Below are 71034 nucleotides of genomic sequence, written 5' to 3' on the forward strand. Positions count from 1 at the left end.
ATTTATGAATGGAACAGTGCACTAGCACCTGCAGACCTCTATCATTTCCATATTGGCTGAAGCTTATAAGGACAAAACCACAGATTCCAGAAACTTCAAGCCCTTGATGATAGTCATCAAGTGCAAAAAAAAAAAGAAAAATAAACTTGTAACAGTCCAGTTGCGAAATAAATAATATATATACATATAACCTACATGCTAGTATCATCACAAATTTGCAAATTGATAAAATATTGCACGCGGTGCCCGTGTTGCGTTCCTTTTCATGCAACCGTGTATGTATACATATATACCTAAAAACAAACATTTGCATATACATTCATGTAATAGGGTAAGAGCACTTATTTTCGAACAGCTTGATATGACCGTGCATTTGGTCAATCAGTTTCATTGTGGAGAGGGTGCACCTGCATTCTTCTCACCATGCCTGACAGTAAATTGGATTTCACTCACATTATGTCACACATTAATGTGATGAACAAAGATGAACTGTGTTGGCGACATGACTACCGAGAGCTTGATACTATAATCTAAAAGACACCGCCTTCACAAGACTTTTACAACTCTTGTAATAAAACTGATATGGCACAGGATTAACCACTCTGTCTGACAGCACAGAGGACATGCTGACGTTCACTCACTCATTTCCTACGCCCGAATTCCATTTCTGTAATGTTTTTTTAATGATATACAGGCAATTTATTGCATATTTGTAGACAGGTTTTGATCATACTTGGAAAGTTTTAACTGGGATTTAACACTTTTGTTAATTTTAGACTGCGTTTGTTTTTTACACATGTTTGTAACTTGCTTGCTTAAAGTGGTTCGCATTTGACTTTACTTATATATATAGAACATATATACATACAGAATTATCACAATAAATATTTTTCACCAATGTTTTCCTGACTTGTAAAAGTAACTCACTTGTAAAAGAACTGCAATATGGATCATTGTGATATTAAATACTTCATAAAGTGTTATCGTATCTAACTATTAGAATATTAGACAGTAGATATGAGTTTTCTCACACTAATATATTACAAATAAAAATACAGCAGATGCCATGCGGTAGCCTAGAACCTAAACTAAAAAAATGTTGAACCAATGTGAAGAACTACATTAATTACAAGTGAAAATATTCAATACAATGTAAAAAAAAAATGCCTAAGAAGTGATGCAAAATATTGCAAGGATTTTTCTAAATATTTTTAACTAGAACTACATTTTTTTAGAATACCTCAATCTTAGCAAGACGTCACCTGAAAGTCTGCCCAAATGGAAACAGAGAGAAATGTGAAGATTTCAGTCATCTGAAGATTAAAAAAAACTTAATATATTATGCTTGAAAAAGTAGCAACGGAACCATCAAAAATTCCATATATATGTTTATATTGATGAGAGTATTGGAGAGAGGGAGATTTACTATGAAAACAATATACATATAAAAATACCAGATTATTCAAATAAAATCTACAAACATTTCATGACATATGCCAGACAGAGGTCAAAGCTTAAAGGTGGGACAACTCATTTATAAGTTGTCTGAAGATACAAACGCTTCTGCTGGGGATTCAAAAGTGGCCTAAGTCATGACCAAAACCGCAAGTGGACAAATAAGCCTCCACTGTTGCACTGCTAGGGCTCTGAAGCAAACAATAATAGCTTTATTTTCTGTATTTGTTTCCACAAAGGGCCGGCGGGGGGATTTAATCACAACATCATTAATATACTTTCATATCAACCCCCAGCATCGTATCAACCTTCACACGTTTTTATAAACAGGAAGCAGCAGACCAAGAGAAATACCTCTCAGGCGACCCTACCAGATGCATTATTGAGTTAAAAGGATAGATGTACAGAAATATCCAATAGTGAGCAGCTATCAGGGAGAGAGATCAGCCAGGCGGGCTATCTGACGCCCCATCTCTGGAAAAGAGAAGTGAAAAGCCAGGGGGGAGAGAGAGAGAAAAAGAGGGAGAAAGAGGGAGAATGCAAACGGAGGCCTGGGAGCAGCATCAGACAGCAAAACAAATAAAGAAGAAGAAGAAGAAAAAAAAAAGATCCAATTCTAATCTCTATCGGTGCTCACATCAGACAATCTCAGCCGGGGATCTGCCTTTTTTCCACAGAAAACACTAACGTTTCCACAAACAGGAAGCTACATTTCTTTTCTTTAGCTTTTAGCACGTGGATTCTTTTCCGGGGAACTCAATTAGAGCGAGAAAAAGAAAACACCGGCGCGGTTAAAACAAAAGTTGGCAGGCAGGTTTTCGATGAGGTCGGCGGTATTTTGAATTTAATGACTTGAAGCTGCTCGTTTTTAACGCGACATAAAATGTTGTCGTAAAGCTCCAGTCGGAAGGACACCTGGTGCTCGCTGGGACTCATTAACCCGGGATGTTAATGAGCCACACGCAGACGCGCGCATGCGCAGTAGAGGGGAGGGAGAGCGAGAGCATAACAAGCTAACTTACGCTTTATCTGCCGCGGTTTGCTCTGCTTTCTCCGGGACATGGCGAGTCCTCCCGGGCGACGACTCCACTCGCGGGGCCGAAGACGGTTCGGGACCGCTGCTGCCGCTTCTCCTCCTTCTGTCGCCTTCAATTCCAGCAGTCTCCTTCGCTTCCTTCTTCTACAGCTGCGACTCGCCGCTCCGTCCGGACACCGGAGAAATCCACATGGCCCGTTCGGACTTCGATATCTTCTCCTCCTCCCCCTTCCTCCCTACTCCCTACCTGTAGCTCGGCTTGTCCTTTCTCCCCCTCCTCCTCCTCCTCCTCCGCCCGCCGCCCTCCCTCCCGAAAAAAAAAAGAAAACACCCCCCGAACCTCCACCTCACCTTTCCCTCTCTCCCCCTCCCCGGTTCTCCCTTTGCTAACGATATTCCTCCGCCGTCTCCGCGGGCTTCGCCAAGAGCCTGTGTGTTTTTAAGAGGATAACACCGGCCGTTAAGCGTCCGGAGTCACACCGGCGACTGTTTCCAGTCAAGTTCAAGCCTCGCCGGTCCGCCCCTAGTCCGCCCGCACCGTATCTCAACCGGGGAGCCACTACCGCTGGAGAGGCAGCGCTACAGTCAACTCCGCTACTACTGAGGAACCGACGCGCCTCGGACACGCCCCTTGCGTCTGACGTAGGGTGTCGCACTCGCTTCTTATTGGCTAACGCTCTCGGCGTGTACAAGAGACACGCACGTTCATTTCTTACCATTATTGTTATTATTATTATAGTTATTATTGTTATACTTTGAAAAAGCGCTCTCACGCCCCCGCGTTTATCTCTTATTTAATTTCCAATCACTGCTCCCCATGCTCACATAATAAAAGTCGGAGGCAATTTAAATATAACTGTTTTATTGTCTCACACCGCAAGAAAGCAATCATTCCAATTTCTTTTCACCACCTGATTTAATTTTAATTCTATCTCTTTATTCAATTTCTTGCCATTTGTATGGTAATTCTGTTGTGGTTTTGCGGAATAGTATCATGCTGTGTTTTTTTTCCTTAATTTCATTTCCTTTCCTGTTCATTTCTGCAAATTGTAATTCGTTTTCTTGATATTGATAGCTTCGGTAATTTCTCACTATTAATTCTGTTAAGCCTCGCTGATATTAGTCAATTAAGTAGAAAAGGTGAAAAGTTTCCAACTGTTTGACTTTTACCACTGTTTCACATTTTACTTTTGTGTGAATAAACACTGGCAATAAGATTATTTACTGATCCTGGATCGATTTTTCCCCAAGTGTGCATGACATCTAGCAATTTTACTGTAAAAAATAATTGATTTTAACAACTGGCAGCTTGAAATGAGAATCATACACTATCCCCAGGATTTTACCTGCTGAGGTAGAAGAAAAAAAACCTTTACATTAATCATACAGAACATTTTGCTGAGTGGCAACTATGACACTGTTGTTATTTTTTTTTATATGTATTTCCTAGACACAGTTATCCAGGAAGGTACGTTTGTCATTTTCACTCTCTTCAACTTTCGACTCTAAATCAGTGTGCAAGGAAGTCTAAAATTATCCACCTCCAATCAAACTCATCTCAGATTCATCTACATCACGCTTCGATTTTAGAATGGAGCCGGTGACTTTCCCCCTTGGAACGTGTCTTCGAGTTACTGCTGCCATCTAGTGGCCGAATAATTAAACAGTTTGTCAGGTGCTTTGGGTCTGGTGATGGTTATAAAAAAGGAAAGATTATTGTAATATCTAAACATCGTTATTGGACATTGAGAAATTAGTTGCTAAATGATAACAGTTTTTGATCAATTATTACATTTTTCTAGTCAAATGGAAATACTTTTTTTAAGTATCAAAACGATTTATATAACCTGTCAAATAAGTCAATTGGGTTCAAATGTTTTATATTTGAAAGTTCGTCAAAGACTTCTGAGCGCAGCATTATGTTCAGTATGTACCATTAGTTTAATTATTTATTCTCTTTCCTGTAGGGTTCAGTTATGAAGGAAATGTGTTAATACTACAGGTTTGCATACCATTTTGTGTTAAGGTATCACAAAGCGCGATATAGAGCAGCACACTATTGTAATTCGTATGCTTCAGTTTTTCAAAATGATGAAAGGAATGGCATGGTAAAGTATACTATAGTCTAATAAGGTACTTTTGTATCGTGTTTTTGTAGTATGAGATAATAATAATTTACTGATCCCCATTAGGGATTTTTTTTTTTTTGTCACAGCAGCGCAACAATTACAATAAATATGAATATAAATATAAATAAAAGAGACAATTGAAAGGACGAAGACAACAACATGGATAAAAATAGATAAAATTATTATAACAACAAGGGTAGACAGGTTGAGAATGGAATGACAACAAGGATAAAAATAGATAACAGAATGTGGACATGACACCTGTGGATGAGTGAGGTAGTGGTAACACAGATGCACCTGCGGCCGGTCAGAGTTGTATGCTGTCCAGGCTGCTGTTATACAGCCTGATGGCCGTGGGCACAAAGGAGCGTCTGAAGCATTCGGTTCTGCATCGGGGTGGGATGAGCCAATGGGTGAATGAGCTGTCTATCAGCCACAGCTTGTCATGCGGGGTTTAGAAGGATTGTATTATGGTTATATATATGTTATATTATTGTATTTAAGTACTGTAGTATCGGGAACTTGACTGTGCCTGGCAGTACAGATTAGTGATGTACAGCATACTGCTCTAGTGTATTTTGCATTATATTTGGAAATGCACAGGACAATACAGAATATGATCATCTCACACAGGAGGCCAAGGTCACTGTGCCTCAACTTGAACACCTGTATGCAGGAATGAGGTGTGACAGAACGGAGCTGAGGATAACCAGGATTCATGATGAAGATACTTCCAAAATACCATGAGAAGGAAGACATCACTGCTATATAGAGGTTCTGTGTTGCTGTTGTGCACACACTACCTGTTACATTTTACTGCATTTATCCTTTCAATCTATGTGCTTAATGTAATTGCACAAGGGAACCAATGACATTTATATGTGGTTGTAATTATAGAGCCAAAGACATACTTGATTTGATTTTATTGTTCTTTTTGCAAATTTTAGAGAACAAAATCCCCCAAAACACTTGCATTTGACAATGTGGCTGGTTTCAATTTAGATAATCAGACAGCAGGTGAATGGGCCAAGGCAAGCACGGTGAAAACACACTGCCGTGCAGAGCACTTTTCAAGAAAATATTTTTATCACTGGCCAACCCAACCTTCATCACCAGCTGACTTTCCCGGATGCCCTTCAAGGATCTTAAACCTGAGAATGGCAGTGATAGCCATGAGAAATGGCTTGTCAATCTGTGTCATTATCTGGTAAAATGTCATCTTGCACAGCGAATAATAAAGTTTGGGGGTTCCATCTATTATTAATGGTGTTTTTTTACAACGTACTTTCTTGCATTCTGTGGAGGAATTCTTTTTTTTTTACAGAGTCATCATCCTTATCATCCACCTGTCTATTAGTTCTCTTTTCTTGCTGCAATGCCATTATGACATTCAAGCAGAGACGTACACAGGAGGCTCCCATCATGCGCAGACACTTGCCCTGTTGCATTGCAGAGGAGTCTGTCAGCCAAAGGACAGAGGCTCCAGTAATTCTCAGAGCTTGAGCTGCATTATTTTTCCACAGTGTATATTAGGTTTTGAGTTAGTCTCTCTAGACAAAGTCTTTGTAGCTTATTTATACGCTTTCTGATTTTTGCTGTGTCATGTTTTGCCCCTTTCTGCAGTACTAAAGAAGTTCATTGCAGTAGTTTTGGTCCACTGTGCTGTTTGAACAACTCTTAAAATTATTATGACTTATTGTTTTAGCAGCAACGAGGCAAGTGCCAGTACTGATATGCCAGTATGTGGTTCTAACTGGTACAGGCCATGCTGCACAAACTTCAATATGACTACACATAATATTAAGAACATCTTAGTGCCTGCTATGCGCAAGTGGCTGGGGCAATAATATAAAATTAGATAAAATGAAGGAAATGCAGCAGATCCCATCATCAAAGACACAATCAAATGATTATTTTTTTTTATGACAATTAATGTTTACGCTTTCAAAATTCAGATTTAAATAGGCAAATGAAAAGCGCTACTCCACTCTTCCGCAACGTCCTTTCCTCCAATCATGTGAATTAATCTCTTATCTTCTCCATAAACGACTTTAACTGCTGTCTAGATATGGGCATTTTTAAGTTAAGGGTAAAAGTGTAATGCTAGTGGGTTTGAATAAGTTATGGATATCTATTTCTCATTTGACAAAGTTTTTTGCTGGTTGAAATCATAGCTGTATTACTTTTATTTTCCAGTTACACCTTTCTTTTCACCGCCTTTCTTGCCAAGATGAGTTTGAATTTTCACCCTGAAGATGGCCTGCTGATAATTACCAACCATATATTTGGAAGTCCCATCCAAATCCACTGTCACTTAAAATGACACGTCATGTCATGTGACTGATAAGCCTCCCGAGCAGCATGTCAGTGGAGAGAATCTGCTGGTTGTCAGGATAAGGTTGATTTTTTTTTTCTTTTCTTTTCTTTTTTTTTACAACACATCCTGCAGCTTCCAGCTCACAACGCTTGCCATGTTTGCTCAGCCTGATAGGACAACTGGTTTCTGTACTGATCATAGAAAAGTAAATAGTATTGCCAAACCTGACCCATAGGAGGGGTGGGTGGTTTTGGGGGGCTGGAATCCATTGGACATCATTTACCAATTGAAGCTCTTATTGAAATATAGGATATAGTTGACTTTGCCTGGTCGTAAAACAAACATCTACACCTCGGATAGGTGGCCCATGGTTAGCATTGCATCTTCATACAAACCACATTTACACTATATTATTTAAATGCCTGCTTAGATCTAATTTTAAAACACACCTACAATTGATGTCTGTGTTTACACTTCCTTTACACCTGATGCAGGAAACAAAAAGAAACACAAAGATTCTCTCCTGAGCTTGAAAACAGTAGTTAAAAGATGATGCAACAACCAAGGTAAACAAAAACATCAGACAGTTGACAAAAGAATCGTCCAGGAGGCAAAAACATAAACATGAATGTTTTTGTTGATGTTGTGTCTTTAAAATGCAAAACCGACCAGACATCCGCAAATATCTGATCAAAGTACTTAGATGACAGCCATATCAGATACTGGATTTATTTCCAGAAATGAATGATGTGTGACGCACATCTGAGATCACAATCCAAATCTTTATGACATGCGAGGTGAAAAAGCTACATGAGGTTGAGAGTTGCTACAATAATAGCTCAAGGAAATACTTGGGTTTCATACTAATAGTTGATATATTTAATGGTGGTTTTACAAATGCATGGACTCAACAGTGTATCATAGTCTGAGGTCAACTCATCTGGACCCACTTTCCACCCAGACAGTGTTGCTGAGAATTCTAGCCCCTACTTCCATCATTGATAGCTTTCTTATCATTTCATTATAAATTGCAGTATGAAAATTTGGTGGATTGTAATCAGAGAATAGTCAAATGGGGTTTATTTGACCCCAGGGATCAAACAAACACTCTGGGAAAATACAGGCCTTCGCTAGGTGCTCTGAGAAAACTTTTCTTCTTAGATTCTAAGGGAACTGGTCAGAGGTGCCAAGTTGCAGACCGAGGTAAAGGGACACCAAGCTGAGATACATGTCACCTCTTCTTTCCCTTCTTTTGCATTGTATTTCGCTCCAGGGTGTTTTCTGTTTATTATCCTGTCTCCCATTGCAGATGTGTTCCCAACTAGCTCCACCTCCATTGTGTATAATTTGTCTTCCAGTGTCTGAGCCTGTTTTGCCTTTCCTCATTAATACCCCTCTATCTCACCAATGGGCTTTCCATGTAACCAGTGTTTTGTTTTTTTGTTGTTGTTATTGTTGTTAATGAAGAAATGTCTACCTTTATTTTCCTGTGTAAGGTGTGCTCCTACCAGATGTATTTGTCCCAGACGAAAATCCCTTATTGTTATTGGTGAAATTCCAGAGGAGCATTAATAGCCATATTTTTTGTTTCATTGCCTGACACCTCTTATATAAACGTCTTATATGATGGTATGAACAATAATATTGTTAAAGTAATTTTCCATTATTAGTACATTGTGCAACTTCCGTCTAAGCTTGTTAGCTTAACAATCCTGATAATATGATTAGCTATATTATTAGCTTAACAACCGTGATGTGTTTAGGTAAAAAAGCCGACAGACTTCGGATAAAGCAGCTCAAATTCCGCCTTACGTGTTCTATATGTGCTTATTGAACGAGTGGTGTGACAAATAACTTAAAAATCGATCACTCGTTCAGGTTTTAATTCACTTACTTAATTCTTGTCATAACTGTGTCCCTCGATGAGAGGACGAGGAACAGCGGAGTAACAGCAGCCCCTCCCGTGGGGTAGAAACACATTGGACCAAACTACTGTGACGATCTGGTGGGGGGGATATAATATTCCCATCGTAATAAATATCAAAGCATCTGTTTTAAGTAGCATTATTTTGAATGGTCAACAAACTTTACTTTAGAATATAAATGAAAAAATATGTTCCTGTGGGAGCGATTACGTTATGAAAGAGAGGAAACGTCCCTTGAGTCCGGCCCTCCCCCCCCGGAGTATTTTCGTACATGCTCATGGCATGATGATATGATGTCAGCCCTCCAGGTGACCAGCAGCCACTCACCTGTGGAGGGAGGCCCCCATGGACAAATACTATGACTGATAATAGATCTTTTCTTGGGTTTTCCATATGCAAGCATTGACTTCCATAAACTAGAATTACATTAGCAACAACAAGTACAAAAGTTCAACGATTGCCTGGTCAACCAATTAGTCAATTCAGCAAACAATGTCGGACTGTGGGGTTCCTGATAGTTCCCTGAGGTGGGACATGGCCGGACGTGTCCTCATTTCACGTCCTTTCTGGGGGAAATTTATGAATTGGTGCAAAAGTGTGTTTTTCATTGCATTTCACAGGACAATTAAACATGCACCTAAATTACCATGCGCTTTGCAAAGAACACTACGGTACTTGCATAGTACCGTTACCATAACAGTGGTGCTATTCGTGCAACACACTTTCCATGATTGTCTTGCAAATCCTCTCATACTTTTTAATTTAGCAAGCTCTGCAGCAGATATGGATGAACAACAAACATTTTTTTTTGTTCATACAGTGTTGTTTAATCATTTAAATAATTACGTCTGTAAAGATAGGAAGAAAGACTTTGCTGAAAATTTTTTTTTACTGATTGTATTTCGAGACTTGTTAAAAAGGGATGGGAAAAACGAAATAATAAGCTAGTTTTTTAGTTTAGTAAAGAGACATAACTTTGTTTCAGAGCTGAATTTTTGGAAATTAAGAAATGGTTACCCAATTGGTTACCCTCATTGGACGAGACGGAGAGCGACCTTGAGGGAGAAACTATATCTGTACAGTTTTCCGTGTGTTTCCACAAATCCATGCGTTGTACTGCATGGACATTATTTTAGTCAGAATGTATTGTTTTTCACCCTGAGCGCCGCTGGTCAAAGAGCAGGGTTTTGACATGTTTGACTCAGCGGTCAGAGTTCTGTTTGTGGTGCATCGGAGGTTAAATCAATGGAGATTGTAGGATTTATGTTACGCCGAGGTTGTGACATAATGAGCTTGTTTTTGATGCGTGTGTGTGTGTGTCAAGTTAAGTATCATTTTAAGGGGTATTAAAAATCAGTTATAATCTAAGTTCAAGGCCACAGATTGGCTCCTCGCTCAGGCATCGGGGAAACTGAAAGGCCCCTCAAAGGCAAGCTCTTTGTGTGTGGATGTGTGTGTGTATGTGTGTGTCTGTGTGTGTGTGTGTGTGTCTTTGGGGGGAGGTACCAGAGGGCCAGAACAGGGGCTGAGGGCTATTTCTCTGAAAGTGCACTGTAATTCTCCCTGTCTTTTCTTTGAGCCCAGGCAGAATGAGAACACTACTGGCGGTTGTTTACCTGCTCCCTGTACTGACAGCGACAGCGTGGGCCACGCCAGGTAAGAAAAACACTCCTGCTGAGCATTTGAGGGCAGGGCCTTGAGTCAGTTATGCAATTAAAAGAAAGGTTTTAACCCTAAGAGACGATTCAAAATATTTTTAAATTTTGTCTCAAAGTGATCAAACTGAGGAATTTAAAAGTCAGTTGGATGTTGCAGAATTCATAACTGAAGGATATTATCCCAGTCAAACCTCATAAGAGAGGACGGACTTATTCAGTAAAGAGGTGATCTATCATTTATATTATATCTACGAATAATCATGCTTGAATTAAACATAGTTAAATCACAAGACCTTGCATTGTGTTTCTGCTACTATGTTTAATTATGTTGGGGAGATGGGCATAATAGGGGCTCTGTGTGTGTGTGTGTGTGTGTGTGTGTGTGTGTGTGTGTGTGTGTGTGTGTGTGTGTGTGTGTGTGTGTGTGTGTGTGTGTGTGTGTGTGTGTGTGAGAGAGAGAGAGAGAGAGAGAGAGCGTGCAAATGCACTCCCAGGACATACACTATCCGTAGTATAAACGAATGAGGCGGAAGTAAACAAAAAACTCCTGTTTACGTTTTTCACCCATGAAACACTTGACACTGAAAGTTATCCGATTTTCAAAAGGCAATGCAAATATCAATAGTATTGATCATTTCATTGTTAGCTGGGCCCAGATAGGAACCGTCCACATTTACCATAAATGGCGTCCACTTGCAATTCCTTACCGCTTTCAATACGTTGTAGTTTCACTGGACTAAATTCTTCTATGCACACACAACTATGGGATGCAGACAGGAGGAGCTGGGGATCAAACCGCCAACCTTCCCATCAGAGGGATGCCCACCGCACCAACTGGGCTATTGATGCCCTTCGGACATCGCTATCTCAGTTTATTTATAACGCTCAACTGAATAAATTAAAGGCTAAGATAGAAAACAGATATGGGGTGGAAGTGCAACATTGTTTTTTCCTATTATTTTCTCAAGGATATGGATGCCATTGCATTTCATAGGCTCCAAAACCATTTTTTCCACTGCTGGTGGTCACTTGACATTAAATAAACCTCCAAAATAATCATTAACAATATTCAAGTTTTGGGTAAAAGAAATTCTACATTTGAGATCTTTTTTGGTACGCATGTTAAATGTCAAAAAAGTATTTGTACAAAATGACAAACCCTCAAAGAGAAAAGTATCTTCCTGTTAACCTCCAGAAATAAAACCCTGGGTGATATCAGATCATTTTTAAGGTGTCCTTCGATTCAATTCCAGGGACACCTTGGCCTTGGCGCTTCTACGGAAGCGAGCGGTGAGTCTGAACAGATAAGCTCATTTCACTGTTATTTGAAACTAAGGAAGATCAGTTCAAAAACACAGACAATTCAGCTCTGTTTTCTTCATCCTGAGTAGACATACACAGTTCGAGCTAATGGACCATCAGCTAACATTAGCATCTCTGCTATCTCTTATTGCAGGGGTGTCAAACTCCTGTTTCATCACAGGCCAAATATGTCCTAAATAGATGTCAAGTGGGCCAGACCATTAAAATAATCGCATACTCAGCAACAAATAACCAAAATATCATGTCTTTCCTCTATTTTGGTGTAAAGAAGTACAAGGACATTAGAAAAATCTTGGAATTTAATGAACAATCCTTTTACAAAAAATGTAATGAAACACCTCATATTTCCTTAGACAAAAGTGCAATTTACTATTATCATTCACATTAATGCATTGCAATCATGTGATCATGCGATCCCACTGATCGCACAAAACTTTAACAAGTAATTGGTATTGAAAAATATAGTAATGCACTTTAAGATTAAATGAGATGCATTTTTAGACCATTTACACATGTGCATATAAAATCTAAATTGAATCCCTGCCTTCACCCTTCAAACTAAAAAGAGTGCTATTATATGTGTAAGGAAGAAAGTATTCAAATGTCCTGTGAATGTGTAAACTTCATACATGAAACATGCATACACATACAATACAGAAAATGTATGGGGTTGCATTAAAAGTAGAATTCCACCATACTTTTTTGTAGTGAAGCTGACGACTAACATTAAATTGCACATTTTCGCTAGCAATTAGGTAGCTGGCTTTTACCGCTGCTTCACTGATTTCTCGGCTATCTGTAAAAGTGGACAGCTGTTTCCTCAGACCCGCCAGCAATTTGTTGATCTTATCTCTTCTCAGTTGTCCTTGCAAACTGTCATATTTTTCGCTGTGATGAGTCTCAAAGTGGCGCCGAATATCCTTAAATACCGAAACTTGCTGCAAACACGGCAAGCACAAAGGTTTCCCGTGCGTCTCCGTAAATAAATAGGCGTATTTATTTACGTAGTCAATTTTTCTTTGAAAATTCTACACTCTTTATTTACTTTTCTCTGTTTTGATAACGACATTTTGGCTAATGAGGGAGTACAACGTCGTAACAAGCAGCAGACGGCGAATTGATACCGTCTGCTGATTGGTCTGTGGATGTGGATTGTCTTCTAGTCTGACCAAAATAGTGCACCCCTGGCAGAAATTTTTTGATTTGCATTTAATAAAAAAAATTAAATCCTTGTCTTTTATGCATTTTTTTCACTTTCAAATTATCCTGCGGTCCTGGTCTGACCTCCTTGCGGGCCAGTTCCGGCCCGCAGGCCGTATGTTTGACACCCCTGTCTTATTGAATAGGTTTAGTGTGCTTTCCCTGTTAATTATCACGCTGGTTTAAGTTAACACACGCGGATGACTCCAGCAGTCAGCCTTACAGTCTGCTTTGCCACGAACGCTAGACGTTCGTGCGGTTTCAAAATTGTGACGGTCCCGGTTAGCCTGTGTGACGGTGTGTCAGTGCTTGTTTTATAATCGATCTTCAGCTTGTTCACACTCTCACATCTGCTCATGTCAACTGTGGAGGGAGCTGGATATGAACCATGGTGACCAATGTGCACGGTTCAGGAGGTCTTGTCCATTAAGTTCAGTTAATTCATTCCTTGACAAAGCCTGGAAGACTTTCAAAGTTTTTGCCTTTAGGTAATCCCTGCTAAGACTTGTCACAGTTCCACTACTCAGTTTCTCCCCAGAAATCTAAATGAACAGCGACTGATTAACCAAAACACGTCGGTCCATCTTTCCCCTCCGTCAGGGCCTCCAAAGACTTTCTGGGCTTTTTCTGCAGCTGTTTATGAAACATGGATTCCTTCCCTTTTTGCCCCTTAACAAAATAGTCACTGTTTTGCAAGAATCCAAGTTAATTTCATATCGTAGTCACGAAATTGCACCAACCCGAAGACCACCCGAAACAGAGACATTTGGAGCCCTTAAATTGTTGACTCTGTCTCCCTCCTTTGGTAGTATGAAAAATTAAACATTGTTAATGTCCTTGCATGTTGACATCGTCTCCAGCAGGAGGCAACGACCCCGTGGTCTCGCTGAAAAATGGACGGATCAGAGGCGAACCCGTAACGGTGAAAGGAACAGGGACAAGGGTGAGGCAGTACCTGGGGATCCCCTTCGCCCGCCCCCCCGTCGGACCCCTCCGCCTGGCCGCCCCCCAGGATGCAGAGCCATGGGAGGAGGAGAGGGACGGCACCAAGCAGCCCCCCATGTAAAACGCCCGCGGCAACATGACCGGAGTTGGACGATCTTTCACCTCAGAGGAATCTGACAATGTCCTCTCCGCCCTCAGGTGCATCCAGGATCCTGACATAGTGGTGAATGTTTCCCGGACCATGTCGATGCAGTTCGTCCCCCCCGAGCTCTCAGAGGACTGCCTGTATCTAAATGTTTACACCCCTGCAGACGCCAAAACAGGGGACAAACTACCGGTAGGTTCAAAAGCTACAACAATAATGATGATGATGATAATGATAATAATTCTTTTAATAATTATATCTATATAGATGATATAAATATTATTATCATCATTAATTATTATTATCATACATTTTATTTGATTGTTAATGTTATTGTTATTGTTAGTGTTATTATTCAAGAATAAGAATATAAATGAATACAATAAATAAAAATTATAAATATTGTTGTAATTGCTATTATGATTATTTTTTACTATACATAATGATTCAGATATTATAGTAGTGGTAAAAATAACGATCACATAATGTGTAATAGTTATTGTAAACTAATTTTAATTATCATTTTTGATATTATTGTCATTATTATTATTGTTAAAAATAAAGAAATGGATGAAATTTGGAAATTCATTGAAATGTAAATTTTGAAGTCTATCTTGGATTATGATTAGTTCAATGTTCGTCTTGTTCAGTTCTATTCTTATTATCATTTATTTAGATTTACTACACAAAAGAAATATGAAACATCAGGGAATATTTTCAATTTTTGTTTTTTAAAATGGCCCGGAACTCCAAAATAGCCTTCAATGAAATTTCAGCATTTTATCGATGTTAAAAACGTAATTTTCCTCCTGCATGTGTCTGTAGCGTTTCATTGCACGTGAGGTCGTGCAGATATTTTGTAAATCTTCCGCTCTGGATCCGGGCAGGTGCTGGTGTGGATCCACGGCGGCGGGCTAACCATGGGCGCGGCCTCTCAGTATGACGGCTCTCCACTGGCTGCTTACGAAAACATCGTGACGGTTATCATTCAATATCGCCTCGGCATTCTGGGGTTCCTGAGGTGAAAAATAGCATTGATCACTGTAATTCATTTCAACACATATGAGAGAACAATCAACCAATTTCTTGACTTATCTTGTCATGAAGCACTGGAGATGAACATGCCCAGGGCAACTGGGGCTTCCTGGACCAGCTGGCAGCTCTGAAGTGGGTGCAGGAAAATATCCAGGCCTTTGGCGGTGACCCACAATCTGTCACCGTGGCTGGAGAATCAGCGGGAGCCATCAGTGCATCCATCCTGGTACACAACACTACTCACTGCCAGCCTGACTAGATAGTGAGTTTGTGAATGCCGCAATAGCGATAGAGGACCGTAAACAAGTTCAGGCGAAAAAGAATCCACGCCTTTTATCGTTATTAGCTCTTGTCCGAAGAGATTTTCCGTACTTGTTGGTGTGTTTGCACAATCAGAGTGACTAGTGGAAACACTTTTGGACGTTGATGCAAAAAAACACTCTTTCCGTAAACTAGTAAACACCCCCTGTGAATCAGTTTGGAATTATATATCATATGCATATATTGCATATTGTCTTGTTGACATCTGATGTTCCTTCTGATCAACAGACTTTGTCCCCACAAGCAAAAGGATTATTTCACAGGGCAATTTTTCAGAGTGGAGTGGCCACCCTTGGGACCTACACCACAGCCCACCCTTTGAGCCAAGCCAAGGTACTCCTCTCTGCTTTTGCACCGATGTGCTCGCAAAATCAAAAACGAGTTACCGGCTATGTGAACACAGATATTACATAGGCGTTATGCTTTTCGCTTTCTCACCATCGCTGTTCGGTTATCAGTGTTCAAATGTGTTTTTCGGGCTTCCCCTAGAAGCAAGGGAAGAACAGTACCCTCTGGGTTAAGCAGGATGACCAGATAATCTACTTTTATGTAGTTAGGACAGCTCCTGCTCTGTTTTGGGAAAAGCTGAAACGCAAACCAGAGGGGGCTCTCTCAAATGCAACGTGGGAATATTCTGACCAAATATAATACTCAAATCAAAACTTGCTTTTCTGTGAAGGAACCATGTGGTCCTGTTTACAAGAACAATATGAACAGGCTTATTTTCAGACATAATGCTGATATTTTTTTTTTTTTTTCGAGTGGAGAGGATTAAACTAATCAGAGCTTTAATCCACTGGAAATATTGAGAAAGCAAAAAAGCAAATACTAGAAAAAAAAAACATCTTGGCTGTTCTTGTTTACTTCTGACAGGTGAGGAGGATGAAAAGTCACCCTCCTATTTGGAAGACTGAAAATTACCAATGTTGATATAGTTTAGGACCTTGTTGTGTTTATGCTTATGCTGCATTAATTGTTAGCAGATGTTAAATGCAATTTGAGTTACTTCCTATTTAGGAACCCATCACATCAGTCCTGTCAGAACCTTTTCAGATTATTCTCTGGTGAGATTTTAATCTCAACTGGAACTAGAAACCACAGCTGTCAGAATGGAGAGAAAGTACAATACATACCTCTCGGTTCTAACACTAATTATCTAAGATGTACCAACCTGAGTAACTTGAGTTTACGTGGCAGGATCTTCTTTGGAGATTCAAGAAAACTCACACTCTACGTCACTCGAGGAAAGGAATGTTGTTACTGCAGAAGTCTGCTCATCCGAAGGGAGAGTACCAAGGAGATGTGCTGGTCACGCGTTCCCGCAACGCTGCAATGTCAGGCATCTGTGTGAAACCTCCTCTGTTCTCCCTCTCAGATTGTAGCCAACCTGACCGCGTGTGACCATCGCAGCACAGAGGAGATGGTCCGGTGCCTGAGGGGGAAAAGTAAAGAGGAGATAGTGGATGCAACTAAAAAGGTGGGCGGCCTTGTGTTAATGCACGAGGGGGGGTTGTTTTTAAAGTAACACCACAAGATGGCAGCAAGTGTGTGTGTATGTGTGTGTGTGTCCAGATGAGAATCTTCCTGGGAGGTGTAGTGGACGGCGTGTTTCTGACCGACACTGCAGAGGAGCTCTTGAAGAGGCAGGAGGTGCTGAAGGTCCCAGTGATGATGGGAATAACCAACCACGAGTTTGGATGGATCCTGCCTCAGGTCGCTCAGCCTTAAAGGGCCTCCTGTATTCACCTGTAATGCATCACTGTGTTGTAGTGCTATTGGCTTTGCACAAAAAAAAAAAAAAAAGCGGCGGCTTATGTTTGTGCCTCATTCTGACTTGATGGTGTCATGCGACTTGCAGAGCTTTGCTCCCCCAGGCTGGGAAAATGGGATGAACAGAGAGTCTGTGCTGGCAGTGATCAACCTCTTCAATCCCACTGGGGTGAGTTGTTGTTATTCTAGCCATTAATGTAGTGTTGTTGTTACTTTTGTTGTTTATTTTAATTGTTTGTTGGTTCTGGTTTGTCACACTGTTTTCGGGGTAGAATATGTATGTAGCGTTGATGAAACAGGCGGTGTTTTGGTTAGCGCTTCCCCCTCGCAGCAAGAAGATCCCTGGTTCAATTCCTTTCTTTGTGTCTGCTCATTGTCCGATGACAGCTGGGAAAGCACCACTGCAACCCTGAGTGCAGAATAAGGGGTCTAGATAATGAATAGTTATAGAGTAAAAAAGTACTATTCTTGCCATTAAGTTGAGTTTCAAGTAAAATAACTCCCAGGGCATTATTGATATCCATATCTATACTTGCTTCAAGTGCAATATACTTCAACTGCAATATACCTCAGCTTGTTTATGAGCTTTTTGTTTATGAGCATTACCGGTTGCTCTGGATGGACCATCTCACTTTATTTTATTGCATTTTATTCATTGTTTATTATTATACAATGTTGTTGCATGTTGTTGCGTTTTCCATCTCCTTTTCTTTTGTTTAAGGAGCGGCATTCCAATTTTGTTGTGCTCTGCTCATTTTTTGTATTTTTTATGTAATAGAACATATTTCACTTGTATGTAGATCAAGAATCTAGCTACCACTGTTTTTTTGTTTTGTTTTTGTTTTACTTACACTTTATCTTTATTATCATCCTAGGTTTGTCCGCACGGCACAGCAAATTCCTCATACGTGAAAACATTTTGAATTTCTGATTCTGACTCAACTCCAACATGGCTTCCCCCGTGCAGGTCTCCTCTGCAAACAGCCTCATCGCAGACGAATACTTGAAAACAGCCCACACCCCTGAGGATATCAGAGACGGGTTCACCGAGATCATGGGCGACCTCCTGATGACTCTTCCTGTTGTGAAGGTGGCGGGTTACCACTCAGGTCAGAAGGGGTGCAGCTGGGAGGAGCATATTGGAAGCTCTGTGAATGAGTGGAAACCAATGTGGCTTGTCTGTGTTGTATGCAGAGCATCAGTAGATCAAGGGCTTGTGTGGGAGGACATTCTGTCGATGCAGTTGCGGGTAAATATTATGAACGACATGGTGCTTTCTTTAAAGGGTCATTTCTTTTTTTTTCGAACCTGGGTCCCGTCAGCCTCTCCTTCAACGTCCAAGTCAGAGAGGTGGACCTTCTCAAGGGGGAACGTAGCAGATTTTACAGCGCGTGCCCGAATCACTGAATTTAAAGTTTTGGTGACACAGATTGTTCAGAGACAGCATAGCTCAGAGTAACAATGTTTTTTTTCCCTCCACCCAAACTCCAGCTTACATCAGTGAAAGAGACAGATTTTTATAACCGTCTATTCCAATATTGAGCAACAACACTGTCATTTCAACCCTAAAGCAGCTGCGAAGTAGAGCCTGACTTGAACACCTGTCATTGATTCTATGGGTTAGTAAGATATCAGTATTTTAAATGTAAAGTATTTCACCAGGGGTTATTTAGTATTTTTTGGATATTTGGATTCGGTTGTGACGTCTTCTGATTAAATGCTTGATTTAGATATTGACCGCAGAGGATATTGATGCTGGGCGGTTTTTGAGTTATATTGTCAATATTTGCGTGATGCATCAAAAACATCACAAAATCTACCAATAGCACATATCTTATTGGCAATAGTATGACTATATATGTATCCTGAAATTACATAACTTAAGATTATATTCAGACTGTAATATAAAGAAGGTATAAGCCCCTGCAAGGATGAATTTAGTTTTATCTTTTTTATAAGCAGCAAGTTCGGAACTTGTAAATCAGACAAACGAGACATGGGCAGAATAGAACACCACAAAAATATGTAGTATTTCCTGCATAGAGTCTCATTACACAAGTTTTACATATTGTCAGATTGTCAAAATTTTACATATTGTCATTATAAAGTGTAATGCGGAAGGCATTACGCTGGTTCATGAGGGACTCCTCATATTATTTGCACAAATTCTGACCAAACATTTGCAAAGGTCATTCCAGAAAGACATAAAACTCAATCTCAGAAAATCTAAGAAGTCTGATGATGATCCACATTGTCAAATGGTGAATTGAGCAGCATTGTATTCCTTCCTATTCAAGGTTGAAATCATGTCACATTATCCGGAACAGAGTTTGATGTCATCAGACCAATCGGCAAATGAGTGAGCAAATAATGAGCCAGCACCTTGACCCAGTTTCTAGGCTGGAGCAGACAAACCACAAATGTGTGAACAACTTGTGCTTAACAAACACCCCTCTATTAATCAGACGTTATTCAGGCCTCTGCACAAATGACATCCAGGCACCTCGGGTGTGTCTCTGCAGGGATTTCTTTGTATCGTATCATCGGATTCTTTTCAGAACAATGAAAAGAATCAAGAGCTTTCTACTTTGACATGGACAAACGCCCTGTAAAGTTAGCTCGAAGCCATTTTCAGCTCATGTTAGTTTGATTTATTGTTAATTTGTAAATGAACCTGTTTAATTCGTATTGAAGCGTATGATTGAGCATTTTTGTATTTTTTTTGTTGTTTGTTTTGTATTTGTGTATCACCCTCCTCCATCCAACCCCATTCTCTGCAACCTCTTCTCTCACACCAGCTAACTTCCTGTCCGCTTTCCCTCCATCCATAAACCTCCTCTGGTCTTCCTCTAGACCTCCTACCTGACAGTTCCAACCTCAGCATCCTCCTATCCAGATCTACTTCATCCCTCTTCTTTCCAAGTCCAAACAATCTCAGCCCGACTTTCTCTCTGGAACACCTAAAAATGTGTTGATCCTCTCCATCTTCCTCACTCCCAAATAGAACCTCTACATTTCCATCCCTGCTCGCTCCAGCTCTGCCTCCTGTCTTTTCCTCAAAGCTGCCGTCTCTAAACCAGACAATATGGTCTTGACGCCATATTGTATGGCTTTCCTTTCATTCTGGCTGATCCTCTTTTATCACACATCACCGCTGACACTTTTCTCCACCCATTCCGAGCTGCTTGAAGGCGTTTCTTCACCTCTCCATTGCTATGAATTGCTGACACTAAGTCCTTAAAATCCTTCACCTTCTTTATCTCCACTCTTTTCCTCTTGGGTCCCTCTCTATCTCTACTGCAGCTTTTATGTCGGATTAAAAAAAAACATATTCATGTGATTTGGTTACGAGCGACCCATATTATTCATCTTTTTTTTATCAATTATCCCAACGTTTACATATAATACCATCATGTATCCTTTTGAAGAAATTCTTTTTATACATTTTTTTTTTCATTTCTTAATTGTTTGATCCTTGACTGTGAAGATTTTAAGCTGTTTCACCTTTGCAATGTCTTGTTATATAGTTCTTGCTCAATATTGGTTCCATTGTCTTCTTGCTAACATACATCTTTGTTTTAAAATACGTGATTTATCCGTTAGCTCATGTGTGTTCAATGCCTGCCAGGACAACCTTTGACCTTTGCTTTAGTTTTCGCTCTCTTTCTTTGTTTAGATTTGGACATCCCGGTTTACATGTATGAGTTTGTGTATCGCGCCGAGATACACAAACACAACAGACCGAGCTTTGTCAAGGCCGACCATGCAGATGACGTCGGCTTCGTGTTCGGGGGTTGTTTCTGGAACGGACAAATAAAAATCATCGGTAGGTTCTGTGTAACATACGCCCTGGTTTCAATAACATCTCATAATTCATATGAACGTTCTACAAGATATGATACATTTTTAAACAGTTTCTCCAATCAACCCGTAGTTTAGTTAAATCATAGTATGGCTTAAGGTTTTCTGTTTCAGTGTGGAATATTTATTTTCAAAACATTATTAAAACCCTTAAACATTCAAGTATAAGTTTGAAAACATATTCAGCCAAGGCAGAATCTTTATAATAGATTTATAACTTTCTTAACATGGCACGTATTGTTTATGCTGCGTTTCGACTTCATTTTGAAGTCATTGCTTTTCAAATGGTTTATACCTCTGCTACTGACGCCCCAAAGAGCGGTTCATTTGGTGATGTAATGCTCCTGCCTCATTTACAGGTAACATAAATAGTGAGGATGAAAGACTTTGCAGGATCATGATGTCATACTGGGGCAATTTTATTCGCACTGGGTGAGTCCCGACTTTCTCCCTCTAGGGCCCTTACAACTAATATTCTCGTGGAAGAAATGAATGCATGAAGGTAGTGGCTACGTTGACAGCGCTGCTGAATAAACAGCTTAAAACGTCCCAATGAGGTTGCATTCATTCAACTCAATTGAATGTGCAGCTGAGTGAGAGCAGTTATGTCAGTTTTCAGGCTACGAGTTAAGCGATGCTGTTTTGTGGAATTGGTATCATATGGGCCATTGGTGCAAAATCAAATATTTACACAATATGACAAGGCTCATACCCGTGATGTTATTTAAGACCATGATTCTTTCCCCCAGCTCCCCAAACGGTCCCGGGATGGTGAGCTGGCCTCAGTATGACCGGGAGAAGCAGCACTACATGGAACTGGGCCTGGTCCAGACCGTGAAGCAGAACCTTAAGATGGACAGGGTCAAGTTTGCTACTGTAACCCTCCCTCAGATGCTGCAAACAGCGGCCGCAGCAGGGAATTCTGCAAACTGACCCCAAACGTCGTTCACATTTGCTCCAGCGATCATTTTACTAATTTACTCATATCCTTTCTCCCTGGGTTTTTCAACAGCCCACTTACCGAATGTTAAAGTTTACTTTTCCCAGTTAATATGATCACTAACTTCACTTTGTCTCCCCGATTGTAATGCTCTCCTCACATTTTCTGTGTGTTTTGACTACCAGAAAGCTTTTCATCTATTCTACATTTATTTCCAGGTTGCATGGGCAACCTGCTGACATACCGTGTCTTTCGCTTTTAATATGACAATTATTTTTCAGCTCATGTTACATATTACCGTTGTACTGTGAGGTCACAACGTTGATTTGATTTGTTTCTCTTCTGGTCTTTTGCTGACATGTATTTTGTAAAATAGCTGTAATTATAGGAAATCCTTTCATTGCAAATAAAGGAGATATGTATCATTGTGTAAAATCCTTCTGACGTCGCCCAGGAAATCTGAGCTCACTAATAATGAAATGTAAATGACAATTTTGAAGGCACATTGTGGCTGCGTTAAGATTAAGACAAATCCATGCACATTTTTACAGAAATTGTGGAAAATATTTGAGAAATTTCTTGGTGGTTTCTTTAGTTAGTACGCTTTACAAAAAAATCAAATATTTTTCTTATTTTGAGGTCAATTTAATGCCTAACCTTTAAGCCTTTCATCAAACATTTACTCACGTTTCTCGTAACTTTTGTATATCTTTTCCAACCTTTTGAATCACGTTCTTTTGAGTTTTAAGCCAATGAAATGTCCACATTTGTTTCTTAAAGCTTAAAAAACTTTGCCGTGAACTCTATACAAACACTCACACACACATGCCTAATATCTACCGTTAACTGTTGAATAACTGAAGTCATAAGCAATTAAGAAGAAATTGTATGCCTCCTTGACAAAATAAGAATAAGAATAAGAATAAGAATAAGAATAAGAATAAGAATAAGAATAAGAATAAGAATAAGAATAAGAATAAGAACAACTTTATTTTTCCCCGAAGAAAATTGTTGTGCCAGAGTTTCAAGTAAAAAACATAACAATAATAAATAATAGTAGGAAATTGTATAAACAGTAAAAAAACAAACAAACAAAAAAAACTTGCAAGTTTACAAGAAAAAGAACTGAAAACGTTTTTTAGGTCTCATCGGTGTCATCGGTGTCCTTAAGTGTCGAATAAGATTCCTCAAATATGATATTATTAATTATCTCTTCTCCTTTTGGCTTTTCCCTTCAGGGGGTTGCCACAGCGGATCAACCTTCTCCATCTAACCCTATCCTCTGTATCCTCCTCTCTCACACCAACTACCTTCATATCCTCTCTCAATAAGTCTATAAATCTTCTCTTTTGGTCTTCTTCTGGACCTCCTGCCTGCCTGTTATTATAAATTTTATTATCATTCATATTATATTGGGTCACTTGCCTGACCCCTGCAAGCCTCACGGCTGCGCCCATTGGCTGCGCCGCCTGCTGACGTCAGTGGGTTCTCCCTTTCGTCGCGCTCGCCTCTGCATTTGCGCATGCGCAGTCTGGACATCAATACTCCAGTCTTCCCAGCGAGGAGGATAACGCCGCACAAGCAGGAGGTGAGGAGGAGGTGGAGGGTCGTCCCCCCGCGCTTCTTCAGCCACGACCACATACCCATGTAGGTACAAATTCACCGAGTCCTCTTTCAGTTTTATATTCCATTATGAGCTATTCCATTTTCAAACCATGTATTCATTTCCGTTTAATATCGGCGGCTGAGAGCGAAGCATTATTTCGTGATGTGGTTGTCTGTTAGCAACAACGCCAGGTGTTCAGACGGACTTTGACGGATCCGGGTTTGGTCCGAACCCCCGGGAATGGCGCCGTTTGTGTCTATTACGATGAAAATGATTCCGTAGTCATGTTATATTGCCACTCGCTTCGGCTACGGGCAGCGTCAGCGTCTTGTTGTGGTAGTTCAACGCTTTTATCCGACAATAAATCTCACCTTTCAGCAACTTGAGCGAAGCCCTCAGCCCATGCTAATTGTATCCTTCCGCGCCCCCTCGTCACGTCTTGAACTTTCCCGGTCCTCCACTGACTCGTCCGCGGAGAGCGGTTACCCAGTGTGTTTCACACGGCATAAAACCAAACCTCATTCAAAAACAAGGCGGGTACGGCTTGACGCGTCTCAACGGAGATGTATAAACAGGCAAATTTGGCTCAAACGTCTGAAAAGCTGTCTTGGGACACCAGAGGTTATATTCGGCTAGTGTGTTGCACTTAAAACATGCATTGTTTTCATTTGAAGGGCTCAGCTGTAATGCATTGTGTCAAGGAGGTTAACTTGGTTATTTTAACAGAGCGCTGCAGGACGACTCAGCAGACAATGTGTCGTCTCGTTGTGCAGCTCTAAACTCATGCTCCAACAGTTTCATGGTTGCTATAATTACTACTGCAACATTACATTAGACAGGATTCAAAATTGAGTTTGGCATGACGTTCTGGCTACAGCTGGATGGCAGGAGAAATTATAAATTGGATCAGCGCAAACCAAGAAAAAATTGGAATAAATGCCCTGTTAAACATATAAATGAAGGCCCCCACAGTATTGTATCACTCATGTGGTTATTTTCTAAATCAATCAAATATAAAAAAACAACAACATTTGAATTCTCATTTGTTTGATTTTGTTCCCATTGCCAGGCTGGGGGTTAAAGCAGTAATATAAGTATTGTGATGCTCAGTCTCCCATTTGTCTGCTTACTACAACTTGTGGGTCTCGAATATAAGGGCTTTTGCAACTCTACTTCATATACTGGTAGTATTCTTAAGGCAGTTTCAGAGGATTTCTTCCTGATTATCAGATGTGTTTTTGATTATTTTGATATTTTCACTGTCATTTCTTGATACATTCCTGAAAATATTGAGGTCATTTCATGATCTTTTGCACTTCCTCTCTTGTACATTATTTTCAAGGTAATGTCTTCAGTTAATTTTGAAAAGTAAAGTAATATCTGTCTATAGATCTTTTCAGCTATTTGTCTTGCCATATTAAGAATAATTTTGGCTCTCTTTAAATCATTTTTCACCCAGCTTTAGATCTATTTTTCTATTTTTGATTATTATTTCTTGACAACTTTTCAAGATTTGGGCATAGGTTTTTCTCCCCTTCATATTTTTAGGTATTTATTCTATTTTAAGCTTTTTAATGTTTTTTTTTTGTGATACCTTTGAATCGTTGTCTAAATTTACTTCACGTTTACTTGAAATTGTGAGGTGATTTCCCTTACTCTGTGTAAGGGTGAGTCATTTTCATTTTGACCAAAGTATTTTCCCATGACTTTGAATACAATAAATAGAAAACAGTGATATTAAATGCCTCTTTGCTGGGACACTGGCCTTAAAAACAGTTAAGTTAACTCCAGCCAAGATTAGAGGGTATTTGGATTTATCTGAGTGAGCAGGCAGAGGAGAACTTCCTTCATGATTTTATACAGTCCATCACTCATCTCTGGCTGCCTGGTGTTTATTTGGTGTGGACGATTGTGCGACACTTGACAGGCTGCATATCACTTTTCATGTCCTGATTCGGGGTTGTGTGTCACTCATGACACAGCTGGAAGGCCATTTGAAGTCAAGTGTTGTATGTTTTATTTTAGCCTCTGATATGAAAGCAAGGCCTTGTGGAAAAGAAGTCCGTAAACAAAGCTCTGGTACCAACATGCGTTAAACCTGATATCTTATTTTGGATTTCTTTTATGCTGAAAATGACATTTGTAAGGCACAAACTGACACTACCATCAAGTAAAGCAAACTGAAAGTATGCCTGTCTTGAGAACATACCAGGGAATTTGCTTATCCTGTAAAGCAGACTCTTAAAGCTCTCTGCTGACAAACAGTGTAAATTTCAGATTGATAAGTAAAAACAACATTTTCAAGGCCAGTTGTTTATGTAGCAGGCAAATTCCCGAACTGGATCATCTCTACTGCCGGTCATTGTATAGCCACAGTGATCACATGACATCGTCAGCGACACCTCACTAATCTGGTTTGGCCCGCCCATGCTAGTCAAATGTCATCTGAAGCACTAAGATGGTGGTGCTACTCTTCTCACCCTCTTATCTGCATCTAACCATTTTTTTCATTTTCCCTTCGGCCACTGGCAATTGTCACTGTATATTTGTTTGAAAGCAGGACACTATATCCTTTAATATTGATGTAAAACATTGTCCAACTAAATTAATGTATGTTTGATCTTGTGATATACTTTGTGTTAATGTCTAAATTCAGATCATATCATTTCCCTCACAACATTCATTTCAAAGTCTTCATTAGGTAACCAAAATTAAATGACCTTATCGTGATAAAATTGGAAAGAAACTAAAAAATAAGGGTAGATTGACCTTAAACACAAAATGACTTCAAAGTCAAGAGCTTCTATGAATGTAGACGGATAAGGAATATTTTTTTAATAAACTTAAATATTTTCATATCAAGCTAATTTCATGCCCGTGTTTGCTACAAACTTTGTGTGTTTTCCCAGCTAGTAGATATGGATCAGGCTTAATTATGTGGTGATAGACACGTGACCCTTTTCCAGTAGAGGATCCAATGGAGTAAATGTGATCTTGTCGGACTTTGTGAAACTTAATGACAATGGGGTGTTTAACCATAATTTCCCTGCAAGTTATCAGTGACGTATGATGAAACTGAAATGATTTGTTTCCTCTCAATAAACCCTCTCTAGGGGAAGTAAGATGAAAGATTAGGGAATTACTGTTACCAGCAGAAGTGATGCTGCAGCTCGGTAACAACCTATTTCAGTAAATTCTGTTTGTCTCGAGGCGTGAGAGACGATTTCCCATTTTCCAAATTCACAGCTAATGTCCGATGTGGTTGGAAGTACATGCCCCCTTGTGGCCCACTGTGAAACACATGGTGCCCCCAAAGACTAGAGTTGCATCCCCCCACAGATATATACATAAAATAAAATAAATATACTTACAAAGTACAGTTGTCAGACATTTTGCAGTGCCCATCACCAGCTAATTTAGTTGTTTTCTGTATGAAGCTGTTGCTAATGTGTTAATCTTTAGTGCATGAATGTGGATGTGTTTGTTTTTTAGGTCATTCTAATATTTATAGGGTCTTTTTTTTTCAAAACTGTTTCTATCAGTAAATGTATTGCTAACTTTAGGGTGAACTCAACTGGTTATTGGGTATATTCATCCCTTTTTTTCAAATTGATGTTTATTTAATTTCCTATTTAATATCAGTAAGTTTTTGTACAAATATTGAGGCAGTTTTGCAGCAGTTTTACTTTTATCATTTGGAAAAACAACATCCACAACCCCACAATTATTGGACAAAAAGAAGTGGAAACATTTTGGGGGAAATCTTATTCTTGTCAAAATGGGATCATTTCTGGTCTTTTTTTTTTAAAAAAGAGAGAGAGATCTGGATATTTTTAATCCCCTTATGTGTCCCTACCTTCACATTTGAAACTCCAGCTCCAGGTTGCCCTTCTACCGGACAACAATACGATGAAGCATTGTGCTGCAACCCCAGTACTACAGATATTGATCGAGGCTATTGGCTTGTGTTTCGGTTGTTTATGGCTAGTGTGATGAAGAAAGAGCACTGGTTCAAAAAGGAACACATATTTTAGAATACTTGACGTGAAAATCGGCTGATTTATTCCTTTGCATTTGGCCCCTAAAGCCTCAGTGACAGAGATGGATGAGCCGATAGCCGCTTCACTTGCTTCATATCTTGCTCTACTCCTGTTTTTGTGGCTGAGTGCTGAATAATATTTCCTGGGGGGGGGGGGACTCCAGGACATGTTGCATAACAGCATCCACCCTAGTATGTGAATCATGTGAAGCGCTACACAGCTAAAGATGAGGTCAGGGTGGAGCCAACATATCTCGAATCTCTGATGAAACTTATGACTAAATAGTTTTACTGCATGTCACCAGATTCAAGCCACAGATCTGGATGCTCAAAATGGCCAGGAAAAAAACAACATGAAATGCCTCTTCAAAAGGACATCCACAGAAATCAACAAAAAAATCCTCAGAAATAATCAATACAATACACAAATTAAACTGTAAAAACTTATTGCCTAAAATAATATTACATAACCCTTTGAAAGCATATGCCATAAATAATGGAAACAGTTGTTAGAAAATCAACATCAACATAATCAACATTTAATGTTATCAGTCACTTATTGCCTAAAAAGTACAAAAAAAACAAATTTGCATGATATTGCAGCAAATCTATGAAATTAGCTATTCAAACAACTACAAAACCAATAGAATATGTTTGCATGAATCTCACCCTGACATTACCTAAAAAGCATGAAGAAATAGAGCAAAACAGAGCAGGATGTGGGAGAGGCTATATTGTGTAACAGTTTGTGTGTGAATCATACAGCGTTACACACACACTGAAGATGAAGATGGGGCGCGGGCTCAGCCATCTAACGGGGCTGTGTTGTTGCTGCATCTGACCGCAAAACAGGATCAATCTGACCGTTTATTTTCTAGTTATTGTCATGGATGCCCCTCCTCCATGATTCCTTCACGGAGGTCAATGAGGTGAGTGCGTGCTTGCGTGCGTGCGTGCGTGCGTGCGTGCGTGTGTGTGTGCCCTGTAGCAGAGAGTGTGAATCGTGAGAGTCAGGGGAAGCGGTAATAGTGCAGCCTCTGCATGGTGACATGCTGATGAAGGCATGCGTGGTTACGCGCATGATTGTTGCAAATTTTAACAACTACAGATGATGAATGGCAGTATATCTTTTTGATATTCTTCCCAAAGTTTGTATTTTGTATTAATCAAACAGTTTTTCTTAATTCTGACTTCACTCAATATGTTATTTCATTTATTGAAGAAAAAAAAAAATTCGTCCAAAATTGTTTTTGCTGATCATTAAAAGCTTATTGTTAGCGAATTTACTCATCACTCCCTTCAAGTTACAAAGAAATTACTTTAAAGAAACAACCATAAAATCTCCTCTTTTATGAGAATTATCTTTCAATTAAAAAAATACTCCTTTTACTTCTGAAATCTCAGGGGGAATTTTTTTTTTTTTTTATTTATCACAAAATAAATCAAAATTGTCTTTTTAAATAGACTGAAAAGTCAGCAAGCTGTGCTCGAATCAATTTCAGAAATCCCAAATTAAGAATTTTAAATTTAATTTGAAAACTTTCACCAACGTTCATACTAAAGTCTTACACAATTAAGAAAATGTTTGAAAAAAAAAAAATTGTAAAAATGTTCGACTTCATATTCAGGAAATAAAGATATGCTCATATCCGAATGCAGCATTTGAATTTTGCTCTCTGACTTCCTGCCAAACCATCTGTCACTGCCGTTTGATCTTTTACACGAGTGAAATGCTCCGGTGTGCCTGTAAAACATCAGACTGTATTTGTTCAGGAAGTCTCGCTGAGATCAAAATGTGTTTGAATGTTCTCCCGTGGTGTTTTTATCACTAGACGCTGCACTTTCTCACAACTGCAGCTCAAACTTTGGCCTGAGTGACTCAGAGCCTGGCGTGTGTGTGTCTGCGCCGATGTGTACACGCATGCACTTTTGATCGGACAACCTGCAGTGGAGGACGGAGCTGGCACAGATTATGTGGAGGATGGTGTGTGAAGGATGGGCAGCTGCTTCCTCTCACAGAGGATGGAGCTCTGAGTGGGAGTCAGCTGTGCGGTACCAGGCTGTAACCCAGTCTGGTTTTATTCATTGCTCTTCAACCCTTTCTGTCAGGGCTGTGAATAAAACATGAAAACTAGAAACACAGGGAATGCATATGTTTGATCACATTATGCGTATTGTTGCGTATTCAGTCGTTCAGATGTACCTGTGTTTGCACTGTAATGGTGGCTGCAAATGTATGTACATTTTCTTGGTTATTTTCTAAGGATCTAAAAGTAATTGATGATCCTCTTTTTTTTTTTTTTAAGAAAATTATATTGGATATTTAAGTAACACTGCTTTTGAATCGGTTCTCATAGTTTATGGTTTTTCCTTGCGACTTTGTGATATTTTGAATGAATGTTCTTGAGGATTTTAAATACAATTATTGGTCAACTTTTAGCGAATTTCTTCGTGATCTCAATTCATTGTAATTTTGCTATTTGTTTTATGTAAGAATTTGTCTGCTATTTCCTTGTAAGGCTTTAGTAATTTCACACAGCAATTCTGTTTCTGTTTCAGGGTTGTTTACCTTGAATTTCTTTCTGACTTTTAAGCCTTTTAAGATTTTTTAGATCATTATGAGTCCTGGTCCTGTTTTGCCCTGATTTGTTGCAGCATTGTTTACACACTGTGGACAGAGGGCTCTCAAAAAGAGCTGCAGTGGTATTCAAAGCTTCCCACATGCAGTAGTTAATTGTGGTTCTGTTGCAGGCACTGTTTGTCTGGGTCACTTGTCTGTACAGAATACTCGTCTTTTCAGGCGCTGGTCCTCAGGGGTCATGAGTCTATCGGGGTCACAGATCTAGAGGCTCAAGTTCAAAAGAACTATTTTGAGTTATGTCGTCATTCTTTTATTTTGAGCAATGATCTGGCTACATGACACTTAAATCCAATAAGCATTCAGGTTTGTATAGTTTAGAGTTAGAAATTATGGATTAAATGATTACTTGCCTAATAATTGTGCACATGGTGTACCTGTATGTATAGTTTGATTGTACCTCTCCCACACCCTAAAAGTGTAGTCAAAGCCTGCTTGTTTACTCTCTCTTGTCTAGCTGAATATAAAAGATGGTCCAACCGAGTGATTCCTGTCTTCTTAACAGATGTCGTGAGGCTGCGAGCTCACTTAATGTCAGCCCCCGTCTGAGGGTCGGAGGTTCTGAGAAAGGAACGTTGAATCTGCGCCACCTCCTCATGTTCCTGAGCACCAAGTAGCCGGTCCTACGATCACGTGGCAGTGACCATGGAGGGCGTGTCAGTGGACAACCTCATAGACTTTGACCCCCCAGAGGCTTCATCTCTCAGTTGCGATGAGGTCCGAAATCCCTCAGACGTTTTCTCCCCGGAGGAAGGAGCTCAGCAGCCGCCCCTCCTGCCGGACCCCATCGCCCCCACGAAGCCCAGCTCACATCATCATTCACGTCACCAGGAGGACCCGGACAATGACAGCGATGCAACGGAGTCTGCGGACAGCGAGAACGACATGGACCCCCCCTCCCACATGTGGGAGCTGAGAAGGTCGTCCTCTTCGTCTGTCCACAGCGGCGAGGATGGCAACGCTGAGGCTCTGGAGAGGAGACAGTTCATGAAGGCATATGTAGAGAAAGTGTTTCATGGAAAGTAAGACAGAAATATATTTTTCTAATTTATTGCACATTCAAGTTAATCTCCAGTTAATAGGATATTTGTATCACTGTTAAAACATTTTACTAATGTCCTTGTCAAAATCTCATGGTGGACTTGGTTTCTTCCCTTGAAGATGTTTCATCTTGCAAACGTCTTCAATAGAAGAAGTTAGTTGCCACAGTAAGACTTTGACCAGGATTATCCATGACCTGGATGACTGAGCACCTGCACAGACATTTTACTCATGTACTCTTCATTTCTTTATCTAAAAAACATAAAAAAAAAGAAAAAATAAGTCACATTTGAATATATATATATATATATATATATATATATTTATGTTGAAATGTGACTTTTTTTCTTGAATATCACAATGGGCTCAGTGAGGTGCTGCAGAAGATCCTGTTGTATAACTAGCAGTGAACACATCATGGTGCAGGATGGAGAAGTGGAGGATGACACTGCCTCCTGGCTGTCTCAGCTCCCCCAACCCCCCAGTGCGGGATGCTGTTTACCTCCTGTCAGCGTGACAGCTCAACTCTTCCCCTCCAAACCAGCCAAGAGAGGCTTGTAGCCCCCTACAGTGTAGAGATCACAAATCCAAACCCCTCCCAGGGATGAGATCATATCACTCAATTTTTACATTTACACGTCCGAGTAGGTCTGGGTTTAGCAATCACGATAGTTGGTTTTATAAAGCACCTTTTGCCTTTTTGAATAGTATATAATTTGATATGGGTTAAGGCAGGAGGTCAAATTCAATTCTGCTCCAATTATTTTCATCCCATCTCTAATTTCATAAATCTGACATGACATTACAGCATGTCCATAAGCACTGCTGCCCTTTCAAAATGATCTGTTTTTCCACTTGTAATTCTTGGCTATACATAATCTATTCTCATTAACAATTTCAAATCTTCCGGAAAACATTCTTTGCTCGCGTCCTCCATGTTCCCTGGGTGTGGCCCTGTTAATTTCTTTTTTTGACTAACCGAATGTAATCAGAAGCAGGATTTACCTTTCCACCGCCCTAAGTACGAAAGACCTTCAGTTTAGTTTCATGTTTATTGTCAGGCAAATCCTGCATCAGTAGAAAAGCTGTCTGTGAATAACCATCTCACCATAGTGTGCAGTGAGCCTTGTAAAATACTAAAAGGTCATCCCTGAAGCTCAAGTTATGACCGCTAATAATTCTCTACCCTGAAGTGAAAATGTTGAACCAGTTGATGTTATCTACTGGCCGCAGGACCGACTTCCTCCGTCAGACTGCAGATTAGCTCTCTGACCTCCACTGTGATGTCATAACTGATCTTGGATCTGATTTTACTGCGCCTGCTGGCCTTTATGCCACTCACTGTGTGCAGATAAACTTAATGTTTGTCCTTTCTTTGAATTGGCTCTTTGTATAGTTCATAGCTCAGGTGTTCATTGAATGACAGTCTTCACCCACGCTCTGAGCAAAGAAATTGTTCATATAACATCTAAATTCATGATGATAAAATCACAGTAATAAGATGATGTGTTAACCATCATTAGAAAGGCGATGCACTGTAGTTATTATATTAGAAAAGCCACAATAGAAGTCTTTATATTACAATAAAAGTAGAAAATATGAAAAGAGTAGGAAAGATATTTTCAGCAAATTGTAATGTTATGAGAAGGAAGTAGTCATTGTATACTGGATTCCAGTCGTAAAAATAGTATGTTAAATGTATAAATCAATGTGACTAAAGCTGCAATATAATTTGAACAAGACCAAAATGATATGAAAAGTTAACATGCTTGAAAACTCTTATGAGACAGTAAAAATAAAAAGCATTTGTGAATTAAAAAAAAAAAAAAAATACAATGTCATGACGTTTGACTAGAAGGTTATCTAAGGAAAATAGTCATTTTAGTCTTGATTTATAATTTTACTAGTCTCTCATTTAACATTATTCTTATAAAATCCTGACTTTATTCTCATAATTTAGAAAACAAAACCAGAACTTCAGCTGATCTCACTCAGGCACCTTGACATCTACCATCATATCTTCATGTCTTCACAGGGATGATTTCGACCAGGAGGAGAAGGCTCGCTTTGGAGAGCTTTGCAGCGGGGACAACGGCAAGGGCAGAGAGTGGTTTGCCAAATATGTCAGTGCTCAGGTGAGTATGAATGAATAGATGAGTGGGTAAAATGTCTTGAAAATGACCATTAACAATCTAGCTAAGTACTGACACATTATTTTTTATTAGTAACATTTCTTTAAGAGTGCATATAATATCAGCTAGAGATCCCAGGAATAACAACTCATCCAAAGGTCAGCAAAAAAATCAGAAGTTTACAACATTACCAGGAATGGAGAGATGTGTTTGGTTCAAATGCTTAGTTTTGTTTTCTATTAGATTTTTTTTTTTCTTTCATGGATTTAATATATTCCTCTCATCATAATGGTAAATGGAATAATTAAAGAAAAAAGCAAACAAATGACTGCAATGTTTTAAGTTTTAATGCATTTTAGGTTATTTCCTGCTAATCTTTTGGCCCAGTGTAGGTTATTTCTTGTCGAATTTTATGACATTTTTTTTTTATGATCTTTTGGCTGGTTTTCACTTTCCAGTGGGTCACATTTCACTGACCTTTCCAGCTGTCTTAACTGCTCACAACATCTTGCTGAGAGTCCTGATCTATCCAGCTAGTATCTCTCTTTTGTCTTTAGAATCCAGTGTCAAACGATGTTTCTATATTTGCAGCGCTGCCACTCTAAATGTGTAAGCGAGGCCACCTTCTACCGGCTGGTTCAGTCCTTTGCCGTCGTGCTGTTTGAGTGAGTGGATAAAGACTTAACTTTAACTCTAGCCTATGTTAATAAGTTTCAACCCGTAGGTCAGGTCTGAATGACTTTAACACAACCAATTGAATTTACGCTGCATCCACATGGATTCAGGCAGAACACTGTCCCTCTCTGGAAGATGTGATGTAAACAGTTCAGAAGTAAATAAAATTCTGCTCTGGACCAGATAACTGCATTGTCCGGCTTTGCCACTTATGATTCATCTCTTCCACATAGTATTGATTTTAGCAGCTCTACTATTCTTAATCCTTTAAACAATAACCCCAATGCATGCAGCAATAACACAGTCATTTAACGTCTGTTAAATTCCCTTTAAAACCTTGATCACTTTCCAACAAGCTCTGCTCATTTACTTTGGCAGTTTTAACAGCAGAAGTCTAGATCCAGTTTTACTGTGCTTTTCTGTGCTTTTGCCTGTGATGGAGTAACATAACATCTGGCTGTAGAGTCAGTGGCTGAGGAGAAAAAAAAAGTGTTAACATTGTCCTAATTGTTTTATTAGTGTCACCTATTTTTACCAGCCAGCTCTATGTCATTTAAATGGCATGCAGTGTACTGTCTGCCTGAATCCTTCAAAGAAACCATTCAATAGTAATTGTTGTCTGAGTGAAGTACATGTAACACAAGATTGTATTTTATAAGTACTGTTTAATAGCTGGGTTTTAGGCAACATTATACTGTTTCTACAATCTTTGAGATTGTTATCAGGTTGGTCTTTAAAGTTGTGTGTGCGTGCGTGTGTGTGTGTGTGCGTGCACGCATGAATACGTGTGTCTCCACAGATGTTACCAGATGGACGACTACAGCCCGGCTAAAAACCTCATGACCATGTGCTTCACGTATTATTATATTGGTAAAGTCCAAATCTAGATTTTGGCTACATGTCACAAACAAAGTAGTTTTGTTAGCAGAAAAACAACATGCAGCATTTAAGACTGGCACTCCAGTGTGCTGATTCATCAACACACACACATTGACCCTGTGGCTGCTTTTGCACACAAAACAACAGTTAGGAGTGTTTCATGAAGGTAATGTTTGTGTTAGGACACTTAGCCAACCATTCGGTGATTAGCTTCCCAGCATTGCATCATTTTTGCCTGCGATCTTTTCTCCATAAGTTTTTTTTCTGAAAACTCAAAGCTAAAAATCAAATGTAAGAATGTGGTTTGAAATCCATACATAGGCAAAAAAATAGCAAAATATGGGCATACATATCATATACATGTATTTTAAAATGTGCTTTTCAAGACATGCGGTGTAAAATATCTAGAATGATATGATTGTAATCGGGAAACCATTAAATTCATATATTCATTCCGCAAGTCAACTTTACCAGAACCAATAGAGGACCATGTGATGTTTTTCACAAGGAGGAGCAGGATTCCAAGCATGTCTTGTATGATGAGTGAAAGAGGAGGAGGATTCCAAGCATGTCTTGTATGATGGGTGAAAGATAACTTAAACCAAACAGTATCATCTGATTTTATGTTTTTATCTTGATTGAAAAATTTAAATGAAACCTTTCCAAGGGAACTTAGCAAAACTGCGCCAACAGGTTAAACAGTCAGCGCAGTGTGAAGAATACACATTGGATATGAAACCATAGTTTGTTTACATGTATGTAATGTGTACACATCCTGCCTTTGGTTAGGGATCTAAATTTGACAATAAAATGGAAATTCACAATTAATACAAAGGAACATGTTTTTGCACAGAGTCAGATATCATCAACAAAGTTGAATACTCTGGAACTGATATAATTATTATTATTATTATTGTTTTTTTTTTTTAAATTCGGGTATCTAATTTTGTTGTACCATCCAAATGCTATCATGTATCAACTGTGATCTGCTTATCACGATTTTGCGATTGGAAGGCCATTACAAAACAAAAACTTAGCTGAGAATTAGTTTAAAATGACCAATGAATTAGCAGTAACAAACAACAAATGTTTAAGACGTACTCAGCTTTTTTTCTTTAATTTGTCCACCCCCGTGTGAAGGTATCTTTATTTTGACCTCCTGGCAGGAAAGGCCCAGCCTTCCCCCTCAGAGCTGCTGGATCGAGGGGCTCCTCCACCCGGTCTGGACTCGTACCTGAACAAGGCCAACACCTGGCTGTCTGGGAAGAAAGACGCTGCTGAGCGCCTCCTTAAAAACACATCCAAGACAGATGTCAAAGGCTTTTTTGGAGGCCTTGAGAGCAAACTGAGGAACTCAATGGCTCAAAAAGCAGAGTGAGCACCTGTTTTAATTACTCTCATGGACACCTTTATAAAAGATTGTATTTGGCCTCCAGTCTTCCTCCAATCCCTCAACTACTATCATTCTGCTATCCTCTGTAGGGATGGAGATAACCCAGCTGAGACCCAACCCAAATCACCAGGTAGAAGACAATAAGACCTATACCGGAGTCCAAATTATCTCAAAGATGAGCTTTGTTTGAAAGACTCGGTAGATGATGTTACAGATCATTATATCTTATCTGTCAAATATCTGATTAGTTGTATCTAAAAACCTAACACCAGTATTTAGATGTAGATTTTTTGTTAATCTTAGGGCGTCTAATGTCAACCATGTCATTTTCAGTTACAGATGGAAGCCAATGATGATGTCAAAAGAACCAATCAAATTTAGAAGTTTTAACTGTCATATCAGATTCTTTCTGGGATCTCATGTTGAAAATAATTGACCATGGCAATATTTACCTAAAATTGATTCACAAATATCACAATTCTTTTTTCTATTGTATTTTCATCATCTCGTGTATCTGGCACTGATATTGGTTATGTAATATTGCTCAGAAGTTCCTGTCCCTTAACATAAATTCAAATATTCTAATGAAATGAAATGTCCCCTCCAGTGTCAGCAGCTCCAGAGGAAAAGAAAGAAGAGAAGGTGTACCTGTACACTCACCTGAAGCAGCAGCCCATCTGGTGAGTTTAATAGAATTCCATCAAGTCACTTATTTAACATATTATCACTGTCGAACAGGAATTTTTCAGTATTTCAAGAGCTTTCTGTTAGTTTGAAAGGCATTGGACACTTTAAAGGCGTTCTCTGGAACCCAGTGTGACCTCAAGAAAAAATCTTAATGTATGTCACGATTAACTAGAAATACAAAGTTTTTTCCTCTGGCAGGCACACATTAAGGTTTTGGAACGCCGCCTTCTTTGATGCTGTTCACTGTGAGAGGAAGAAGCGGTCACCCACCACAAGGTGAGTCGGACAGAATTCACAACTTTAAGACGGATAAGATTTTGCTCTGTTTTTTTACTACAGTTGTAAACTGCACAAATCTTGATTAAAACTGCTATAATTTAATGTAAAAGTATGTCTATGATTCTGTCTGAAGCAAGGAGTTGCTTCTGGAAGGGGGGGGGGGGGGCACAAAACCTAAAACTCAACTGCACAAAACCTAAAACTCAACTGCTTTCTGTCTCTTAATTCTATTCTCTTTTTACCTCTTCAAATCTCTCTTGTTCTCGCTGTTGTTGCTCTCTCTTTGTCTGCATGCTGACTTTAACCTTTCTCTCCTTGTGCCTTGCTGCCGAGCAGGGGAACGCAAGACGAAGAGAAAGACGAGAGGTTTGTCCGCAGCCCCAAAAGAGACCGGTTAGACTCAGAGAGAGGGAGAAAGAAATAGAGAGGGAGAAGGGCAGGAGCAGTGATGTGTGTCAGGCAGGTCCAGTGTAGTGGCGCTTACACTGAGTCATAAATATATTGATACTGTTTGGTGGAAAGAAAAGGAAGTTGTGAATGTTGTCTTCCCGTCTTTGTTAAAATGTTAAAATGGCTTTGGAATTCGGATGGATATTTCTTATCAGCGTTGTTTGGATCCTCTCAGTGATACTGTGGGTGTGTGCATATTCATTTAAGGTTGCATATTCATCATGTGGCTGGTAGATTACAACTCGTACCTTTTATTCAGGGTGATGAAGTTTGTATATTATTTTGCACTATCTCTAGTTTTAGGTTTAATAATATTGTTATAAACCTGGAATGATCCCTGTGCTGCCATTACAAAACGTGGGGATGTTGAGCTCTATTTAGAAAGCTTAAAGTGGTATCAAGCCCAGACAAATCTGACATTGCAATTTCAATCAACAAACAACTAGGATACATTAGGTGTCCCTCTGTTCAACTTCATTCACAAGCAATGGTTTAACAACTACAGTCTTGTTGCCCAACATGTTTCCTATATTAGTGCCATTTAGTTCATTATTTGGACATGTTCATTACATGGGGTGGAGTGCAACAGAAAATATAATGTTTGAGATAACATAAAATTTTACCCAGTGATCATGACATCAGATGTTCACAGAAAGTACAATGGTTCTCAAAATGGATACATCAATAGAGCAAAGTAGGAGCACTCATTTCACATGAAAATTACCGTATTTCAAGAGATTTACTGGATATTATCATAAATGTCAGCATTTCAAACCAATGCAAAATGTATTTTTAAAGTCTGCACCTGTCAACATGTCTGGCATTCTGATAATGTGCAACATTTCTAATTTATTTATGCATGGCATCTAGAGTTTTGGCAGACTTTAGCCTCCACACGAGTGGAGTATAAACTATACTAGTCCTCGTCATCATCAGCTAGTTGCTCAGACAGGTTCGACATGATGAAAGCTTTGTAGAACGTGAAGGTGGTTAAAGGTGAAACTTAAGGTTTGATTTGCCCGAGTGACAGATGTGTTCACATTGGAGACAAAATCTGTACCTGCTGTAACCTGCTTTGTTTGGTTTGTTTTGTTGTGTAATTGAAGTGGGATCATTGAAATTAGTTTGGAAAACAGAAGGGCCGGGCGATCTGTAAATAAATGAGTCTCATGTTATTCAAAGGCCATTTTTCATAGTTATATCAAGATGTCTGTTTACTCTAGGTGTTTAAAATCTTGCCAAAGTACAGGATACATAAACCAAGTGTGTGTCCAGCATATCAAAATTGTTGTTCAATTTCATTTTTCTAAAGATAAGAATAAGACAAACTTTATTTATCCCGAAGGAAATTGTTGTGCCAGAGTTACAAGAAAAACATAGCAATAATAAATAATAGTAGAAAATTGTATTTAAAAAAAAAGAAAAAAAGGGGTCACTAAGATCTCACTGATTTAATCTTTTGAGTGCATACATTAAAAATTAAGGTGATTCCTTAGCCATTTTAGTAACTTGTTATGAAATTCACTAGCTTTAAGAAACATTTTAATTAAATTGAATGAACACGCCAATTCAATAAAAAAAATGACATGTTCTTTCAGAATTAGGGTCATGTCATGGTGATTCTCTCTGGGTTATTTGTTCCAGACCTCGGCATTTTAAAGATCATTATGACTAAATCTCAATCTCACGATCTTATGCTTTGAAAGAAATGCTGTGAATTTAGGAGATTTTAAGGAGAAAACTGGTTCGGATGTACTGTAGATAACTTGAAATTATTATGGTTTTCCAATATAAAAATTGTAATACATTATCACAAAAGAGTTTCACTTACGGTGATATTCGATATGTGACAATATATTATCCGGACCATTTTCTCAATTTCCTTTTTGTTGCATGTTCTGACTTTCTCTCTGATTTTGATCCAAATCATTTTCTATTCGGGCAGTGCAGTCATTTTTGGCCTGTGTTGACATGTTTTGGAGTATGCTGCCATGTAAATGATGTAGTGTGTGCACCCTCTGGTTGACGTGCAGAGAGAGTGTATAAAGACTGGGATTATATTAATACATGGAGGCAGATGATTCACTGCAGTCTGAAGGTGTTCTCTGCCTCTTCACAGCTCGCTGCATGTTCACACTGTTAATCCCCTCGCATGTGATGTATTTTTATCCATCCATCTGCATGTTCCTTTTGCCTTGTCCGCACTTAATTTGAACACTGACTGGTTTCAGGGCTGTGACGTTCCTATCTGAGGAGAATACCATTGTGACTAATGTCGTCTCAGATTTTGTGTTTTTGTTATTGTAATTAAGGGTAATAATAGCAGTAGCATGAGATGTATTAATAACAGTGGGTTGGTTAGTAGCAGCAAAGTCATTGCAGCAGGAAACGAAAGCAATATTTTTGGCTGTGTCAGTTCTTAGAATCAATTCAAAATTGGACTTTCTACAGGCACTTTCCTTGAGTCTGGCTTGTTTTGAGGGGCTGCTATATTTCATTTTGAAAGAGATCAATTTGATGTCAATATATCAAAATGCCAAATATCCCCAATTACATTTGGGTAATTTAATAATCTTTTTTTTTTATTGTACTCTTCATATTAGACATAACTTTTCAAATCACACACTGAGGCATGAGTCTGCAAAAACATTTACAAATTCTATAAAATAATATATATAATTTCATAGTGTGTTTGTGTGTGTATGTGCATGCGTACATGTGTGTGTAAAAAAATAAATAAATGGAACAAGACTTAAACAACGCAATGTAACTCCAAGTGTTCCCTTTATGTTTTTTTGAGCAGTATATAAGGATTCATAGTAAATTCCCATTTTTTTTATCGGCACAAACCTTTCCTGAATCTCGGGGGCTTCTAGCTGAGCCTTGACCCATGATACTCAGCTCAGGATCAGCTCCAATGAGGAACCTGAGCTATAAAATATAGAGAAGTGTTTAATTGTCCTGTGCAGCGCAGGGCAAATAGAGGTCAGGGGCAGAGGCCTAACTGCCCAAGGTGGTAGACCAGTTCTGTTGATGTCAGCTTTGTTGCATGGAATCAGTGAATGCTGCAAGGGGAATTGCAGCTCTACCAGCTACCGGTCATCACAAAAGCAGAATCCTGGGTATGGGAAGAAGGACCAAAGGGACTTTTTGTATTTTTTGGAGGGTCTAAGGCAGGCTCATGCAGGGTTTGGCTCAAACATGGCAGATAAGTTGACCTTTTACTAGGGATGCTAAGAAATGTTGGAGGAAGAACTTGGTGGGATTTCTTAACCAGAATAACACACTGTCTGGGGAAGCCTCTGATGGAGCCTCACCAGTGTCTCAGGTTTAGGTTACTGAGGTAGTTGGTTCCTAACTGGCAATGTACTGCATGACAAAAGCAATCTGTGCTAATAATCATCACCATAAAAGGCTCCAGGCATTATGGGGAGTGTCTTAACCAATTTTCATCTTCAGTATTGCATGGTGGTCAGGGCCAGTCCCAGACTGGCAGTTAAGGATTTCTATTTTTTTGAAAAAAGAAAGATCTGAGGGTTTGCCAAGCTATAGCAGGATCAATTGGTGAAAAGAAAAAAAGCCCCATAAAAATAAAATATGACATTCATTAAAAAGAGAACATTATAGTCACCTGAAGAAGGAATGAATTGCAGAGCTGTTCCATTATACGGCACTGACTTGATTTAGGTGCACGCAATAATAACTATTCAAGTGAGCGTACATTAACAGTATATCAGCTGCTAAATGCCTGGGTTTGAGGCATTGAACAGAGGGCTCATTAGAAATTTTTTCGCCTGCATTATTTCCTGAAAATGAAGTTGTAAAAAAAAAAAAAAAAAAAAACGAAGTTGGCATTATAACGGCATAGAATTGAGGAGATATTTGACGCATACCAAGTATGAAAAGCAGAACTTTCATTTATGAATGCCTCCACCCACAGAAATCAGTTTTCAACCTCTGCTGAAATAAACATGAGTCATTCTCGGGCCCCTTAGCTGTAATATATATATATATATATATAAAGATTGAGAGAAACATTCCTCTCTAACGCTTGGTGCAGTCCCTAAAACGTAATAATAAAGTTAAAACTATCCTTTTTTTACACGTTATTCTGCCAAAAGTGAGCATTTTGGCTCGTTCATGAACAAATAAAATTTGTAGACTCGAACTTAAACTGTGGTCCGGACTGTTTTGAATAAATGTATTTGAGGATGAATTTCAGTAAATTAAAAAAATCTGTGCAGTTTCTTCTGTGATGAAAATTTGTAATTTTGTAGCAAGCAGTGTCTCCTCTGATGTTAGCAATGGTAGCAATACATTAGAATCTGTGTATTTTAATAAATTATACACTTTCATATACACACTCATCGGAAACACTTTATGCAATGGCTTGCAATAAATTGCACAATGTTTCTATACAGACACGCAGTAGAGGTGTAATTGAATACTCTTCTTTAGCTAGATTTTGCAGAGCTTCATGTTGTTGTACAACAGATAAATTTAAAATCCATTAGTTGAGGAAGTACCAGACAGGTGTTCGTCTGCCACACAATCCAAGCACCAGACCGCAGCTGCATCCCATTTTAAATCAAATTTAGAGATAATGCACCAATACATGAGTTGTAACTGAGCCATGAAAAGACCTCCGTTTATAGAGGATCTTGCCCATTACACAAAGACCTTCATCAAATTAAGGCATTGTAAGAGATTCACAAGTAAAACCAATTTGGCTTTTTGTTAAGTTACAGCAAATGATAACCTTGTGACTTAACTTTTATCAAACACCAATGACATATCTTAAGTTCATTTGATTTAGTTCATTAGATTTAAACATAACTTTTACCCATCCACACATTTTCCCATTAATGCTAAAACACATTTCACAGCCACAGTTCAAGCATAACAATGACATTTTGCCGGCAGGGTAGAATTTTGGAACACAAAAAGTATCAACAAACTTTTCTTTGGATAAAATAAACTGTCTTTGAGTGTTTGATAATGTCATTCATTGTTATGTTTTTCTGAGATTGAACCTTAGAGTGCTTATTCCTCAAATTCACACACATTGATATGAAATGAAAATTGCCATTTCATTTACCGGTACTTGTTTTCAGAAGAGTCTGTTGTGAAGAAGCAAACAGACAGCTACTGCAGCCCTTTTTCTGAAAGTGGCTTAAATTAGTTTTGTTAGCGGTGTGACATTATTAAAATCTTATGCATTGGCTCGGTGACAGTGTGATGTCCTTGGAGGTGCATTTTCTTTGCAGCAGTGTGAAGCTGCAAAGTGGCAGTCACTTGCTCTCTGTTCTATTTGAACTTGGTCCAAATGTCACCATTTTATTCCAATCACAGCTCCGCAGTCAACATTGTTTACTTCTCAGCAGCATCGGTTTCGGCAGGGATACGGCTTTGCGGGAGTTCTTCTTATAGCTCTGCATTATTAGTTTTTAGTCGACAATATTTAGATGATTTAGATGTGTCCTCTGTTCCCTGTGGTTTCTTTGATTGCTGCAGCAGCAACACACACATGAAGCAGCAGCAGGGATTTGAATCTTGAGATCATCCTGTATAATATTCAGTGTTTTCATGTGTCCTACTGACAGGCTTCTGCTGCATGACGGTTTCGAATGCAAGACTTTGACTTCTAGTGGTCTTTGTATATGCCCTCAAGCAAATGATCGATATAATTTGTCTGAATTGTCAAAATGTGCCAGTCAGCCCAGGATCCCCACGTGTTATGATTTCAGCATCAATACTGCTTCATTAAATCTGTACTTGTGCTCGTGATCAAAACACATCGACCTTCCCTGAATCTATTTTGGAAAGCTCGTGCCTTCGCAGGTGAATTGTGAATTTAGGCATGGAAACATTTTTTCATTATTCGAGTATTTCATGCTAATCCAGGCTTCATCTGCTTGTTGACGATGATGCTTCGCAAATGAATCCTTTATTGTTTCATTCATTTGCTGCTGGCTGCTTGATGTGTCTCTTGTCCCGGTTTCCTCATTTTTATTGTTTTATTTGTTTCAATTTGCAGTAAAGACATCTGTCGCCTGTGCTTCCTTCTACAAAAATGAGCAGTTACAGGGATGGATGACTTGTCTTGTTAAACTTTTATCTATCCACTGAGTAAGTTTCTAATCTCTAAGTGGCCCAAAAATGGTGGAAGTTGAATATGAGGTTTGACACCCAACCCTGGCCTGTTTCTGTAGAGAAGCTAAAGCTCAAATGGAGATTTGGGTTGCCTAACTACCAATGTTTTTTCTGTACTGCAGGGAGAAATGGCGTCACATGACCCAAGAGGAAAGGGACGACAGCTCCAAAATTGATGAGAACATTGCCTTCGGCCAACTTGGGTGAGAGCTTTCACTGTGTTCGCTGTATACTTACATCTAATAGATGTATCATGTTTATGTGCAATTTACTACCTATAATGAGTCATTTTAACGTCATCCAAAAAACAAAAATTAAATGAGACACTTCACCCACCTGACTTGTAGCTTCCTGGATGAGTGGTGCCCCAGAGTCCTTGCGGGCATCCAGCTCACCTATTGCAACATTTGAAGGACAAAGGAGGTGTCTTGTGTCATTCGGTGTGTCATTCCCCAGTGTCTGGGCTGTGTCTAAGAAGTGGAAGCCGCTTTCAGAAGTGGTTTCAGGATGATTTGTCAGACCAAAGTCTCTCTTTTGCTACTTTGTAGTTTAAGAGTCGTAAATACTTGTGCAGCCAGGCTCTCATCAATAGCTAACAAAAAATGAATCTTCATTTCAGAGCGAAAATCATTTTTTCTAATGATCACAATACATATTGTTGATCAGATTATCAATGTCAAATGTATGGTTTTTCAATGCTGATGTAAGGTATTTGGAGATCAGTAAAGTTAAAGATTCCACATGAGAATCCCCCAGTTTTTCCAAAGCAGGAAGAGTGGTTGGTTTAAAGCGAATCATATTAGATTGCGAGGTCCCCTAGTGGTAATACAGGGTACTGCTGCACTCACTGGTTCCCTGCTGTGACAGATACTGGATCTCGTAATCAGCAGCAAACTGGTATCGGACTCACTTGGATACTTTTCTTTGAAAATATGTTTTGGTTTGATTTGTGCTGCTCAAACATATGTTAAAAAGATCAACCCCAAATGTAAAACTATGCCACGAATTGATGTGGAATTCAGGAGCGGCATCCTAACGACAGCTGCGTTTGAAGTTGTCGATTATGATTTTTTTTTTCAATAGCTGTGTTTACCATACAAATAATAATTGAGAATTGGGAAGCTGTTTGCATCATTCTCTGGTTTGACCAGCGGTGCCCTGATGCAGCTGCTGTCAAGGTTTTCTAACCACAGAAGCTGCACTTAAAGATTGAAGGTTAAAGGGGGGGAGGGGTGGTGACATAAATAGACCAGGCATCTCATTTAACTTCACTCAGCCGCCGTTGTCTCGAAGCACCTTTGTAATCGCCATCCTTTGAAAGATGCAGCCGCTCGGCCGGTTGTTTCTGTCTGTCTGCCGTAGACTAAACATATCAGCCTCAATAAGCTAATAAACTATATCTGTCTTCATAAATCATATACTGAGAAACAAGGCAACGAAACAAGAAAGTGAATGTAAACATTATAGATGAATAAAGTGTAATACACAGAGAAGAACGGTAGGTTTAGTATGTTCATCCGATCCTTTCCAAAAAGCAGTTTTAGGTTAAACTGACTAAGTTTGGATTTTTGTGTCAACACAGGACGTTTACTCATAATATGCTAGCCTTTGGGCTCAATAAGAAGCTCTGCAATGACTTCCTGAAGAAGCAGGCTGTCATCGGGAACCTAAATGAAGGTAACAAAACAATTCACGCATGCGAATGATAAAATGGCATTGCACTCACTGCATATGTATTTCACCACATTCATCAACAGAGTTTGAATAAAACTTTGTGACCTCTGATATTTTCTCAACTTCTACAAAATGCAGCCAAAAATGATATATCACACTATCAAAAATGTAGCAAAAAGTCTGCCCAAGAAATTACGCAAAAAAAAAAAATGAAAGCAGAAATAGTGAATGCACCTTCTGAGCCAATAGTGGCTGAGTGTTGGCACCAGTTCACCTTTCGGCTGCCCCTATTATCTTGTTTTGCTATTTAGAAAGTAATGTTTGACTCTGGTAGGTTCTACTGCAAACTTCATTTGCCTTTTGTTAGCACATTTAGCTACTTGCTGATCCCTATTGTTCATGTTTGAGCATACTATAGCATCAGTTAGCCATTTCCTTGTGACTGTGAGAAACTATAAGTACTGTATTTTCCGCACTATAAGTTGCACCCAAAAGCCTTTAATTTTCTCCCAAAATGACAGTGCACCTTAAAATCTGATGCGCCTTATATGTGGATCAATGTTGATCAATTATGGCAGCCGTAGTCAGGGGGCGTCGCCAAAGAAGCAGCGGTAAAAATGGTAAAGGGGAATTCCAGTCCCGCACCATTTGTGTATGTTTAAAGACCTCAAAATGGCACATTTCAAGAGACACGCTTTGGACACAGAGTTCAAACCCGAGGCGATCAGTCACGCAGTAGAACCCGGGGATAGAGCAGTAGCGAGAGAATACCGGTAAGAGCTACCGGTATGTACGGTACCTTATTGTGAATGCACTAACTTGTATGGTGCGTGAATCTAGTTGTCAGAACATTGGTTTGTATTCTATTAATGAAGTTTGACTGACTGACTTATCTGACTGTTAAGTACACATTCCCTTAAGAGCAACTTCATCTAGTGGATGCATAATGCAACTACAGCCACTACAGTAGTTCCTATTCTATGCGCCTTATAATGCGGTGCGCCCTATATATGAAAAAAATTCTAAGACAGGCCATTCATCGAAGGTGCACTTTATAATCCGACGCGCCTTATCGTGAGGAAAATACAGTATCTGTTCACTGTCCGTAACAAAAGAGGCCATTTTGTTGATGTAAACCTTTGTGTCTGTGTCTTTGCAGAACAATACAAGCTGCTCAGCGACCACATTGAGAAAATGGCAACAGAGTGAGTCTGAGGACAACATGCTGAAGTTCAAGGCCTCATTGTAATGGAATGGCAGCAGTTCAGTTTCCTTTCAACTCAACATCACTGTTAACTTTTCCTCTCGTTGCTATTGTGCCTCACTGCTGAAAAACAATACAAATTACTGTAGTGAAATGTGCCATAGTTGTAGCAAACCCTGTTTTTCCAACGTTGTCAGATCACCAGCAATAATAATGTCATCATCTGCTGGTGATTTAATATCTATAACATGGTGTCAGACTTTATGGCTCACCGCAGATGTCAGTGTATTAATACATGGCAATAACTAAGTTTAATGTGCTGTGCGGTCTGTCCTTTGAACAGATTAATGGACTCTCTCTCGCTCATCAGCTTTCTGTGACACCTTACATTATGTTTGCTTAGACTGATGGAACTAATAACTTTCTGGCTGATATTTCAAAGGGCAAAGACCATATCCATCCAGGCTTTTTTTTTTTTTTTTTCAAGATAACGTTTTTTTTAAGTTTGCAACTCAGACAGGAACATTTTGACAATTCTTGTATCTTAATAAGCAGAGCATAGACACTGGGAGCTCTAGAAAACAGCTCATTTGGTTCTGTTCATAGATTTAAAAGTCATAGTCAGAGAATGTCTTGGGAGTTGAAAACTCACAGGTTTCCCAGTTTGTTTGTTTTTTTTTGACTGCTTGCAAAGGCAGAGTTCCTAAAGAGTTGTTTGCCCAAAGGGCTTTGAATTTTACCAGAATGGAAAATACGGATGCTGTCCTGTCAGATTGTGTAGTTTCCACAAGACTTAAATCTGATTAGAATTTTTAGAGTTCGCCAGAAATACACAGGTGGCCCGTTTTGATAAAGACAGGAGGAAACCTGCTACATCCTGTATTTTCAATCAGCAACTCCTAGATGACTTATCTGTAGACAGAACCTGGCAAGCAGTTTCCCCCCCTATTTCACACCCCTCCGCGAAGACAAGCCATAACTTTGCTGGTCTTCACCCAAGGGTTTGACTAAACCCAGTAAACCTGCTGAGCTCAACAACAGGTAGCAATGTGATAAAGGCTCCAGTTTGGTTTGATGCTATCAGGAGCTGGTTAGCCTGGCTAGCTAGCTAGTGAGCAGGCAGCTGCATCACACACCATTCTTATGGCTAACTGAAGACCAAAACCTTTGTTGCCCAAGAAGTGGGGCACAAATAGCTGTGATGAAATGGCAAAGTTTGGAAAACAAATATTGTTCTGCCATATTGCACTTACTTATATCCATCTGACGATGAGACTGATATTGCATTTTTTTTTTTTTTGTCAGTCACTACAAGACAAACTAGAAGTCTTCCATTCACACACAGAGTACAGTCCCGACCTATTTCTGTCTCATGTTATGCCTTCACTTGTTTTTTATGCATATCTTTTAAATCAGAAATGTAACTAGCCCACGAGTACATCAAAAACTCCTTATCCATCCAAAGTGCCTTCTGTGAAAATGAAGCTCCCTGTCGTTATACCCGATGCTAGTGCTGATGCTTTAACCGGACGCTAAGAGCCAGCAAAGATCATACTCATTCTCAAAGCTCCCTCTCGATAATCAACGTTTGCATGCAGAAATATGTGAGTATTGTCGCCGTCTGTGTTTTTGGTAAAATATCGTAGGAGGTTCCCCATTCTGCTGCATGTTTGTGTGTTAACTTTCTAGTAGCATCCCGCTAATGCTAAGTAACGCGAAAGAGACAAGTGACATTCCCCGGTTGTACTTGTTCTACCTGCCACTAAGGGGCGGCATTGTCTTGTTTGAAAGCTCATCGTAACGGCCGCGAGTACAAATCCCTATCTTTAAATTGTTTAAATGAAGGATATCAGGAGAATTTTTCCTCCTTGAGGCAGTACATTTCGTCATTTCTGAGTGATACATTCTTAAGTTATTTGTGACAGAGTTTTTGTAAATATTGTACATATTTATATCTCCTGTGTCGTCAAGCTTTATGTGCTGCCGTGAGTCTGTGTTTCAATGGAAAAACAATAAATGTTATAGGAGTGTTTTCATGTCAGCCTGAGTGTTTATGATCCTGAATTTATCTGATTGTTTGGTCTAGTGTTTGTTGGTTAAATGACCACATCGTAACTGTAATTCATGAATATAAGGGAAAATAGCTTAATTCCACATTAATAAGAAGTAAAACAAATTTTGACCTTTTCATGGACATTTTTAACGCCTCTTTCCAATGTCTTGTCTTTGTTTAAAATGATTCTTGGGTGATTTCTTGCCTTTGTTTTGGCAAGTCCCCACAATTTATTCTTATTTCCTCAATAATTCCTTGAATAATTTTACGGTTACTTATTGACCATTCAAATGTACTGAAGGGAAAAAAGTGGGTATAACTTTTGTCTTTCACTAAATTAGCAAGCAATTACTAAAAACAAGAAGCAACAAATGATTTAGTCTGGAAGCAGACAGTGAATGATGAGTTCCCAACATAAAACCGAACTCAGAGTGAGACCATAATGGATATAAACATCAATATATCACCGGTCCCTCGTAGGCATGTCTGAAATATGAGACATCCATGGCCTTTATATTGTTCTGCATGGCTGCATGAACTATTGTCCCTAGATTTGCAATAACTGTCTCGAAACTTTTCTGGTCATTTTTCTTCTGCCATCACATAAAGGTAGTGATCATCTCTACTATTGTTAAACTCAATGGTAATTTGTGATGAGACACAGGCAGGATGGGATCTGTTCTGAAAAGCTTTTGCTCTGTATTATCTTGAATAAAATGTTAAATGACTACATCTCATGTTACTAAAAATACATTCATGCTCTTAGACAGTGTAGCTGATGAAGTGATTGTCCATTGTTATACTTCTAGAGATTGTTTTAATTTATTTTTCCCTAAAGTTAGACAAGAACCCCCCAAAAATTGGCCGTAAAGCAATGGTCTCCTACATCAAAACACATCTAGCAAATAGCTAAACGTGCTAGCACGTGTGAAAACAGGTTCGACTTGGGAAGTGCAAGGCGAAGATCTGGGTATTATACGCTGCATTGACTGCATAACATCATTCCCAATTAATTAATCTGTATTACTGAAAAACAAAAAAAGTTACGACAGAACATCTTTGACCTTTTTCAGTAAAAATAACAAGATGTTAGTCCATGTATTAGCATGATAGCTTGGAGCTCATCGTATATAAGGACACTTGTGATATCCCATCATTGAAGAGCTGATGGGACCAAACCTCAGTTGTCTTGATGTGTAAATGTTTTAGCTTGATGTGTGTCTGCTTGTAAGAACATTGCTTTGTTGAACCTACAATAAATGTATTTTTGATGTTACTTTCTGTGAATTAAATTATTATCAATATGTTCAGCTGAACAGGTCCTCTGACATTATCATTTTATCACAATGCATATTTTCCATTTCCGGCAATGCTTGATTTCAACATCAACCTGATTTGCATTTTCGAGTAAAATATTACATCCGTCCAGCCTCTTTCTGACATTAAATTCTTTTCCCCCCCAGATCAAACTGAGTGTGACCGTGAAGGTATTGTTACTGCAGCAGCTGGAACAAAAGCACTTGAGGTCAGGGAGAGAAAGAGTTAAAAATACTACATATTGAAGCATTTCTATGTATGTGTGAAAGTGAAAGCTTGTGTATCCCAGTGTCAGGAGGCCTGAGGTGTTGATTGGGGCCTGAGTGGCCGCACAATGTGCCGGAGTGTTCTGGTGTTTAAGCCCCGCCAGCACTCCACCATTTCTAGCATGGCGTATAAATAAACAGCAGTCACACCAGTCGTGCTCTGATTGGCCGGTAACAAGCTTTGAAAGGCCAGTCAGCGAAGTCACAACGAAGGCGACCTCCACCGTCTAATTAATGCCAGATCTGGTTGGACATGACGGTACCTCCTCACACACACACACACACACACACACACACACACACACACACACAGATTTGTCACGTTAGTTGGGTGCGTGGTTCCACCAGGGCTTCAAGTGAGAGAGTCAGAACGCAGTGTGTGGAACATCAGCATGTCCTTCCTGGAGAGCTGCACAAAAATATATTGTCTGAACAGAGACATGTACTCTTGGAATTCTGCTGTAGTTTAAAATACTTTTACCTCACATGACCCTTACTTCAGTTTGATGCTAATTCTGCTTTCGCTACATTCTGTCTCAAAGGAAAAATATTACGTTTTCTATTCCAGTTTGAAAATAATGTCTCTGCATGTGGGCCTGTGATTGACAGGCGACCAGTCAAGATTAAATCCCACTTCTAACCTCAGTACCCGTTGACCTCAGCACCTTCACAACCTTGTCTGCAGGGTAAGCCCCATAATCAATAAATTTTTGTTTCTTTTTTTTTTTTATAGTCATCACACCATACCTTTCTGGTCTTTTAACATTATTTCTCAAGTCCTTTTCATGCAATTTGACTTTTTATTATCCATGGGGAGCGAAAGAACATTCTAGCTACTAGGCTCAGATGTGCGATGCCTCCCCAGCCCTTACAAGTTTGTGACAGACCTAAGTATCAAAATTCTCCTGCTTATTTAACTTGTTCAACCCATTAAATCCATGTCCCTTGTTGTCACAAAGCTGAAAAAAGTACTCCAGTCCATTTAGTGACACAAGGTCCTCACAGAGCAAATGTGATGGGCTTATAGATTTTAAGTAAATTTAGTTAAATGACCTTTAACATCTGCAGCACCAGCACACGCTTTAATGCAGCTCAAACATGAATCCTAAAGAAATGTCCAAACGGTTCTTATGTTGCAAAACGTAAGCTGTTTTTTTTTCTTCGCCCCCGCTACTAACCGTCCTCGATCGTCTTCGTAACAGAGGTGGTGTTTGCATCCCGAAGTATTTTTTGCTCCGGCTTGACGGCGTAGAAGCCGCCAGGCGGGCTCAGCTTCTCGGCTGCCTCGGACCTCCCAGTGACCTCCAGACAAAAAGCTTGTTGATATGAAACAAAAGCTGGACAGTTCAGTGTTACATATGTAAATGATTCCTTGGTCAGCTGGGACTTTTCAGGAGGCCAGACCCCCCAGGAGCCCCCCGGGCCCCTAAACTGAATCCACTGAGGGCTTTTCTGGAAGGATTCTGTGATGAGTGTACAAAACAGGCCTTGTTTACATCGCCCAATAATGTAAACTCTGAGGTTTACTCACTAGCTCTCTTTGTTGCATTTTTTTTTTTTTCTCTTTTCAGGGTTAGGCCTTTTAATCGCAGACTCACAATCAGTAAACAGGATTTTAAATAAATATGCAAATAAAAAAGAAAAAAAAAATGCAAATGATCTCGAAAGCACAAAAACAAATAAATAAATAAATGAAAAACAAATAAAATAAGTAAATTTCACGGGCACCTGTCAGTCACAGGTCGGCCTATAGAGATGGCTAACCGTCACCCTCTCACGCACACCTGAGGACAATTTGAATCCAGAACGGTTCTGTGAGAAAGCAAATAAAGACCAATAATTTATCTTGCATGAAATTGCAATGCATTCTTATGGACACATGTTTAAAAGACAAATAATAAACAATGTTAACGTCTAGATATACTATACAGGTTGGAAAAATGCTACATGGTGTTTTGCTGCCTAACTACTTGCTAAGCCTTGCTGACATTACTTAGCCATGACTTTTTTAAGGTATCCAAAATCTCTAAGCATCTGTAAACACTATTATTGGATAAAGAATTAGTCATATGTTCATATTAGCGACTGTCATTGAGGTGATGGAGCTGCGTTCACACGCACACCAACAGATTACGGATTACTTTAGCAAGCAGGAATAGTGACACACACACAAATACACACATACACAGACTCAACTATGATGCATTTACTGTCCGTTTAACAATAACATGTACAGCAAACATGTTGGATTTGTACAACAACAGCTGTGCGGTATAAATCTGAACTGGTTTGTTTTAGCTTGAGCGCTCAAGATAAATGTGTGTGTGTGTGTGTGTGTGTGTGTGTGTGTGTCCATTTCAACTCCATTGCGATGATGCCCCCTCCAAACCTGTACCTTCTGTGGACAAACAGTGAGATCCTGAAATGTAAATTATGTCATTTCAGGCTGAAAATGTCACCTGAAGTTGAGATAAAGTTAATTCTAAGATAAATAATTATAAATCAACCCAGCAAAGTTATTAGTGATTAATGGGTGGGTTACCGCTTGCGGGCTGTTTCAGATAACTCCAGCCCTGTGAGGACCAGCAGGGGACTCTGAGAAACACCAACCTAAGATTCACAAAACAAATCCAAGTGAGATATTGAAGTTCGCCCAGTAAGATCAGGAAATATTTAAATCCTCAAACCGCACATTTAAAAGCATTTCATTGTCCTCTCCTCAGAGGAAGGAGTCGTTCAATACCAAATTAAAATAATTCATTTTTCCCATTTTATTTGGGTTATTTTGTATTTTATATATATATATATATATATATATATGTATATATATATATATATATATATGAAGTGATGGGGAAAAATAATGGTAACTAGACTGAGGGCGGAAGTCACCACTTTTGTGAGCAGTAGTATGGCTTCTTGTCTAGAAAGAGTACTACAAATGCGGTATTTGGTTTGAGCATGCAGAGTTGCATTGCACATTTGTAGACCTAGAAAAAGCATATAAGGGTGCCAAGAGAGGAACTCTGCTATTGTATGAGGAAGTCTGGAGCAGCTGAGAAGTATGTTTGACTGGTGCAGGACATGTATGCTCACTGTGAGATAGTGGTGAGGGTGTGCGGTAGGTGTAACAGAGAAGTTCAAGGTGGAGGTGGGACTCCCGACAGGGATCAGCTCTGAGCCTCTTGTTTGCAGTGATGATGGACAGGCTGACAGATTAGACAGGAATCTCCATGGACTATAATGTTTGCAGATGACATTGTGATCTGTAGTGAAAGCAGGGAGCAGGTTGAGGAAAATCTAGAGAGGTGTATGCGTTGGAAAGGAGAGGAATGAAGGTTAGTCACAGCAAAACAGAATATATGTGTGTGAATGAGAGGAACCCGGTTGGAACGGTGAGGCTACAAGAGTGGAGATCAAGAAGTTGATGGATTTCAAGTACTTAGGGTCAACAGTACAGAGGTACTATGGGTACTAAGGGGCACTATGCAATAGAAGACTATCAGCATACAAGACAGTGATGCGACCAGCGATGTTGTATAGCCTAGAAACAGTGACAATGACAAAAAGACAAGAGGCAGAGCTAGAGGTTGCAGAGATGAAGATGTTGAGGTTCTCTGTGGGAGTAAAGAGGATGGATAGACCAGGAATTAGTCCATCAGAAGAACAGCACATATTAGGTCAGAGAAGCCAGACTGAGATGGTTTGGTCATGCACAGATAGATGTGCAATATATTGGTAGACGGATGCTGGAATTGGAGCTGCCAGGCAGAAGGTCTGGAGGAAGACCAAAGAGAAGATTTATGGACATCGTAAGAGAGGATATGAAGGTAGTTGGTGTGAGAGAGGAGGATACTGAGAATAGGGTTAGATGGAGACGGTTTATTCCCTGTGGCGACCCCTAGAGGAAAAAGCCGAAAGGAAAAGATTATTTTGTATTATATACACAAGTTGTATATAAGCACAAGTTGTGTGCGTGTGCGTCTTTTTTCTAACCGTGCCAGTGATGCGACTTCACTTCCTTCAGGATTAAGTGTTAAAGTCAGGGTGGTCCCAGTTCGGGGTGGTAATCCTGCTTCTGTGTGGTAGTCCTTCTACACACACACATACACACACACACACAAACCTCAGGAGACAAGTCAATATTTATTTACAGTTGTGAGAGTGAGGCGGCGTGGATGTGGAGGCCGAGGATGACGCCACGGAGGCCAGAGGACGATTCGATTTCAGAAACGCTGCTTCGACTTCAACACATATAATGTTGAAGGAAAATAAATATTTGCCTCTGTGTGTTAAGCCACTAGCATCTGTTTGTGTATTAAATAATCTCATTGTTTAGGTTCATCCCCCAACTGGCGTGCAAAAAAAACACAACTTTCTAAGTGTAAGTAAACTCACCAGGGCAGGAAGAGCAAACAGACCTCAACAGAGATTTAATTCTCAACTTCTAAATGCGGACATTTTATAGCGTAGAGTAAGTTTTTCATGCTGACACTGATCCTTTTATTTTGAAAATCTTTGTTTGGTTTGATTTCGACAATTCATATTGATTTAGTCTATTCCATTTGTGTTTTTTTTTTTTCTTTTTTTTTTTTTTTGAAGCAAACTGCAAACATACGAGGAGGAAATGCCCCTGAAAATCAGAGGGGAGACTCACGACCAGCGACTCAGCTCTGGATTTTAAAACAAGGAAACGCAAAAAGAGAAAAATGTATATAATAAAATTCAACCTGGTGTGAAAGGGGTTTAATTTCACAGATAAAATGCGAATAAAGCAAGAGGGGAGACAAATAAATCCCGCTGTTGATAAGAGCTGCTCAGGGTCAGCGGTCCTGTGCTTGACCTTTGACCTCCAGTGAGGCTCAGAACACAACAAATGAGACGAAACCATAAAAAGTAGATGCGTAAAAGTAACTTCTTCTCTTCCTTTTAGGAAAAATCATTGTCCTCCATCCAACTCTCTCCTCTGCCTCCTTTTTTCTGATGCCACCCAACTTCCTGTCCTCGTTCCCTCCATCCATAAATCTCTACCTCAGCATACTTCTACCCAGATCTTCCCCATCCTTCCTCTGTGTCCGTATCCAAACCATCGCTCCATATTTACCTCCACATCTTTATCACACCTGACGCTTTTCCCAAACTATTCCAACCTACTTGCAAATGTTTTCTAAATCTCTTTTCCACAATTGTTTTCCCCCGAGACCTTTAAGATCTAGGGATCTCACTGAATCCAGGTTGTTTTCATGAATCCCGAGTCAGCTGGTGTTAGCAGCACCCTAGAAAGTGTGTGATGTGTTTGATTTTTTGGGTGAAAAAAATTTACAGGACTGTCTCAGAATATTAGAATATTGTGATAAAGTTCTTTATCTTCTGTAATGCAATTTAAAAAAAAAAAATCACTTTTTCGTGATATTCTAATATTTTGAGATAGGATTTTTGAGTTTTCTTAAGATGTAAGCTATAATCAGCAATATTAAAATAATAAAAGGCTTGCAATATTTCAGTTGATTTGTAATGAATCCAGAATGTATGACATTGTTGTGTTTGTAATTGCATTACAGAAAATCAAGAACTTTATCAGAATATTCTAATTTTCTGAGACAGTCCTGTATATATCTATGTATAAAATTTTTTACATTTAATTTCATTTTTTTTCATCCGCAGGCATGTATAAAGGGGATATGGATTATGGCATTATCACACAGCTAAAATTATATTTAAGTGACATATTTTTCAATCAAAAACCACAGCTTTCCCCTTTTGAACGCAGCCAGCGCCGAATGAAATGCCATATTTGGAATGCGGTAAATACGAAAATCGTAGATGATAATATTAACAGGAAGTGATTCCCTGATTCCAATCCAGCCGTAATTTGACCAGCAGTGAGAAATTATTTTTTAAATTATTATAAGCATTTCTATACTTTCAGTGTCATTTCCTGGCGTATTTTTGCAGTAGTTCTGGGTATTCTGTCAGTTCCCTGTGTATTTTTTCAGGGATCCATATACTGTCAGTTTGACACCTGTTTGCTTCCATTCCACTAAATCATCTGTGTGTTTTAGTGCGTGTCAGATTATACACTTACTTTCAGAGCAAAGTGTGTGTTTATCTGTGTGTGTGCATGTGTGCACATGTGGGTGTGTGATGTAGATAATAATGCACGGAGGGTAGCAGCAGCCAGGGGCTGATTGCTTCAGTCCATCGGTCGGAGCTGAGTGTGTGTTTGGACAAGTGCAGCTGGTTTGTATGCGGCGCGAGCAAACACAATAAACAGCAGGATTAACATCGGGCACTTTCAACTGTGGGACTGAACATGAACGTGACTTCTCCTCGGATTTATTCCAAGCTTTCGGCCATCGGGTCTGTTGGGATTGACTTTCAGCTCAAATCAAGTGGGATGAATATGTCAGAATATCACTGACGTATCAGAACTGCTACAATTTACATTGTTTTTTTTTTTTTTTTATTAGCAGGACGTGAGGATACATACAGATAAGGACCATTGTCTGATTGGAAAAGTAAATATATAAACTAAAAGGAAGGGCTATACCGCGGCACAGTGGTTCGTGCTTCTGCCTCACAGCAAGAAGGTTGGATTCCAGTAGATGGGCCTTTATGTGTGGAGTCTCCATGTTCTCCGTATGGGGTTCCTCAGGGTTCTCCGGTTTCCTGCCGCAGTCCAAAAACATCCAGGAGGTTCGCCGGAGACCCTAAATTTCTCCCGTCGCATTAATGAGAGAGTGAATCGTTGTATGTCTCTATTGGACATGTGAATGAGGGAGTGAATTCGGTGTATGTGGCCATGTGGAAGGATGGATGGATGGATGGACGGACACTGAACCCTCCTTGTCCTCGTATGAGGACAATGTTGTTGCTAAATCTGCTTAAATGAAGTGAACTGTATGACTGAAATAACCATGTTATATCATGAAAAACATAATCAAATCTAAGATAATAATTATCCAATATTTAAAAAAAAAAAGGTTGCATTTGACTTAATATGCAGGTTTTACAAAGTTTGATGACTTTGAGGTTTGATTTCTGTTCGTCTTTGTTCTGCCGATATTCAGACATTTCTTTTACCTATTTATTTGTAAAGTTTTCCAAATCAGGGGAATTATTTCACTCATTTTTAGGTGTTTCTGTTGATTTCTTTGTAATCACCGACGGATCATCCATCCCCGCCGATCCCGTGTCAGAATCCCTTCATGCGTCGTCAGGCTCCCCGTGGAGCGAGGCCTGCGTGGAACCATAGCGACTAAATATAGAGCCTCTGCTGGGGCGCGCACACACTGGCAGGCAGTGGATGTGCACATCAGGAATGTTTGCTGAAACAAATAAACTTCCCCACGTTTGAGGAGAGGAACTCACCATCACAAGCATTTCCTGTGTATAGGATTCTTTTGGTCAGATGTGTAAATAAAACCCCAGAAAGGGAAGGAATAGAGACACTGAGAGAAAAGAAAAATACGTGAGAAGTTTTCGGTTTGGTGCATTCAGGAACAGTCATAATTTTCCCTGAATCTCACCGCCGTCCGTCAGCGAAGACATCCAATAACAGACGGTTATCTGATGATGTCTGTGAGTGTGTGTGTGTGTGTGTGCGCTCTGTAAAAGATCCTCATGAGAAGCGTTTGAGACGAAGAAGAAACCCGTGCAGCCTTATTTGTTGTGTGAGAAAACAAAGCAGCGGCGCTGGAGGTTTTTCCGCCGAGCTCACGGCGTCTCACATGTGGCTCCGCCGAGTTCCCGAACTCCCAGTCACCGATTCTTAGCCTTTATTTTTATTTATCTATTTTCATAATTGCAATCAGCTTGTTTTCTAGGTTCAATCATTTCTTGACCGACTGTTTGCTGACGTTTTGGCATTTTTGGGGGAGAAAACAGCAGTGACCTGTGGTTGGATTCTGCAAAAAAAGGAGCCTTTCTGTGTGGAGGCTGCATGTTCTCCTTGTGTTCTCCGGGTTCCTCCCACAGTTAGAGAACGTGCAGAAGGTTCATTAGAGGGGAAAGACAGCCTGAATGGTTGTGTGTTTCTGTATTACATATTATATATTAATAATTGTCTTATAATTGGGTTCATCAGGATGCCTTCATTGGGTTGAATCCAATATTGATGAGTATTATACTGTAGCGAGTGGGGTTTATATTGATGCTTGTTATCTGTGTGATTTTGGGGTTGCTGGGAATTTTGCGCGTATAGTTTGGGGTGCAAGGAATTCTGTTTTTTTTGTTTGTTTTTTTTACCTGGAATTGAGCTGGACAGTTCGTTGTATTGCAGGCTTGTGTGGCGTGGCTGTGGCCAACAACAGCTATTGCTTATTAAACAAACGTTTTACCGTCAATCAGAGGTTTTCCCTGACTAAAACGCAACAATACGATTAAACCATGTTAATATTAAATCATTCAAACTCTGGGTTAATTTTCTCATCAAAACCTGTGTTTAAAAAAAAAAAAGTAATTATTAGTTTTATCAAATGCTTCCCCTCTCACTGCTTCGTCTGACTTGGAAATCCCAGGAGACGCCTGGAATCCTTTTGAGAAGATTCAATTTAATTTGCAAAGATTCAATTTAATTTGAGAAGATTCAATTTTTTCTCTAGTGTGATGGAAGATTTTGTGTGGACCGGTAGTCTTTTCTACTCCAGACTTTGTGTGGCAGATTCTGACATAATTGCTATGTAATGCACCACCGTCAGTTCATTGCTTCATTATTATTAGTTGTAGTTTTTTTTTAGCGTTTTTGTACCCCCCCCCCCCCCCCGCCCCCTAATTCATTTCCTATTTCCTTGACAATATTCAGGTCATCAAATTCAAATTTTTGGATGATTTTAATGTTGCCAACAAGTCGTAGACGACCCAACCCTCTCAGCCGGAGCAGTTTGTGATTTACACCTTGGTTTAAATATCAACATTTCAACAGCCTGCCGGTAGTAATAGTAATAGCCTTGGCATTTGTTAAGCCCTTAAATAAAGAAATTGACTTATACTGCGTTATACCTCTCTTGTCAATCAAAATCAATCATATTTCCCTTAATTATCAAACTAAACTTTATTTACAGATGAAACTCAGAACATAGAAGAATGTAAAATGAATCTTTGGTTACATTACTGAGTATAAAATATATATACATACTGCATTTCGCGAGTTTAGGCTTTATGAGCCGCGTCCAGATCCTGCCTTAGTGAGTTTTTTTGAGAGCTCAGATGTGCGGGAACATTTACCTGGAGAGGAAAGTCTGGCAGAGGAGGCTTTTAACAGCAAAACGGAATATACTTTAAATGGAAATTGGAGAAAAAAAAACAAAAACAAGAGCGCATCCACAAAAACCTTTGACACTGAAGTTTGTTGTTGTTGTTAAAGGGAGATTTCGCGCAGACTCAGTGAGGTCAGGCGCCCGCAGGTCAAAGCTAGCAAAGTTAGCCTATAGCTGAAGAAACACATTGTTTACTAAGAATACTTTAACAGATTGTTCTCGAATTGGGGAGGAAAGAGAGGGGGTAGTAGCTTAACGGCGTATTTTTTAAAAGATACTTGTTCGGCGAGAAATAGATTTTTTTTTTTCAAATGTGTTTTTCATTGGAGAATGTGACGTCACCCGGGACGCGGAGTGACAAACTACGAACTTCAATTTTATTTTTTTTTTTGCCGTATATTGAACATACCTCACTTGCAAAAAAAGAAAAGAAAAAAAAAGAGAAAAAAAAACGCCGACTGTATTAAATCGCGATTTAGCATTATATCGTTGTTATGATGTGAACTGGACTTCCTGTCGGTCCGCGTCCTTTCCGGTTAACATCGGCGGTCGTAGCAGCGCGTCAGTTGCGTTTTGTGCGTTAAAAAAAAAAAACCTCTGCTCGGATGGAGGAGGAGAAGAAGGAGGAGGAGGAGGGGGTTCACTTGAAGCGCAGTACCTTGTCCGGGTAAGAGATGGCCAGGTAGGAGCAGACTGGAAACCCCACCTGGTACAGCGGATGCTGCCGGGAGTCCAGGAGCGCGGTTGACGCGAAAACCGGAAGCTCCGTTTCCCGTGCGTCCACGCCTCCACCTCCACCTCCTCCTCCGCCGATGCCGTCGCTTCTCCCCAAAATGCTATCGATGCTGAACGCCTTGGATTTACCACCGGCTGCCCCCTTCCCCGCCTCCCGCTGGTTTGCATCCGAAGCGCAAGGCGCAACCCGGGGCTCCGGTTCCACCTCCGGGGCGTCCAACCTCCTCCTGTCCGGTGGCGCCTTCACCGGCGGGTGGAGGTGATTGAGCTCCGCCAGAACCGGCTTGGCGTCGCCCCCCTCCGCCGACTCCGAGGAGCCCCTCGGGGGGGCGGGGGGTCCCTTGGCACGCCCGTCGCCGCCGCCGCCGCCGCCGTCCGCGATCTCCCGCTGCGCTTTCCCTTTCCTCTTCCTCCGCCGGTAGTTCCCGTTCTCGAACATATCCAGGCAGCGGGTGTCCAGGGTCCAGTAGCTGCCCTTCCCGGGTCGACCCTTCTCCCGGGGCACCTTGATGAAGCAGTCGTTGAGGGACAGATTGTGGCGGATGGAGTTCTGCCATCCCTGCTTGTTGTCGTGGTAGAAAGGAAAGCGCTCCATGATGAACTGGTAGATGCCGCTGAGCGTTGCGCGCTGCTCCGGTGCGCTCTTGATCGCCATGGCGATCAGCGCGATGTAGCTGTACGGCGGCTTCTGCGGGGGCTCCCGGCGCGCCGGTACCAAACCCAGGGACCCCAAGGAGGCCCCCCTCCCGTGATCGTCCCCGCCGTACAGGTAGAAGAGCGGGGCCGCCGGGAGGCCGAGAGCCGCGCCGTGGTAGAGAGCCATGTGGCCGCCTGGTGCTCCGCGGCTCCCCCACACTCTGGGGGCCCCCGGCGGGAGGAGACGTTAATAATTGCCGCCGACTTCGCACGGGGAAATAAATCGTCCATCATAAACACGGCTCTCAGCCCACCCACATTAATTAAGATTTCATTGCCTGCGTCCCTTCCCTCCCCTCCCCCTTTCTTTGCGGCCAATGAGGCGGCGTCTTATTCCCACCCCGCCGTGTTTACACAATTAACCCGCTTGATAAGTTTGCCCACCCAGGTCGAATCAAGCTGTGTTTATTTGGAAAAAAATTTCCGGGCAGCCGATACGTAAACTGTGCGATGTGCTGTTTGAAACATCGCGTCCACCAGCCGGTGACGCGCCGCGGCCGAGACGCTCGCACACGGAGAACAAGCAAACACAGGCCCGAGAGGTTTTTTTTTTTTTGCAGCTTTTATTTTATTTTATTTTATTTTTTTATTATTGGACTTGAAAAATAAAAAGCAAGTGGGGGAGGTGAGTTGAAAAACTATTTCCTGACCTTTAACACCGTCGTGATTAGATTGTTATCATCACTGGTGGAGTTTTTTTTTTTTTTTTTTTGCATTTATTTATTTTTCAACAAATCATACAAATACCAAAAAAGACAACAAAACCAAAAATAGCTATTAATAAATAAATATAAATAAATACACCCCTCCATGCGGTTACATCAGTGTGCAATTATGTCAATTGCAATGTGTGCTCCCTTAATACAACAAGGCCTTAATATATAAAAAGAAATAGTCACTAGATGGAATTTCCTTTTCATATTGTTCTTCCTGGCAATCTCATCCCATCTCCGTTATCCGTTCCACTCCAATCTGTGAGCCATGCTACTTTTACCAATGGCGGTACGTGTTGTGATACCAGTTACCACAAGTACTAGCTTTGCTGATTTTCCTGGTTTTGACCATTTTTGGGCTGATTTATAGAGGAGCGCTTGGTCTCCGACGAGTTACGCTCACCTCGTCGCCAGACAGCTGTGTTGTGATTTGGCGGCCCGTAAACAAAACAATGAAATAATAATAATCATAATACAATTTATTTAAGGTGCCGTACTCGACACTCAAGGACGCAGTACAGACGTGTACACAAATGCAGATTTAAAAGAAGCAATAAAAATTAAAACAATGAAAGTGACAAACTGGTATGAGTGGAAAAAAAAAATCAAATCATAATAAATAAGTGACAGAGCAGTTGGTTTCAGATGGAATCGGCTGCTTTAAACAGATGCGTTTTGACTTGATCTGAAACAACTTGACTTTAAGATCATTTTTAGGATTTTTCAGATCTTTTTTGCTGATTTCAGTATTTTTGTCCGGGCCGCCGCAGTTAGTTTTTGCTGATTTTTCGATAAAATTTTTTCTTTATTTATTTTTTTTCTTTAAATGCAACGTCCTGTTCACTTTAGGGCTGTCTCTTGCTCATTCGTGAAGGATTTCTGACTGACACCCGGTTGATGCAGGACGATGGCAGAAACACACATAGATCCCAAAGTATTGATTAAGGAGGGATGGGAAAAAAGTTCAAAGTAAAACAGGAAATCACGGAAACACAAATAGACCCCAAAAGTGCAATGAGAGAAAGCCCCCCCCTTTTTTTTTTTTTTTTGCACAAAGAAGACACAGGAAACCCCCTCCAAAATAAGACAGGACAGACACACAGGACACACACCATGAGAAAATAAACAGGACAAATCCACCCCCGCCACAGCAGGACTACAAAACAAAATAAAACAAAGAATTAAGTCAGAAGTTAATAAAACATCCTAATTCCTTTACAAAAAAAAAAAACCCTGCAAGGATTCCAGGGAAATGTTCCTGAGTGAGGTCACATATATCGACATGGAACGGTTAATATTTCTCACGGATTTGGAGCAAATTCAGGGGACTTTGGACAAACAGATCTTGTTTTGCTGCATTCAGTACGGGTTCGTCAGAGTCGACGTTATTGTCAATACTAACATAAGTTTCACACGAACAGAGGATTTATATAGCGTTTGCAGTAGTGCAAAAAAGTACAATATATCATGGGCAAGTTATGGAACAGTTTTATATGAGTTTAGCATATTTAGCACAGCTTAGGAACTGTTTAATGTCCGTGCACGTTTCCTATACATTTTGAATATTTAGCAGCGGTTTCCTCAACATTATTGCACTGCCAACACTGTCCATATTTATAATAACGTTTACTATCATTATTTCCTATCGATACAAATGCAAATGCACTGCAGACAGCAAAGTAGAAATTTTACCATACAGGGAAACCTGTTTGTACACTGTCCATTCGACAATAAATACTTTGAATTTGAATACATTTTATATCCATTTTGAAAAGCGAGCGATGGTGAGGAACAGTTTCATGACCATTTTGAATGATTAGTATGAATTAGGAACAGTTTCATGAGTTATTTTAATAATTAGCACAGGTCAGGATACGTTTTATGTCTGTTTGACCATCTAGCATGGGTTAGGTTTCATGTGATATTTGAATATTTAGCACAGGTTAAGAACAGTTCCATCCATTTTGAATATTTAACACAGGTTGTCCATTTTGAATCTTAAGCACGGCCAAGGCAGCTTTTCTCAGACCGTTTGGTGGACGGGGGTGTTTGTCCGCATCCTCCCCGGGTCACACAGGTGGGTCGTGACTTGCCATTCAAGGACCAGAGACGAACAAACAAACACGTATTCGCTGGTTCGGCAAATACTGATTTCAACATGTGGTGGCAGAAAAAAGAGAAACACGGTGTTTTTAATTATCATGACAGGCTGCAGGCTCGGCAGCTACATTGCCTTACATGGACATCGTGGACGGAGTATTTTTGTCGATCTGTGAATGATGCTTTATATTATGTATTTTCCTGTTTATAGGTCAAAGCAGGATTATAACAACTTTACAAGTGCACACAGCTGGATCCTGCTTACATTAGAGGTTTGGAGCTTTCAGTGGATAAACTCCCAAAGTCAGTCTTTTCCCTGTTTCTCCCTCGGCAGACGGTGATTCATTAGCAAATAAAACTAAACTAACAAGCAAGTATGAGACGGATCCGGCTGCTGGAGAGTTCTACCCCTCCTTGGTGCAGACCACATGTCAGCATCCGTCATTTGTCAGCGCGTGTGACGAGAATACGAGGCCCGCTAAACACGCGTTAATGCATTAGGCTGGTGAAATAATTCACGAAACCACCCTGGTGAAGTTGAGGATGACATCATGCACGGCCGAGGCCAACAATGACATCACTGGTCTGAGAAAAAGCCTTTCTCAGGACTTTGAGCGGGAGAATGAAGACTTCTCATCTACTTCTTCAAAAATACATTATTTTTAAATAATCCTGAACATCCTTGTTATTTCTGAATTTCCCCCTTTTTTAAAAGAAAAAAAAAAAAGTCTTTCTAAATTATCAGGTCTTGAGAACATCTGAGAAATCTCGATGGAAATGAAGACAAAAACCTGTGAAGTACTTGACATATCTTATTTTGTATCCTGATTCATTTCAAGGCGATGTCGCAGATGCTTTCAATACCTTCTAAAAGGTACATAAGGCTATTATTTTGTGTTATGTAAAGTGTTTTCAAAAGCAACCCAACCCTCTGTGTGTGCGTGTGTGTGTATCCACTCACAGACTTGGCATACACACCTGATGTCGCCTTGAAACTGGGCACCAACTCCTAAACACTGTCCTGTGTGAAAGGACTCTTAAAAAAAATAAAAATAAAAAAAGAAGTCTACTCTGAGGTGTTTGGTGACACCTACTGGACAAATAGCACTTTAGAAAAGTTCATAGCAAGGCTGGATAGTTTTACAGTACTTTCATTATCGTGTCATTTTTATTTACATAACTTACAAAGCACCAAAGTCGTATTTCAAAGTTTTCCGGTGTCAGCATGTTGAGGCTTGGGATGATCTCTGACTTGCGGAGCGAGGAGATGCCTGACTGCCCAGCTCAGCTGAGCATCTGACACTCTGAAGCAGCTGAGATCCTCCAGGCTCTGTTGTGACACTTGGTAACGGTACGAGAAGGGCTTGCCGTCGGCGTGGACCTCGAGGCTCGCCTTTTGACGGGTCCCCGTCGTTTGACTCTGAGGGGTGACGCGGTCTTCGTCGACCCCTGATCCCTGGAGGTAGAAGAGCTTGGAGGGAGGACTGACTTCCTTGTCTTCGGACGTGATTGCATCTTCGTCCATCGACTTCATCGTCTTTCTCTTCGCCTCCAGGCTTATTCTCTCCTGCTCTCTTTGCATGTCCGTATCTTTCTTTTCACCGCTTCGGGGTTTCTGGTACGGCGTAAGGAAACTCTGCTCTATTTTTGAGCTTTGATAGCTAGTGGAAGAGGCCGGGCAATCGCTCATTGGACTTTGTGGGGAGCAGTCCGGCGTTTTGTCGCTGGAGGAGGAAGACGGAGGCTGGAAAAGATCCCACGGGTTTAATAAAGGGTTGATATCACTATCGGCCCTGGCAAGGAACCTGTCCTCGAGCAGCAGGCTGGCCTCCCCGGATGGACTCCCAGGTACTTCCAACTTTACTTCATTTAGTTCACCTTCCTCTGGCATAAGAAGATATTTCACCGGAACGCTGAAAGGTGCCTCTCCCTTATACTGAACCCGCTCCATATCCCACTTTGTTGCAGCAGGCTGCTGGCCTTCAGGTTGACTCTGCCCCGTGATCAACGCTCGCACGTCGTCGGCCATCTTCTGGAGACAGTCGTTCTCCCACTCTGATAAAAGCTCTGTCAGAGTGAAGCCGGCATCGCTATCCTGAGAGTTCAGCCTTTCATCGATCATCTGCTGCCGCCACCTTTTATTGATAATTGATCTGACAGAGGGGCAGGTGGTGTAGCAGGGGGATCTGACCCTCACCGAGCTGACCGCGAGGGAAGCCATCCCTCCGACCAATAACAAGAACTTACAGTTGATCTGCTCTGGCGCCATGCAGAAGAGCAGCTTGTAGCGTGCGATGCAAACTATGGTGCCGGGAAAACCGGAGAAACAGTCGCGGTCCTCCTGCTCCTGGATTTGTTCCCAGGCGGCGTGCGTGAGAATGGTGGGTATCTGGAGCACTCCATCAGAGAGGAAAAGTAGACCTGTTGGGTCTTCGGGGTTGTGAACCTGGGATTCGGGAATTTCACCCACTCCGGTGACATAAGCTTTGACAGGGCTCACCTTGTCAATGCCCTCTTCTCCGCTGCCATAGCTCTGAATCAAGCTCTCGATCCAAGGAGACACTCTCTCCCTGTAGTAATACGCCATATTTGTAGTTTCACAATGTGCATCTTTGGTTATCCTCTCTTAGACAAACTCGTGGAGCTTAGTGGTTCCTCCATTCCAGTCTTAAAAAAAAAAAAGAAGATATTAATCAGTGAAGCTGTAAATGACCAAAAATCTGCAGTTTACACCCCATTAAGCAAAATAAATATATTATAACATATGAAAACATTATTATAAAAAACTTAAAATATTGGAAGAATTTAAATGGAGATGGCAGTAAAGCACAAACATGTTTACATCGGACGTATAGGTTGACAGGTTGACTTAGCTAAGTTAGCATAACATAGCATAACACTAGTTTGAACCAGGCCAGCAGTTCGTTACCTCTCCCAGATCGGATGCGTACACAAGTCGTGGCGACTTTTGAAATGATTCAGATAATTTGACGTGTTTGAATCACGCAAGTCAATTCACAACGACATAACCATTACTATAATACAATTGCAAGATTTTGAACGCGCCAACGCGGGAGCGGATTCGTTATGTTGGTTTTCCTATATGGCAACTCGACCGGGACAAACAAGACCGGAGTGACTTTCCAACTGTACGCTTACATTAAGAAAGCTGTAGACGCGATGCTTGTTCCTTCTCTCGAATCTTGGCCGATTTGCACTTTTAAATGTCCATATTTCTTTCCCGGGGTTTGAAAATGGTTAAGAAGTCGTAAGAGACCAGCAAAATACAACGATATCCCGGGCTCATCAACTTCCGGCTTCCGCCGGAAGTCACTTGTCGGTTCCTGCGCGCGCGAATATAACTTTGATAATATCAGGATATTGCTTGACAGAAATCGATCTGAATTTGACTTTTCAAATACTAATTCAATGTCATCAATAGCAACAATAATGATTATACTATGGTGTGGAAAGGAAGGACTGCGAAAACGAAGGCGAGTTGTAACTTATACAAAACTGACCATTCCTAAACCACGCCCCCCTTGTTCCGTGGGGCGAATATGAATGTTCCCCCCCGTGGAACATCATGAAAAATCGAAACGATTTGAATGGTATAAAAAAAAAAAAAAATCTTAAAATGTATGGAAAATCCCCAAACCAAAAAACATACAGTTTTACGAATGATACTCATTTAGATCAACCAAGTTAAATACATATTTTATTCCCCTTGCCATTTTTTGTTATTATTATTAATTTTATTATTCTAATTTATGAATTCCTTTCGCCCCCTTATTTCTAGAATTAAACATTTCTCACAGGCCATGAATCTTGTTTACCCTTATAGTTAATCGATTGCACACAAAATGAATGTCCTTATGTTTCCTCATGCCTGTTAATATCATTGACACTCGGTTTTATTTAGCCATGTTTGTTTTGTTCATGTGTTTTGTCTGTTTATACCAGACATGTCCAATAAAAATGGTAAAAAAAAAGAAGTCATACAGGCTAAAAAAAATATCATGGATAATCTGATTGGCCTTTCACTGTGTAGTTGCTTATGCATTTTAAGTAGATTTCTGAATTTTCCCTGTGAAAAGGGTAGCACATTAATTGTGGAATATTGAAAATACTTGTTTTGGTCCAACTTCACATTCATTCACCTTTTTTCGTCAAAAAAATATCGATGCAGTTACTATGCAACAGCCTTTTTTGTATTTTCAGGACAATCTGGCGATTTTCAAAAAAAATCAACGTAATATAAATCTTTGCCAATGCAAATGATGCCAAGCAAGGGATTACGACATCGTATAGCTGCACTTCCGCATTGCTCATGATGCCTTCATGTACAGTCGGTTGTAACAGACGCAAAGAAATGAACTAAGCGAAAAAGACGCGATACCCGCTGTATCACAACAACCGCCACTGAATTATTTCTATCACACAAAAATGAACATCGTTATATCATTTATTTTGTATACTACCCGTCCTAATTTGAAAAAGGAGAGCACAAAATACAGTGAGAATTTCAAGTTTACTATCTTGCATTCGGAGCGTAAACGTAGCACAGACACATGTCTTCACGCCGACTTTTAACACTCTCCTCCGGAATGATTCATGTAGTGTGAAATGTCGTTGGGTTGAAACTTGCGGCCGCAATTAAGAGAGACAGAAAAACGAGGTGGCTTAAGGTAAGACACCCAAACTCGGTTATTTGGAACTGTACACGGGAAAGAGACTTACAACTTTGATTCAATGTAAACAATGTGTTTACAAGTTGACGTGTCCCCTTAGTTTTGAGCTGTCATTCTGCTTTGACTTTGTGTTAAACAAGTTTAACGTTACACTGTGCAATTCAAACAACCAAACTGTTCAACGTCGTGCTATTATGTATTTGTGCAGCTATGCTAGCATAGCCCACCACCGGCCGCCTGCCAAAGTCCGTCCGGAAACCACTTGTTTAATGGAGACGTTAACAACGAGCCAGAAAATTGCTTAACCTTGTCATTTTCTGGGAAATAAATATTTATCTTAGAATGTTTATTTTAGACAAAGCGATCGGCGGAGAAAGATTTAAACAGAGCAACATATTTCTGCGATTATGCTTCTTGTTTATGGTTTTTCGTCATGCGGGTCATTGATACGGCCTAAGAAGGCGTGTTGTGGCAAAAGAAGGATCCACTCGCTTACTTTTCCCAAAATATAGATTTTATTTTTTCTTTCGTGGTGGCCGAATGGAAGACCGTCCTCTTTTTACCTGCGATCGATTGTACTTTGTGTTGTTTTGTCGTCTTTTCCCGTATAGCGAGCTGTGCAATCTTAATGCAAGGCAGACTGGACTGAAGATCTGCGCACTGTTCCTTTCTTTGGTAAACAAGAGTGGACCGTGGCTAGCCTAACCATGCCCGATCCTGCACCGGGAGAGCCTTGCTCAACAGTTTGTGACCCACAACACTCCCAGAAGCTGCTCAGGACCCTGCGGAGTTTCTGGCAGGAGCAAACTTTCCACGATGCCCTGCTGGTGGTGGATGGAGAGGAGCTCCCAGTCCAGAAAAATATACTGGCTGCCGCCAGTCCTTATATCAGGTCAGGGGACCACCATTTCTGCTGACACTCATGCTTTTTTGTTTTCTCCTTAACAGTGTTGAATCACATGGGTGTGTCCTCTTTCAAACTGTCAAAGGTACCGGGCACGTTCAGTGCTGGGTCACATGTCTGTCTGGTTTCATTGCCGTCTAACTCTCACGGCGTCACAAATTGCTGTCTGCATCCACGCATTGATCCTCAGCCAGTCATCTTCCTCCATCTAACCCTCTTCTGTCCATCATCTTCTCTCTCACACCAACTAACGTCATGTTCTCTGTCTCTCCATCCACAAATCTCTTCCTCTAATCCTCCTGTTCCAACCTCTGCATCCTTGAACCCAGATCTTCACTCCTAAAGAGGAGCTCAACATCCTCATTGCCCGCCTGCCTGCATGCATGCATGCATGCATGCATGTATCTATATTTTTTTAAAGCTTACAATTTGATTTGTTCCCTGTGCGATTTGCTTATTAATAATATGATAATTTCCCCCCAGGAGCGTTCCCTCGATGGCTTGGGATGTTAAAATAACTCCCGAAAGCTCATGAGCACATTTGAAATTCCTCTCTCTTACCAAACAACAAAACATTTTCAGGGATATAAAAGCATTTCTTATTTTCTAACCATACGGATGAAACCGCTACAAGACATTTCATTCCCGTAACTGTGGTTTGTCAAAAAGGACCAAGCTGAACTACAACCCCCCGAAGGAGGACGGGTCCACCTACAAGATCAAGCTGCAGGGCGTCTCCATGTCCATCATGAAGCAGATCCTGGACTTCATCTTCAGCGGGGAGGTGAGTGACGGCACCTCCAAACTAGACGTGACAAGCACAAGCTAGCAGGCGTTTCCATTCAAGTAGCCTCACCTTCCTCTTTTTCTTGTCTCTCCTGTCGGGGTGTGACCCCCGCCGAACCCGATGTTCAGCTTCCTGTCACCTTGGCATCGGCCTGACTCCGATTATCTCACGTTGTTTTATTTCTTCCACATTAACGCTCAGAATCTTCCTTGCGTCACCCTTTGCATTTAACATGATTAACTCCAAATGCTACGTGGATTTGATTCTGTTAGTTACAAGTGAGGCGAAGAACAGCATGTAAAATCCATATTTGGTTTTAAAAAAAACAAAACAATTTGTGAATCAAAAATATCACCTGTGCTATATATCAAGAAAAGTTTGCTAATTTTCAGCTGATTTTTTTGGCTTATTCTGAGGTCACTTTGTTCATTTATTGTTGTTATTTTTAGCCGTTCTGAATAAATGAGTGAACAATTTGTTCTGTTCTCTCTCTGTTTCCCGATCTCTCTCGCTGTCACTCAATTTCTTGCGTTATCACTTTTCTCTGTCTTTTCTTCTTGTCGTCCCTCTAGATTATTTTAAACCAGATGCTCATTTCTTAGAAA

General features: G+C 40.1%; 6 protein-coding genes across 12 annotated transcripts in view; 3 read left to right on the forward strand and 3 right to left on the reverse strand.

Annotated features, from left to right (window-relative positions):
• Positions 1-3626, reverse strand: part of zfpm1 (zinc finger protein, FOG family member 1) — a 99523-nt gene extending 95897 nt beyond the window's left edge. Inside the window, exon 1 of the mRNA XM_086163792.1 lies at positions 2478-3626. Coding sequence (XP_086019918.1) covers positions 2478-2517 — 40 coding nt within the window. The 5' untranslated portion in view covers positions 2518-3626. The remainder of the gene's footprint in view (positions 1-2477) is intronic.
• A 6542-nt stretch (positions 3627-10168) lies between these two features.
• On the forward strand, positions 10169-22482 carry ces3 (carboxylesterase 3). Of its 3 annotated transcripts, none has more exons than XM_086163434.1 (14): positions 10169-10291; positions 10447-10518; positions 13907-14105; positions 14187-14325; positions 15021-15154; positions 15241-15394; positions 15718-15822; positions 16865-16966; positions 17062-17202; positions 17348-17428; positions 18227-18368; positions 20936-21085; positions 21480-21552; positions 21870-22482. In XM_086163434.1, exons 2-14 carry the CDS (start codon positions 10452-10454, stop codon positions 22051-22053), a joined length of 1671 nt encoding a protein of 556 aa, XP_086019560.1. In that variant the 5' UTR covers positions 10169-10291; positions 10447-10451; the 3' UTR covers positions 22054-22482. The 3 variants fall into 3 exon arrangements, with proteins under 3 accessions (XP_086019560.1, XP_086019558.1, XP_086019559.1); XM_086163432.1 differs by having other exon boundaries at positions 10170-10291; positions 13904-14105; XM_086163433.1 differs by lacking the exon at positions 10169-10291 and having other exon boundaries at positions 10422-10518; positions 13904-14105.
• Positions 22483-23589: 1107 nt separating this feature from the next.
• Positions 23590-48951, forward strand: kiaa0513 (KIAA0513 ortholog). Of its 2 annotated transcripts, XM_086163793.1 has the most exons (13): positions 23590-23707; positions 30849-31365; positions 33420-33519; positions 34108-34181; positions 34991-35061; positions 36237-36444; positions 36553-36593; positions 37071-37143; positions 37349-37426; positions 37766-37795; positions 44155-44235; positions 45615-45709; positions 46866-47417. In XM_086163793.1, the coding sequence occupies exons 2-13, from the start codon at positions 30989-30991 to the stop codon at positions 46913-46915; spliced, it is 1278 nt and encodes a 425-aa protein (XP_086019919.1). In that variant the 5' UTR covers positions 23590-23707; positions 30849-30988; the 3' UTR covers positions 46916-47417. The 2 variants fall into 2 exon arrangements, with proteins under 2 accessions (XP_086019919.1, XP_086019920.1); XM_086163794.1 differs by lacking the exon at positions 37766-37795 and having other exon boundaries at positions 46866-48951.
• Positions 48952-59579: 10628 nt separating this feature from the next.
• Positions 59580-61554, reverse strand: foxl1 (forkhead box L1). Its single transcript, XM_086163273.1, has one exon. The coding sequence runs from the start codon at positions 61359-61361 to the stop codon at positions 60444-60446; it is 918 nt and encodes a 305-aa protein (XP_086019399.1). The 5' UTR covers positions 61362-61554; the 3' UTR covers positions 59580-60443.
• A 3630-nt stretch (positions 61555-65184) lies between these two features.
• Positions 65185-67694, reverse strand: acd (ACD shelterin complex subunit and telomerase recruitment factor). 2 transcript variants are annotated; one of them, XM_086162983.1, is made up of 2 exons: positions 67207-67694; positions 65185-66714 (listed from the first exon to the last, which is right to left on the reverse strand). In XM_086162983.1, the coding sequence occupies exon 2, from the start codon at positions 66632-66634 to the stop codon at positions 65252-65254; it is 1383 nt and encodes a 460-aa protein (XP_086019109.1). In that variant the 5' UTR covers positions 66635-66714; positions 67207-67694; the 3' UTR covers positions 65185-65251. The 2 variants fall into 2 exon arrangements, with proteins under 2 accessions (XP_086019109.1, XP_086019110.1); XM_086162984.1 differs by lacking the exon at positions 67207-67694 and adding an exon at positions 66977-67194.
• A 913-nt stretch (positions 67695-68607) lies between these two features.
• gan (gigaxonin) overlaps positions 68608-71034 on the forward strand; it is a 13034-nt gene continuing 10607 nt past the window's right edge. For 2 of the 3 annotated variants that reach the window (XM_086162978.1, XM_086162980.1), the window contains exons 1-3: positions 68608-68735; positions 69350-69630; positions 70312-70426. In XM_086162978.1, coding sequence (XP_086019104.1) covers positions 69446-69630; positions 70312-70426 — 300 coding nt within the window. In that variant the 5' untranslated portion in view covers positions 68608-68735; positions 69350-69445. The remainder of the gene's footprint in view (positions 68736-69349; positions 69631-70311; positions 70427-71034) is intronic. The other variant, XM_086162979.1, reaches the window with a different exon arrangement.

This window comes from Fistularia commersonii, chromosome 17, assembly GCF_037954325.1.
Source record: "Fistularia commersonii isolate RoL2024-O1a breed Wild chromosome 17, RoL_Fcom_v1.0, whole genome shotgun sequence".
In the NCBI taxonomy this organism is placed as follows: Eukaryota; Metazoa; Chordata; class Actinopteri; order Syngnathiformes; family Fistulariidae; genus Fistularia; species Fistularia commersonii.

Coding starts and splice junctions, on each gene's coding strand:
- kiaa0513 (XM_086163793.1), top strand. CDS start 30,989: ATGGAGGGCGTGTCAGTGGACAACCTCATAGACTTTGACCCCCCAGAG. Junction 36,594..37,070: donor GACCCAACCCAAATCACCAG/GTAGAAGACAAT, acceptor TGTCCCCTCCAG/TGTCAGCAGCTCCAGAGGAA. Junction 44,236..45,614: donor ATTGCCTTCGGCCAACTTGG/GTGAGAGCTTTC, acceptor GTGTCAACACAG/GACGTTTACTCATAATATGC.
- foxl1 (XM_086163273.1), bottom strand. CDS start 61,361: ATGGCTCTCTACCACGGCGCGGCTCTCGGCCTCCCGGCGGCCCCGCTC.
- acd (XM_086162983.1), bottom strand. CDS start 66,634: ATGGCGTATTACTACAGGGAGAGAGTGTCTCCTTGGATCGAGAGCTTG.
- ces3 (XM_086163432.1), top strand. CDS start 10,452: ATGAGAACACTACTGGCGGTTGTTTACCTGCTCCCTGTACTGACAGCG. Junction 18,369..20,935: donor GGTGGCGGGTTACCACTCAG/GTCAGAAGGGGT, acceptor TTCTTTGTTTAG/ATTTGGACATCCCGGTTTAC. Junction 21,553..21,869: donor GGCAATTTTATTCGCACTGG/GTGAGTCCCGAC, acceptor TCTTTCCCCCAG/CTCCCCAAACGGTCCCGGGA.